Below are 72089 nucleotides of genomic sequence, written 5' to 3' on the forward strand. Positions count from 1 at the left end.
CCGGGAAAAACCCCGGAGCTCAATGATGAATTAATAATATCCTCCAATTGGACCCCCCAACCCATCGGCACCGGCTTTCACCAGCCACGATGTACATGGGGTACAGGGAGCACGTAGTGGGCCTCACCAGCTGCAGGATCCTGTCCACGTCCTCCCGGGAGACCAGGCTGAAGTGATCCAAAAATGGGCCGGAAGACAGTCAAGGGCCGTCCTTGCTCCTCCCTTTTCCTATGGAACAGAACTCTTGGCTTTGACAGCCTTTCAGCGCGAGAAAACTAAACTGTAACTATGTAACTTCCCTACCTTCTATAACTGACAGGCTTACTCCTGTCAGACATTAAACTGCAACTATGTAACTTCTCTGCCTTCTGTGCCAGACAGGTTAACCCCTGTCTGACACACCACACAACAGGGGCATGGTGAGAAGCTGCAGCGGGGCGAGGGGGGGGAGAGATGAAGAGAGGGGGCAGGGAAGAGAAAGAGGGCTATTTTTTTTTTTAAACCAAATTGTTCAGAGATTTCTCTGGGCATCCATCCAGGATATGGAAAGAGTGAGAACATTTGCTGAGAAAATATTCACAAATATAAACAAAAGCAAATTCTAGATTTTTTTTTTTTGGCAGGGAGGGCTGTACCTGTAAGACAAAGGTCTGCTTATCCCCCACACCCCGTCCCCCAGCAATTTCTGACTCGGGAAACCTTATTCAATATACAATGAAGACAGATCTGCAAAATCAGCAGAGGGCAGCCGAGAAATTCAATCCTGGTTCTTTCAGCCCTGTAGGGCAGAGCAGGGCTAGAGGTCAGCCAAGAGGAAGGCTTGACAGAGAGGCTTATGGGCAGCGCCGGATCTAGGGTTGCCAGCGCCCGAGGCAACCCTAGGCTGGCAACCTCGCGCGCGTGCTCCCCGTGCTGCGTGATGACGTCACTTAGGTGACATCATCACGCAGGGCGGAACAGAGGTAGCGTGCAGGGTTGGGAAGCCGCTCGCGCCAGTCGCCTCCTGGCAAATGGCACAGGCGGCTTCCCAGCCCTCCGCGCTGCTTTCACCTACCCCGCAGGACAGGGGGCGGCCGGTTTGATGTGCACCCCCTGCCCTGCAGGGCAGGCAAAAGGCAGCGTGGCGCGGGCCAGCAAGCTGGCCGCCCCCTGTCCTGCGGGGCAGGCAAAACGCAGCGTGGGGGGGGCTGCGAGGCTGCCTGCGCCCTCTGGCAGCTGGCAGCTGCTCCCAGCGCCCCCTCACTGGGGGCACCAGGGGCAGACTACCCCCCCTGCCCCCTCGATCCAGCCCTGCTTATGGGTAGGCTCTGCCTTCCTTTTGCTCCCATTGGCCACGTGCTACTGACCCATCCATCCTCCCTACTAGAGCAACATGGGATTCGCTGGCCATCTTTAGGGGCCAAGTGGGGATGTTTTTGAATCTGCTCTAACTATCTCAGGTAGGCAAGATTCTTTCTCCTGCTTCATGTTGTTGCTGGGTTATGCTTGTGTTGTAGATAGGGCTGCTCTCTCGACTGGCTAGGCTGTAATTTAGGTTGCAACATCTCCCTGGCATCTGGTGGGGGCCAGTACTTACCCGCCTTCTCCGTCTTTGCACATGTGCACTCCCAAGCTGCGTGTCATGGTGTTACTTCCAGAAGTGATATTGGAGTGCTCCTCTGCTTTGCACGAGGGCTTGGGGCCAATGTTGGCCCTGCGTGCCGTGCGGGAGCACTCCAGCACACAGCAGGATGAATTTACTTCTGGAAGTGACACCATCACACCCAGCTGGGAGTCCACAAGCTGTGTATTTGCCTGGGTTGCCTGCCAGTGGTGGATGATTGCTGAGCAGCTTGCCACCTGCCACTGATCGCCAGGATCGATGGTTGAGTGGAAACTCCATCCCAGATGTAGATGCTTCATGGCGTATTAGATGCCACCCAAGGAAACTTTTGTGAGTCTGGTGCTGAAGACAGTTGAGGTCAGGCACAAACAGGTGGTGGGAGCTGATCTCTACCTGTCAAACCCCAATTAGAGGCACAGCTGCGAGAAATTCTTGACCAGCACACTGAAGCAAGTCAGAGGAATGGAGCTGCCAACTCTCTAGCAGCAACAAGGCTACTTTGCCTTTGCAAGTTGCACAGACAGATTGTGGAACCACAGGCAGAGCTATACCCATCGCTGCATGCCCATGGTGCGCATTAAACAGTCCATTAAGCACCCTGAAGAGGGTTGGAAACCCCAGCTAAATGCACACCGGTCACTGCAACTGTTGGTTGAATTGCAGGCTCAGCCAACAGATAGCACTGTTAGTTAAGGGGGTCCCTTTTGGTCCCAACCCAGTTGGAGAGCTGCCTGCCTGCAAAGTAGACACAAGAGGAGTAGCAAGTAATGTGCCACAGGAGCAGCAAACCTTTGGGAACTGAGTTCCCAAACTCTGCACCTGGTGCGCTTGAAGTTCCCCAGCCCACCTCCCGCATGGGCCCTCCAACATGTTGCGATGCACCTTTTACGAGACACACTGCAGCCACCGAGCCCATATTTACCCACCCATTGTAGGGCATTGCATTGCAACTGTGTCTGCACTGTATGCTGGGGCCAGGGTCTTGTTATGGCTCCTGATCCCACAAGATAACAAGAGCCATCCATGTTTGATGGTATCTAGACAGAGGTGGTTCTTTGTCTCCTGGGTCTGTAGTTGTGCTCCTTGCTGAGTAGTTGCACCAACGTGAGAGCAGATGGGGCTTGGATGATATTCTAATGTAGTTGAAATTTCCCTGTATGAGCTGGTGGATCATCTGTGGATCTATATAATTTTTAACAAATGGATCTGAAAATTCTTAATGCATATGCACCTGACCAGCACTCTGAAATGACACTAAAGTTTAGACAAGGAAAGATGAAGAAGTCAGGGCGCAAAAGCTTGAGATCTTACAATCAAATACATTATTGTTATGGAATTGCATGATGTTTCTGACTGAGCCTCAGGGAGAGAGAATGGAGGCAGTAAGAAATGGGATGAAGGGAGAGCTATTCTAGCTAATAACTCATCAGGTTTTCATTTGCACAGCGTGCACAAAGGGTATTGCCACAGAAAAGGTCCAAAGTTGGCCACGTAGCAAATCCGATGGCAAAATTAAGAGTTAATGGGATCTTGACAGATTATTTTGCCTTGGGCTGAGGTACAAGACAGGGTAATCCCCTGTCCCTGCTTCTTTTTGCTATGGGCATTGAGCCCCTTGTGCAATTGATTCAGATTCATCCAGAGGTCACTATTAATAATTCTGTACATAAAATTGCGCTCTACATCAATGATATAACTCTATATCTTACTCAGACTGAAAACTCTCCAAATACTTTTACAACAATTTGGTAATGTTTCAGGTCTTCAGGTAAACCAAACTAAGTCAGACTTGTATCCTATAAATTTTTCTCCTCAATTGAAACAGCAATTAAGAACTCAATTTGACTTTAATTGGGTTGAAAAATCCTGGCGTTATGTAGGAATTCAGATCCCCTTGGATTTAAATAAATTACAGGCGTCAAATCATGATGCACCAGTTCATACTATTAAAACCCAGCTTTATGCTTGGAATAAAATGTAGTTACCTTGGCACAACAGAATGCATCTAATTAAAACATTTGTTCCGCCTAAGTTTTTATTCCTTTTTTGGGCTCTGCCTGTTAGAATCTCTTTAAAACATCAGCAAATTTGGCAAGCCAAAATAAATAAATTTATTTGGGCATACAAAAAATCAAGATTTCACAAAAACATTTTATATCAACCTTGTGTGATAGGACATCTAGGGATACCTGAACTTGCTAAATATTTGTGATGCATCTATAATAGCTGCCATCTTCTTGGTACTTCACGGAGAATCCCCCAAATGCTGGATACAAATAGAAGCCTCATACACATATCCTGTCTCCTGCCAAGAATTCTTATGGGATATATCTTGTAAGAGATCCTTAAGGATTAAGGCTACCCCATTTCTTAACAATATGATACGGGTTTGGGATAAATATCAGCATCAATTGGTGCCAGGAGTCTCAGTCCTCTCACCTCTTACTAATCAAAGTTAGTTTACTCCAGGACAAGCAAACGGAGATGGTAGCTGGTATTCTCAATGGAAGTTAAAAGGTATAAAATGAATAGAAGATCTGGTAGAACATAAAAAACTGTTAGATAAATCAAAATCAGAAAAACAGTTACAGATGCTCGTCGAATGGTATAGATATCTTCCATTGCCTCATGCCTTTGCCTCTTCTCCTATAAAAAAGACCATAGTTGAGCAAGTAACTGAATTTGAGAATATGTTGAAACAAGAGATAAAGGAAGATGATAAGGGTCTAATTTCAAACCTTTATAAATTAATCCTGCCAATAGGAAATTCAGACTCCTTAACTTACCTGCTGGCAAGGCAGCGGGACTGTGGCGACGGAATATTGGGGAAAGATTGGCCTTCTATTTGGAACTCCCAGTCAATTAAATCCCTGATTTTTTCTACTAGGTTTCAAATAATAAAATTGATAACTTGCTGGTATCTCCCTCCCTCCTAGGTTGCGTCATATCTGCCCTTCTATAAGTAAGTCCATGTTGTAATTAAAAATGTGGTAACGTGGCGGATTATTTTCGTTGTTGGTGGACGTGTCTGGTAATACAGAGATTCTTGTCTCATATTAAAGTTCAGATATTTCAAATAATAAATTTTTCTTTGGAACTTACTCTGGAGATGTTCTTATTAGAATTAGTATTGGATGAGATAGTAAATAAATCACAGGTTGAATTAGTTCCAATATAGCTATCTATAGCAAGGAGCGTAATAGCAGCAAACTGGGAAAATGACTCATCTTTAAATATCCAGTCTTAGTACACTCGAATATGGAAATATTTTGTGTTGTCCAAAATAGCAGTGAATTTGGCAAACCCTTTCCAGAAAGAAAATATCATACATTTGTTAATGTCTGGGCTCCTATACTTCAATTTTTGTCACAAAAAGATCTTTTACCACCCAAACCCTGGTATAGAGATAGGATTTTATTTTAAATGGAGAAAATCATATTTATAAGGATCTGTAGAATAACAATACTAAGCAGAATTCGTGGAGCTGAGAGTCAGAGGGCATGTTGCACGAGGTCTGTCCATTAGTGTAGCTTTGCAGTTGTTTAGTCAGGCTTTCCCTGTAGGAGTTAAAACCAGATATATAGTGCTGTACTCTGTGCTAAGGGTATGAGCAGACAGGAGCGATCTTCAGGGTATCTGGGATGTAACTTTTTTCCCTCTTACCTTTTGTATTTGAAATCACTATTTTAATAATTTTTAAAAGGTAATATTCACACAATACTAGCATTATTTGAATGCCCATATGACCCATTAATAAGAATGCCCATTAATAAGAATGAATAAAGCAAATCTCTCTCACACAACCCTATAGAGAGAGCAGTGAATGATGAGCTACGGTAAATATTTCATAATTAAACAGTGAGAAATTAATCTAATGAAGATTAATCTCTTATCTTTGCCTTCATGACACAATGAAATAGATACATTTCGTTTTAATGTGCCACAAGTATCTTTACTGATAATCAGAAAGGAAAACATATTTATGTGTTCATACTAGTTAGGTCAGCAGCATTCAAGGCAGCTTAAAAATGTAAAACAGAACAAACACATTTGAAATGGAGAACAAATCCATGAACAAATACTTCCAGTTCTAATAGTGCAAGACGTACAGCCCCTGACGGCTGGAAGTAATAAGGTGCACGTGTCTGGGGGTGGCGTTTCGGAAGTAGGGTGCTACCACAGAAGATACTCGCTTGCCTCCATTGTCATCTCCCTAAGATATTTTAGAAGGGTAGAAGCATAGAGAGAAGACTGCTGGAGCAGACCTGGCAGGTTCATATGGGTATTTAAATGGTACTTAAAATAATCTGATTCCGGACCATTCAGGGCTTTACAGATGCAGAAAACCACTTTGAGTTACGAATGCATTTTGAATGCATCACAAAATGGTAATAGGGAAATTTTATTTACCCTTATGCATCATGTTAATTAAAACATATTATGAGGTGCTGCTGACCCCAAAGGTTTTTTCTCTACGGGCAGGATCTTTGTTGTGCATCATTGTTGAGTTGATGCCCACATCTAGTAACTGGGCAAAAGATCTATACCAGAAGGTCAGACTTTATTCCCTCTGCAAGGGAGAAGAGCTAATTTTGAAATGGAGAACAAAAATGCCTCCTCTTCAGTGTTCTCCTAGCTGTGGAATGTGCAAAGTAAAAGCAGACCTCAACCTTGCCCATCAAGCATTCTGAGCAGAGTTTACACAGAGGTGCCGTCTCCGGGTGTCTGCACAGCAAGCAGCCATGGATACCCTGGGCAGGGTTAATATTGTGCAGCCCCCATAGCCTGGCTCCCTGCAACCCATTACCTGGCTCTCGGAAGGACTGGAAGAACACCCACAGAGAGCCCGGGAAGTTCAGTGTGAGCAAGCACACAGAGAAGAAAGACACAGAATTTTCATTCTGTTTCCAGATTAATTTGATTTAATCCTCAAACCTATTTTCTATAAATTGAAGCCAAAATTCAGCCCAGGTCTGCCTCCTTTGGCATCAGGTGTTTTTTTTTTTAACAGCTAACAACTGTCTTATTATTATCACCACCATCATCACCATTTTGACATCTAAATATGAAGGAACACGATGCGCTTCTCCAAGGAGACTCTTTTATGGAAGTGGCTATTTACTGTCATACAAAGGAGGAACAAGATCCCCCACACGTCAACATTTTCAGATCAGGTGCATTTTTCCCACCTTGCTTAGAAAATATGCTTCATAGTTACATTTAAATAATTTATTAGGACTAACAATTGCAGAGGGAGGGCTAACGGTCTTGAAGTATGGTCATTAAGCAAAACTGGAAACCATATCATCTTGACTGAGTAAAGGAGCAGGCACTGGCCAAGTATATCTTCTAGATTAATATCTGCAAGTATAAATTTCTGTAATTTTCCTTTCCAAAGATATCTGACCCCTGTAGGTTACAATGCATGCACAAGAGCATATAGCTCCATGCTGGAGATGTCAGCATAAACATACAGCTCTCATTCACATACAAGTATTTGGGCTGTGAGATTAAGGAAATGACCAGATGTCGAATATCCAAGATGGTTCTGTTATGCTCTCTTAAAGATGTTTCTAATAATACTGGCTTGTAACAGCCAAACTGTGAATTGTTGCTTTCTGGGGAAAAGCTGAAATGTCATTAATTTCTGATTGGCTTAATAGAAAAACAGAATTTGAAAAAAAATCACTCTTAATTTTTACATAATATATTAGCAATCATGTGTATTACAGATAAAAAATACTGGGCAATGGCTGAAGTCTGGGAGTTTTGTAATAGCAAATATCAGGACCGTGTTCATCCATATGTATTTACTGTGTTATAATTTTCTTAAATTTTCTAAGCCGCCTGCTCTTTTTTTTAAAAAAAAAACCCACCCTTTTGCCGCTGTCATATGCTTCCTGTTACTAGGATCTGGGATCAAGGAGAGGAACGGGGTTTTGTGATCTGAAACTAAGCAGACTGCTGACTAAATATCTTCCTTGTTCCAGCACTTCTAAATGCTTTTCCAGTCTTTGTCAACTTACACTATTAATTATGTGAAGATGGGGGTGCATGGGAGGGGGGGGCGGCAGCTGGGCACAGCAAAAAACTTTTCATCCTTTGGTGAAATGGTTGTATTTTGAGCCTTAAATGGTGTTGCAAACTCTTTTCTGCAGCTCTACAAAGTATTCCTGATCCTTCCCCATTCCAATACTTCCAATTAAATGTTCCAGTCTATTAAAATCCAGTTAGAGTAATTCTGGACAACTCTTCAAACTTCTGGTGCACGTGCTTTTGTGCACACACGTGATTTAAATAAAAACAAAGTTTCATATGCCCAAGGAAATGGCTTGGGATCCACAGCTAGTTTTGCATTGCCAGCCAGGTAACTGTTTCAAGGAAAATTTGTTACCTCATCCCCCCCTCCCATAATGATCTCAGAAATGTACGTGTTCATCATCAAAATCTCTCTCTCTCTCTCTCTCTCTCTCTCTCTCTCTCTCTCTCTCTCTCTCTCTCTCTCTCTCTCTCTCTTTGACACAATCTTGGCAGAGAAGACGATTCCTTAGCCCCCTCATCTGAGGTCATTGTTTCTATAAAATAGCACATTTTAATATCCAGACTCTGCTGCTATTAAAACAGTCACATTCCTGTGCTAGTGAAGACCTGGGAGAAATCCTGGTAAGAAAATTAAAATATTTACTGGCTATAAGAGTTAAAGAATATTTAAATCACAGAACCAATGGAGGGATTTTAGTAAAATATGAATCATAGAACATTTATATTTCATGAGTCTGAATACACAGTTATTATTCATATTGTTCGCCCTAGGAAACTCCTGAACGAAACACCTTTATAAAGGAAATGATCAAGGCATTATCTTTTTCCTCAGAGTTTTTGTGCCACTATCTTTATCATGGAGCCTCCTTCACTGACTCAGTCTTGCTTGTTTCGTTGTTTTATTTTTTAGCCTTTTCTATTTTGTTTTATTGAGTTGTTGGACAGTAAACAGGTTTATAGAGAACCAGCTCTGAAACATTTCCTGAACACAGCTGGATTTTAGATGCTTGCTGATCTTTGTTTTAATAAAATAAAATTCTATTAAACTATAGGAAAATTATCTAAAAGTTGTTGACATTTTGTAGCCTTCTGTTTCATAACCATTAGTATCCATTTTAGCTTTCTTATAACGTTTAATATTTAATTTCTAATATTTTAAAGATTATTCTTCAGTAATGGCTATTGTGATTTATAAGTATTATTTTTTTAAAGCATTATTTAAAAACATGATCAAGTGTTGTTATCATCTTGGTAGTCCATGTTACAAGATATTTGAGAATTTATGACAAAACGTGTTCTAAAGACACAATTTCCCTGTTACTGAAAAATGTGCTTTAAATGTGTTTTATACAAATTGTAGCTGCTCCTTTCTTCATTATTTTGACAACATGTAAGTTTCAATAACAATTTTAACAACAGTATAATTCTTTTAGTTGTATAAATATATCTCTTGATTTGATATGATTAGGATGAGATATTAGACACATGTACAGATTTATATTCTTTATTAACTTCATGATTTATCTCTAAGGATATAAAGTAATTATAATCCTAAAGGAAATCATTTAAATATTCACCAGTGGTTCCCAAAAATGCAAAACAACTTTGAAGCAAATATTTTACACACAAAGGACTTCTCTTGAAAACTTATAATATACCAATACAAATTGTACCTGAGACTGATAAATCTAAAAACAAATGGGGAAAGGATTTGCAAATTGATATTTCAGGGGATCTATACACCCCCCCACACACACACACACAAGCAAAGTTGGGCTTGCCTGCTTCCCAGCAATAGCCTTGTGTAGCCTTTGACAACATTTGATTTATCCACTGCCCTTCAAGACAACTTACAGTAACACCCACTCAGAGCGGTTTACAAAGTGTGTTGTTATTATCCTCGCGACAATCACTCTGTGTGGAGGTGGGGCTGAGAGAACTCTGAGAAGCTGTGACTAACCCAAGGTCACTCAGCGGGCTTCAAGTGGAGGAGTGGGGAATCGTCTCCAGATTAGAGACCTGCCACTCTTAACCACTACACCAAACTGGCTCTTTAAATGAAGAATGAACAAAAACAGTCAATTGTGCATAAATAAACAGAGTACTTGAAAAAAATCTTACTGGTCCATCTGAGTCAGCCTGGCACTCATTGAAGCCCAAAGTTGCCAGTCTGACTAACAGAGCAAGCCAGACAGATACTCTCATCTAAGTCCATTGAAGTCAAGTGCTTTCCAAAGGACGGCCCTATAAGCAGGGTTCATTTCAAGGGGGAACGCACAGGAACGCAGTTCTGGCAGTTCTCCAAAGAGGTCATATGTCAGGTGGCCCTGCCCACTTGACTCTTGGCCATTTTGGGCCCGTTTCAGCATGGATTGGGGCTGAAATGGCCCGGATTGGGCCTCTGACGAGTGGTGGATCACTCTCCCACTCATCAGCGGTCCAATCCTGACCATTTTGGGCCCCTTTTCAGCCATTTTTAGCCCCTTTTTGCCATTTTGGGCCCAATTTCGGCCCTGAATGTCCAGGATTGGGTCCAAAACAGCCAGGATAGGTGATGTCAGGGGGTGTGGCATATGCAAATCAGTCATGCTAATGACACTTCTGGCAATAGCAAGGGGTGTGGCATATGCTAATGAGTTGTGATAATGAGTTATGCTAATGAGTTCCTCCAGCTCTTTTTCTATGAAATGACCCCTGCCTATGAGCCACCTGAACCTGTTTAGGATGGCCCTAAGAGCCACCTGAACCGGATGGTTCACTGTATGCAAGATATCGAATCAGGAGGGATCCCAGGTATTTGCCAGGGGTGGGCAACGTCCTGGTGGTTTGCCCACTTGCCCACTGGTTGCTGGTGACTGGTGGGTGGTTTCAAGCCATCTGGCGATTGCCTGCCACTGTCAGGCACCCCCGGCAGAAGCGTGGCATGTGCACTCCTGGCAGGCGCAATGACATCACTCCTGGAAGTGACCTGTGGTGACCCTGCCAATCAAGCCTTTTGAAAACTCATTCAACTTTCTAAACAGAGAGTACATCAAACAATCCTGGTGCATTTTTACTTAACAAGTAACATCAAAACTTTGCGTTTTATGCTGCCTTGGGAGGCTTCTTCCAATTGTCATTAATGTACGTCAATATTGAGATATATGTTCACTAATCCAAACGTCAGTCTAGAAAAAGTGAGGACCAGGTTCAAATCCCTACTTAGCCTGTTAGTCACTTCCTCTGGCCTTAACCTACCCCACAGGCTGGTTGTGAGGATAAAATAGAGTGGAGACCTGGGCATGCGAGTACAAGTTCCTTAGAGAAGAGGAGGCTAAAAAATATAATAGGTGGTCTTCTTCAGTTTATATTTTTATGTACAACATTTTAAACAATTCTCTTAAATTAAATATATATTCAGCAACTATAATTTATTTGAAGATAGGAAAGAACGTTCCATGGAACAGGTTCAATGTACATCAAAGATCAGCAGAACGTAAAAGATGTCTACGATGCTTCCACAAGGAAATTTTAATTTAAATTATTAAACATAGATACCGTCATTTAGAAGCAATTTTCTTTTAAGATTGCTTCTCAATAATTTTTATTTCAATCAGAAAACAAAAATACATATTAACTTGTTACATGTAAATGGTACAAAAACAACTTCTGTATTAAGGAGCATATGCGTCAGTTAAAGTTATTGATATGTACCTAACAAAGCCTATGTACGTTATATAAGCATCACAATATATTATTATATATAGTATTATATATCACATAATATATTATATGTTATATTATTTCTGTTCTGTTTTCATTTGTCCATAAGATATTTTACTTGACTGAAGCTTGTCTACATTGGCTCAAAAGTTCTGCATTGATGCTATATCAGGAATAAGAATGGGGAAAGGGCCAAATCTCTGACTCCGTATGAAGAGACACTCAAGCAGTGCTGCCATATATCTCCCTTATTTCATTGATAGTAAATAATTTGGCCCCAGAACTACAACCTATTGCCCGTGTCAACCTGACGAAGTAAAATGAATACTGTTGAGAAGGTGTTGTTATCATCTGCACAGGTAGCTGAGAGATTTGGGGGTGGTTTGTAAAAAAGAACTGCCACATTAAAAAAACAGGGATTTTGGTGCACTTTATGCTTCATACGGTTACTTGAGAACCAAGTTGTTTATTGTATTTGTGGTTTTAACTCTTTGAGAGGGTTCCCCCTGCCCCCAAAAAGGCAATTAGAATTTTCATCCTCCTCAGCCTGCCTCTGAACGATCAGCAAATTATTCTTTCTGTTTTTGCAAATTAGAAATTAGAGTGTGCATAAAGCCATTCCTCTCCAGTTGTCTAAGGGGGTTTAATGATGGTAGTACTTAAAAAAGAAAAAGACCGTGACGGTATAACAGCAGCATGTTTTCAAACGGAAACCAGAGCTATGCTTGTAAAGTATTGTATTAATGTCCTGTTTCGTGGTTTACTGGAAACTCCATCAAGTAACTGATGATTCACTCACGACCAAGAACAAAAAGACAGAAAAATCTCAAATTAATCTGGTGTCAAAACAGATACAACACCCAGGGATCTGTGACTGACTCTTCCCAGCATTTTTCAAAAGCTACACAGTAGCTGAGTGTGTCTCTCGAGTAGGGCCAGAAGGGAAGGAAGAGCAAGATGCCCCTCCTCGCACTCCCAGTAGCCCTGGAGAGGAAAGGCGACCACCTATTTTTATCACTCTTTCCCCCTTCCAGTTCTAATAGCGGCACAGGGGGTGTGCGAATGCTCCCTTCCCTGCACGGCTCTAATCCGAATTGCGGTTGTGTGTGCCTGCGCTTTATCTATTTAAAAGAATGGTTGGAACAAACATTCTCGTACCTTCCAGCATACCGTCTCATGCCTTTGCCGTAAAGACATACCAAAAATTAAGGACACTGGAACCCAAACCGGGAGGGGGGGAATTATTAAAAACAGGCTTTTATTTTTACTGCACCTGTGCCTTATTAAGACAGATAATTCTTTTGAAATCTATTGTTTTATGCACATACACAATTTAACACCTTCCTTCCTGGATAAGGTGCTTTTATTTTATTTTTTTGCATTGAGATTCCAAATAATACCTTCTCAATAGCTTTAAGAGGTGATAGTATAAAATTCAAAAAGTTCAAAAGTATCTGTGGAGTTTGGAAAATGGATAGCGCTTGCCAATTAACGCTCAGTTGACTGAGAAACTGTAAGAGAACTTAGCTAAGTAGTCCAAACGCCTGTGGAATATATTTGTTATGTAGAACACTTCAAGATGAACCATTGTTGTCTGAACAGCATATGAAATGTAATGAAACAGTGGATCATGAAAATCCCCCGATACACTAAAATCCTGATTCTTTTATATGTAGAGGAAATTTTAGTCTTTGATTTTATTTCATTCTATAATGTGTTTACTATACCCACTATATATACCTCCTAAAGTAGTGTAAAGGGGGGGGGCAATATCTATATAATCACATTAAGGCTGTGGTGTTGTACAAATTGAACATAGTGGAACTTACTTCTGAGTAGACATGCCTATGACTAGGCTGTCCAATCTCTCTCTTAACAGGCAGTTGCCAAGACTAGTTGAACTTGTCAAGTTGAACTTTTTAAAAGACTTTGTTAGGATAGAAGTATAGCTGAATTCTGTAATTATTTGTTCCCTGTACAATTGCAATAATATAGAATGTACACACATAATGAAAAATCAAGATAATATACTATAATAATAATCATGATATAAGCCTTGGTCATATTTATTAGGGAAATGTTGCCTCTATATTAGATAAATAAGTAAAATATATAGTCGTATATCACTGCAATTGGGGCAGGGCTCCTAGAGGCCTTTGGCACCTCCCCTGTCTGTCTGAGAGCCAAGCTACAAGTGACGCCTGACACAGGTTGGACACTTGTCAGCTTCCCTCAAGTTTTGATGGGAAATGTAGGCGTCCTGATTTTACAGCTTGGCTCTCCATTACAGCTGCAAGACCAGGACGCCTACATTTCCCATCAAAACTTGAGGGAAGCTGACAAGTGTCCAACCCGTGTCAGGCGTCACTTGTAGTTTGGCTCTGAAGCTCCCTGCACTTAACTTTTCCCAAAAAGCAGCTCTCCAGAGCAAGGAGACTCACAAATGGCGCTGCAAGGTGTGGCTCAGGGAGTTGCAGCTGGAAGGGGAATCAGGAGACCTTTTGCCCCCCCCCATCTCCTCCTCCTCCTCCTCATGTGAATTTTTGCACCAAGGGTACCGGAGCGCCTTTAAAAACGGAGCACTCTGAGTCCAGCTCCTGCCCGTTTCACTTCTTGCATCTGTCATAACTTAGCTTTGGGAAGCCTTCCTCACAGCAATTTTCCTGGGACCAGCTTTGTTAAGTTTGGGCAGGAGGTAAAACCCTTCTCATTTGCCAAAATGTTTGTGGATTGATTTTGAAGGTTGTCGGTTTAATCTGACTTTGCTTTACCATTTCGATAGTTAACATAGTTGTCCCGCCTCGCAATCACAACTTTATTGCTTCTGCTTCTGAAAATGACAGTTTTATGTTGTACTTTTACCACTGATTTAATTATTTTTCCACTGGTTTGATACTTTTTGTTTTAATATTTGTGAAGTGCATTATCAGAATTAGCTGCAAGCATAGGATTAAAATATTCTAAATTTTTAAAACACTGTCATCCTCATTCTAAAGTTTTACAAGCAGATGAAGGAAAACATACCAAAAGGCATGAGATTTAAATGATGATTTTTAAAATCAAATTGAAGGGTCAATGGACAAGTTATTTGATTTGTTATTTTAAATGCCATTTTCCACCTCTGCACGATAGTCTTAAAAAATGAAAAAATGGCATTTCCTTCTTGAAATTAATACTGAATAGATTCCCTACCAACCTTTCATAAGAGATTATACACCGTTATTTATAAATCCCAAAGGCCCAAATTATCAACCACGTCTCAAGCAATATTTCAGAGACCTTTGCTACGATTCTCTTGTCATTACTCCTGGCCAATTTACTCAGAAATGCCGCCGTCTGTATTTGCCTGCCCCTCCCCCGTCATGAAACAGATTCTAGCGAGAGCCCAATAGGATGTTTCTGTCTAATTTTTGTTGCTTAGTTTGATGAAGTCCAAGGCTTGATTGGCCAAAGGTGAGGATTGATGCAGACAAGTTGAAGGGCAAACACGACATGTCTGCAGAACAAGAAATAAGGCCCTGCAACAGCTGTGTGGTATCAGCTTTGCTTGATGCTGCAAAGACCTGGAGCATTACGCAAGCTGACAAGAAAAGATTTGATGCATTTGCTGGCAGGTGTTTAGGAAGGATGTATAATGTCAAACACCACCACTACGCTGGGGACCTCAAGTTTCAGAAGATAAAAGGAAATGATGTTATATATTTCCTAACAAGGCTAGAACGATGGTGGGATGTGGCTGTGACCTCTAATGCGCAGTGTGGCCTTTGACCAACAAACTTTAACGGCCAGCCTAATGGCTCGGAACTGAATGATCAGAGCGAAGCATTAACATCTGGCAGATCACGTTTGGTCAAGTAGAAAATGCAGAAGGATGTAAGAAGAATCCTGCTCATCCAGGCCAGTATTCTGTAACCAACCAGATTCTGGGAAGCTTTCAAGAGAAACGGGATGGAATAGCCCTCCCCTGGAGTTTGTCTCCAGCATCTGCTACCCAGGGATGTAGCGATTTGAAGGTGATGCTTCGGTGATAATATGTCATCCTGTTAGATGAATGGAAACCACCAACTTCTTTGGGCTTCTGAGAGCTGATCCAGAGAGGAAAGCATCGGGCATGATACAGAACTCCAAACGTGCCAATGCTGCCCAGCCATGAGAAAATACTTGATTCATTGTATTCTAAGAGTATTCTAAGAGCAGGGTAGGGGGAACCCATCTGCGTTTCAGGCTTTGTATTGCCCCATTACATGAAGTTTGATTTGTTTTGAAGGGACAAAATTCAATGTAATAAGTTTAGAATTAATGAATGGAGAAACTACATCACTCCCATTATTTTGGTATCAGAAGACACCATCATTCAACAAATATTACTATGAGAGTGGCAATTTCTGAACTGATTTCTCCCCTAGTAAATACCAAAGATCAACAGGACAGCACGATTTGGCACCTTGGATTCCAACAAGATTTTCAGAGAATAAGCTTTTGATAGTCAGATTTCCCTTCTTCAGATACAAGTAGGAGTGGAGCTCTGTGAGCCTTTATATTCCAGTCAGGAGGTAGAACGGATGAAAAAGAAGGGAGTCAGGAAGGATGTAAAGGTACCATGCAGCTTGGTTAGAGCAGAAATTAGCATCTGTGGTAAGAGAAGAATCCTTCCTCTCTATTCAGTCCCAGGTGTTCTGTTGTTCTGAACTTGTGAATGAACTCAAGTTAAGCAATCTCATATTGTAATCTGCCCTTGAAGCTTCTTTATTTGAAGACAGCTGCTTTCCGGTCAGCAAAAGAATTTCCTGGAAGATTAAAATGTTTTTCTGCTAGTTTTTGAGTACTGTGATTTTTAATATCAGATTAATATCTATTTATTCTTTTTTTCCAATATAAAGAGTGGAAGGGCATTGCTGACACTTGGTAACAAATATATCATTGGAAAATGAACAGGTGAATGAACCTGAGATGGCAAAATAGTGTTGTTATGGCCAGTGATTATGTTGCCAGAGCGAATATATGGACAGAGTTGGCATCTTGGTTTACTGCAGGCCCTGGTCCCAGAGTCCATGTCTGTGTTAGGAAGAGGCTAAAGAACCATTCATAAGCACTCTTGGGGTAAGATCTGTCAACCAGTTACCAATCCACCTAACTTCAACTGATTTGATGTTGGTCAGGAATCTAACACAGGAATAAATTGTTGTCTCGCCTTGTGGACAACTTCATCTTCCAGAAGATGGAGAAAGGATGAGGGGATCGGGTTTCCAAAGTTGGTCTTAAGTATGGGGGAAATGGGGCAACTGCCCTGGGCCCTACATGGGGGCACACTGGAAGCCCACCAGACCACTGGTGCCAACCTGGGAGGCTGCCATTTCTGCCCATGTGCTGTGATTCCAAGCGTTGGGCCACGCCTAGGATTGTGCTAGAAAACATCCCTACCATTACAGAGAAATCAGTATATAGGCTACAAACAGATCCCAGCAGGAGCAGAGGAGAGAGCCTGCCCACTGGGGGAGAAGGGCATCATCGGGGGGGGGCTGGTGGTAAATAAAGAAGAAATGCTCTGATTTGCAACAATTACCCCCCTCCCCCATAAGAGTTCATCTGGTTTAAAGGGAAATTCATATCAGTGAAATGTTTTCTGCTGCTGGCGGAAAATGAGGCTGATTGAACAGAGCAGGGAAGCTCACATTTGAGCCTATTTGGGGCAATGATGGCAGCAAAAAGGCAGGTATTTCTCCACCGCCACCACTCTGCCTGCACGTGATCATCCAGCTGAGACATTGGGGGCTTTTACTTCATAGCCATGGGGAACTGGACTCTGCCCACACATAAGGGCCATGGGGATTGAGGCAAGATTGCTTTTTTTGATTAAAAAGCTTTATTCCAAAACCACATATCAAGTTAGATGCTCCAAGGATGATGATCTAACTCCTAAGATTCCAATTAATATTGGAGTTAAGCAAGGATGCATCTTAGCCCCCTTATTATTTAAATTTTTCAAAAATGACTTGGCCCCCTTTATGAAAGGAATTTATGGTCACAATCCAAAACAAGGAACAATGCACGTTCCACTGCTTTTGTATGCAGATGACGCGGGGCTTCTGTCTGTCTCGGAGATAGGAATGAAAAGGATGTTATCTTGCTTTTTAGACTATTGTGAACTAAACAAATTGACTTTAAGTTTTGATAAATCCAAAATCATGGCTTTTGGGAAAACCTGGAAACCAGTTAAGTGGAATATAAGAGGGAGAGTGATTGAACAGGTCAAAAGTTTTAGATACCTAGAAGTCTATCTCCACCATAAAGCTAGCTCACAAAAAATAAGTGATAAAATCTTGTGAACAACAACATTTTAGCAATTACTCGCTTTTTCTACACTAAGGGAAATCAAAATATCCCAGCAGCCCTTAAAATGTTTAATCATAAAATCAGTGCTAAACTGCTCTATAGCATTCCAATATGGATCACAGCCTTTAATAAAATCAAAAAGAGTCCAGTAGCACCTTTAAGACTAACCAATTTTATTGTAGCATAAGCTTTCGAGAATCACAGTTCTCTCTTTTTGATTTTGCTACTACAGACTAACACGGCTAACTCCTCTGAGCCTTTAATGAAGAAGTCGAACAAATACAATCTAATTTTCTAAGGGAAATTTTAGGGCTACCATCATGTGTGCCTTATGCAGCTATTTGTTTGGACACCAATCAAAGACGCCTAGAGACAAAAGCCTGGATTCTAACAAATTATGTCTGCATTTACACTTCAGGAGCAGCCCCAATACATGCTAACTGAATCCCTGGCTTCTGCATGGTTAGCTGATATAGGGGGGGGGGGGACTCTGTAATCGGGCTTTGCCTTGATGAATTAGTTTTTTTTCCTGAGAGATCTGCATTTGCTTTGATTAAACAAAGATCTGTAGATATTGAGATGCAAGAACTTAGGAGCCTTGCCTCTGGTAGATGTTCCCCTCGGAGATGGGGGATTTCCTCTAATGGTTCTTTGGCAGAGTATTTTTCTGGTTTGACTTCCCCTCCTCACCTCTGGAGAGCATTTGCATTAACGTGTTTTAATGTTCTTCCTTCTGCGGTACTCCATGGGAGGTTTAAGAAAATCCCTTCCTCCACAAGGTTTTGTGCCTGTGGCTTGAGGGACATAGAAAGTACTAAACATGTTCTCCTATACTGCTTATTGTATTGTGATATTCAGGGCTCATTTCGAGGGGGAATGCACAGGAATGCAGTTCCAGCAGTTCCCCAAAGAGGTCACGTCAGGTGGCCCTGCCCACCTGACTCTTGGCCATTTTGGGCCTGTTTCGGCCTGGATTGGGGCCGAAACGGTCTGGATCGGGCCTCTGACGGGTGGTGGATCACTCTCTCGCTCATCAGTGGCCCGATCCTGATCATTTTGGGCTTCTTTTCAGCCATTTTCAGCCCCTTTTTGCCATTTTAGGCCCAATTTCCGCCCTGAATGGCCAGGATTGGGTCCAAAACAGCCAGAATAGATGATGTCAGGGGGTGTGGCATATGCAAATCAGTTATACTAATGACACACTTCTGGTGATGGGAAGAGGCATGGCATATGCTAATGATTTCCTCCAGCTCTTTTTCTACAAAATGACCCCTGGTGATATTTGCGACATTTATCTAGAACCTTTGCTTCAAAATCATGAAGGTCAATCAGATGACAGTAAGACTTACCTTTTACTATTCACACATAACCCTGAGATCATTGAGTCTGTGGCTAAATTTCTTTGTTGTGCATCAAAGAGGAGAGGAATGGTTTGAGTGATGGGGCAAAGGATGTCTTTTTTTGTCTCCTTGCTGACTGTGCATATGTATGTCCTGTTAAGCCAATAAAGGTATTCAATTCGACTCTGCCCACACAACGGCTTGCTGTGATCAATTTGCTACTTACTTTGCAGACAAAACTCACCCAGATCTGCTTTTTTAAAAAATGATTTTATTTAAAAGGAGAAACAGAGAATGGATAGTATTACAGTAACAATAAAAATAGTAAACCATGCACAATTTAACATGGTTATGAATAGTAAACAACAGAAAAGTGATAAACAGTATATAGAGTAATGTAAACAAAATAAAGATCTGTTACATGAAAATAAAGAGCAAAAGGTATAACACGTAACTGCAGACTATTTCTTCTCTCCATCTCATTACTTCTCATTACTTCTCTCCATCTCTATTTCTTCTCTCCATCTCATATAATCAGCATTTTCTATTCAACATTCTAATTTTTTAACTTTACAATTGATCCACTTCAACAGTACCATTCTTAATTTTTCTTAAATTTCAACTACCTATTCAAAAAAGCAAGTCTTTCTATTTTTTTCTGAAATTCTAAGATTGGTCTGTTACACAAAAAACAAGTTAATTGTTCAATAAACACATTCATACTATAGTACTACTAGGTAAAATATCTAATAACATAATTTTAAGATTCAGCACTAGACGAAACTTTAAACATTTTATGTTCAAACTTATGTTCAGCCTCATACTATTTAATATATTAACTTATTACTCAACAATCAAACTATTTTAATATTAATTATACATTCTAAATTTATAAATTAACCTGTTGTGTATAAAAAAAATTCATCTAATCATGAAAAAATATAGCAATAAAAACATATTAAAGAGGAGAGAGAGAAAAGAGAAATATTGTATAACGTAGTTATATATAGCATACACCATACATTATATATATATAATATATAGTATATAATACACACACTCATGTATGTATGTATGTATGTATGTATATATGTATGTATGTATGTAGTTGTATAAATCAGCAATAATTATAGACAACAAAATGTTTAAGCTCCAAAATAGATTTCCCCTCCATCTCCATTAATATTTCTTTCCTTTGTGCCTTGAAATGATTCTAGTAATTTCCTCAGTGTCCAGCAAGCCGTAGAATCCTTGGATCATCTCGGGGGGGGGCTGGGTCAAAGTCGCCTCGCACCCTCAGACAGTCTTGTACTGGCCCTTGGAATACGCTCTCTAAATCCAAATTGACCAAAGTTTCTCAGAAACTCCTGAATTCCATTTCCCAAATTTCCATTCTCTGACCTACTCTTATCAGTGGACTTGCCTGTAATGCTAGAACTGATTCATTTTTTTCTTGTATCTCTCTGAATTCTTTCTGCTGTGTCTTGGTTCTTGAATGTCTTGATTATTTTCTTGGGTTTTCTGATTTATTTCTTGTAATCTAGAGAGTAGGCAAAGGTAAAGGTGCAAGCACCAAGTCATTACTGACCCATGGGGGGACATCGCATCATGAAGTTTTCTTGGCAGACTTTTTGTTACGGGGTGGTTTGCCATGGCCTTCCCCAGTCATCTACACCCCCCAGGAAACTGGGTACTCATTTTACCAACCTTGGAAGGATGGAAGGCTGAGTCAACCTTGAGCCGGCTACGTGAACCCGTCTTCCGCCAGGATCAAACTCAGGTCGTGAGCAGAGCTTGGGTTGCAATACTGCAGCTCACCACTCTGTACCACGGGGCTCTAATCCAGAGAGTAATTCAGTCCTTAACTTCTGAAAGTCTTTCCTTATTTCTGTAGAAAATTCTTGAGTATACTGGTCCATTTGTTGTAGTTGGGTTAATAAATCTTTATTTTCAGCACTGATTCTTGAATCTCCTCATCAGTTTGCTGCTTAAAGCATTCTTATACCCTTGCTTTAATTCTGTGAACGAAGTTTTAAATTGTTTTGAAAGAGATTATTTTTTGAAATATTCTATCTATGACACCTTCTGAACTTAGTTTAACTTTGACCTTTCTTATAGCTGCAGCCCTTTTCTTCAAATTGACATCTCCATCTTCACCTGAATATCTCAGAAGGTCTATCTTTAAAATTAGTAAGATTAATGAGAAAAAAGGAAAGTCAATTCATTCTTCAAGCCAGTAATTGGTGGTTATGATTTTGTAGCTGTAATAATTCAATAAATCAATTTACTCTCAGCCAATGAGTGGCAGTATAAGTTCAGTCTGTATTACTCCAGAGAAATGTTAAATTTGAGCTTTTGGCCATTTTCTTTTTTTTTTAATTAAAAAGAGTGGATACAATAAAAAAGAGTATTTTCAACAGCAATCCAGCAATTATATATTTCCAGTTTACTACAGTTCAAGCAATAGAAAAGGATTTAATATAATGTAATCCAAAAACAGCAAGTTCCAAAAATAAGGCAATTTAGGGTCCATTATGCAGCTTTCTTTCAGAAGCTGAGGAGCAGAAGATCAAAACAGAGAAGGAGAAAAAAGCCAATAATGGCCAGGTAATGTTGGCCTTGTTCCTAGATGTGTTTATAGTTCTTCCTTTGACAATCTACTCTGAATTATGTTTTGGAATTCAGAGTCCAAATAAGCCATATATAATTGTGTATGAGGTTTTCTTTGAAGAGCTATGGATTTTACTGACTGACTTCATTCAGAAAAATAAAATAGAATAAAATGTAGCTGATTTTTCATTTCATGTAGGAGAAAGGAAGAGGTAAAAGTTGACTCCACAAAAGAAAAAAAAAAATTATATAAAGATATTTACACGGCAAACTTACTCAGCTTTCCCAGCCAGCCTCGGTCTGTTCCTGCTTTGATGTTGTCATCTCAGAGGACACAGAAGATCATTAACCCCTAATTAAATGAGCTCAAAAATCCTCTGATATTCCACTTACCACACGTAGCTAGTGAATCTTCTATCATTAGGAAATGTGCTTTGGGCTTATTTTCACAACCCTGCCTGGCAATCAGGCCCAGGAAACATAACCATCACAGGAACACACAGATTTGTGTGTTCTTATTCAGACACCATCTTGAATTCTCTCACCCAAATCTGCTTTGAGTGAGATCCTGACGTGGCATGGATGCATGTTCTCCACTCCATATTCTCCAATTTGCTCTCCTTGGCAGAAGTTCCAAAAATGTGAAACAAAAGGGGGAAGAAACATAAAAAGAGAATGAAACAAATACCTTCTAACAGTTATAAATTTTCTGGTTTTATTAAATTTACATGTGCCTGACTCTCATGTGTGCCACAATAAACATTCAGATTTCTTTTAAAAAGGTATTGCAGGAGTACATTTAGGTGTTCATCTTTTCCACATGTCAATTGGTCTAACCCTGTATGTGTAACAGGCCCATAGGATATGCAGAATCAGTTCTGCACGCTTTTCAAAGAAGAGATACAACCTAATCACAACTTGTTAAGTGTTTTATGGCTTAGAAAGGTAGGCTACAAATAACACAAATAAATAAATAAATGTAATCCCCCCAATTTTCCATAATCATTATCTTGGTATGAAGCTGTCATGGCTGCCTACCAGTCATCCATGCCATTCATATATTCTGTATTCTCTGTATTGGTTTGCTCACACTGTGTACCTGCATGCTCTCCTATTATGCTCATGTACTGTAACCATTATATTCATGCCATCTCTGGGCTGCCTAGGAACGAAAGTACTAAGGCTGAGCCTGTTATCTCTGGAGTCTGCTTGTTGATCTTGCAGCTGTCCTATCTCTTTTCCCAAGAGACAGAGGGAGTTGGATTCTTTGTAATCTTTTACTCTTCTCTGCCCAGACAAAGCTTTTATGTTCTCATGAGACTGTGGGATTTTCCCGCCTAATTCCTCAATGCCCAAGGGAGGGGGGAATCCTGCTCCTTATATCAAAGTGCATACGCTTGTACTGTCATTCCTGCTAATCCTAGTCATCTCTGGATGTACCTGTGAACTTAATGGATCTCTGTAATAAAACCTTTTCAACCAAGACCTGGAGTACTTGCTGTGAGGGGGTTTGGGGATCCCTCTGCCATGGACTGCCATCCCTAGAACTGACAGGAGCTGATTTTGGCTAAATGAGGCACCAGGCAAGTGTTCATTTACATGTCGAGTGATGCGATTTTACCTGGGAACTGTAGCGATAGATCAAGATGGGTAGCCGTTAGTTATCCTTTCTGTAGCAGTAGAAAAGAGCAAGAGTCCCAGTAGCACCTATAAGACTAACAAAATTTGTGGTAGGGTATGAGAACTGAGCCACAGCTCATACCCTATCACTAATTTTGTTAGTCTTATAGGTGCTACTGGGACTCTTGCTCTTTTCTACTGGGAACTGTAGTTTTCAAAGACAGAGGCACGTGGGATCGCTCAGCATGTGAATGAACACTTGCCTGGCCTCTCATTCAGCCTGCCCTTGTGCACCTAGTGCTGGAATTGGACAGGAGTGAGATGCTCTGGGTTACCAGCCCCCTGCCTAACCATCTCCCTGAGCTGACGGAGATGGCCTTGTTGCCACGTCCTCCTTTCACCAGCACATCCCCTGTCACGGGATGGACTGCATGTGGGACGCTGTAAGCAAGCGTCAGTCCCTGAGAGGCAGGCACAGAACGGGGGGAGCAAAGGCCATGTTCTGTGTTTCAAGATGAAGCTTGAAGCTATACTGCCAGCAATGACAATAATCTTGTAGTAGTGACAACTTTTATAGAAAAAGCCTTTTGCAGGAGAAACTGGGAAGGGCAAGGTGCAAAGCAGGATTCATGAAATCAAGTCCAATCAGGTTGGAAAACAGAAGCTCCTGTATTTATTTATTTATTTTATTTCAAATTTCTATGCTGCCCTCCCCACGAGCAGGCTCAGGGTGGATTAAAATACAGGGTGGATTAAAATACAATACAGGGTGGATTAAAATACAATTCCTGTATTATCTTGTCATAATATGCAATAACCGGCCATTAATGTAATCTGGATGTTAAATACATTATAAAAGCTGGGAATCCCTGATTCAAATCTTCCCATTGTTCCCAAAAATTACTGCCCCAGGAATGACTCGATGCCATACATTCAGTTAACCCCTGGCATTCTGAAAGGACTCTCTGCTATGAACTCTGACTAGTTTTACCTGCTTTCTCACACTTTTTGCTAAAAGATTTTGTCTGAGTGGTTTTCTAGTGTTTTCTGATCAGAATTACTTATACATTTATGAGAGGTTCTGCAGGCACCTCTTATGATTCTTTGATAATTTAATAAGAGTATAATGGTAAGTTTTGATAGTCCTAGTAGTACAAATGTTTTAGAGTGATTCCAGTGGAGGACTAACCAGCTTTGGTGAGGAATTTCCTGCTCTTGCCCCTTCTTGTATCTCTCCCTCTCTTCCCCTTCTCTGCTGTTTCTAGTAAGAATAAAAACCACCTCTCCCTCTCCTTAGTAAGCATCCCATTGCTCTGATTATTTTCCGACAAACCAGGTTATCACAAACTGTACTGAGAAATTAGTGGGGGGCCAAGGAAGTTCATAGCCAGACTCGTAGGTTAGATTTTTGTAGGGAAAAAAGAACAGGCGAAGGTCTGTGTATATCAACAACCATGGGGGACACCAAGTCCAAACAGACCCAATCGTACTTCAATCCAACTTCAGTTTAATTCATAAATATAGAAGGATTGACTCAAGTAATGTACACTTAAAGAATCCACTTAAAGAATCCACATCTCGATTTCTTCCATCCGTTTAGACTTCACAGACGTATTTACACTCAATTAATGCACGCTTAAAGAATCCATATCTTGCATTTACACTCAATTAATGTACACTTAAAGAATCATACCTTAGTTCATCATCTGTTTTTACTTTACAGACGTATTTCAAACTGCTGAATTTATATGCGGTGAAGTATTTCAGCCCCGTCGTGTTGCCCCGAAGGACACTCCCGGCGGGAGATTGGCAACGGTTCGCCGGCTTCAGTTTTTTTCCCCGTTTCGCCTAGACTCGCTTCTTCACAGCCTTTGTTTCCTGTCTGTGAAATACAGTTCTAAATTAAAGTACTTTATAACTATACAATACATTATCTAAACTCATTGCAATAATTGTACTTTGAATGCATATGTATACATCTCTCTCGTGAAATTACATACATCCCAATTACACATTGAATTATAAGGATTGCAAAACAGACTTACTTGTTTGTAACATCTTATGTTCCATTTTTAAGCCTTTTTGCTTGCTCCTCTAAACTTCAATTATTACCAGTGTTTAATTTATACCCAAACCAGTTAATTACTTAATGGAGAGCTCTCCTTGCCTTAAAGAGACCTGGTTTCGGATGTAGAGAAACTGGAACATCAACCATGGAAGGTGTGGCACAATTTGTCCACTTTGGAACAAAGAGCATTAAGGACTTTGGATCAGGACCCTCGATAGTGTTAAAACCCGCTGATAAGGGGGATGGAGTTGTGGTTCTTAATACTAGTGACTACCTCCAGGAATTAGAAAGTCAACTCAATGAAGTTAATAATTACACTTTAATTGGGAATGACCCTCTAAGAAATATACAAAGGCTCATTAAGGTGGTGTTAGATGAAGCTTTGATTGCTGGGGATATAGACGAAAAGACCTTTAAGGCTTTAATTAATCCATCCCCATGCACTCCGGTGTTTTATATACTCCCAAAGATTCACAAGCAGAAATTTCCACCTCCAGGGCACCCTATCGTCTCAGGGACAAATTCGGTCTTGGAACCTTTATCATTTTGGTTAGATTATCTCTTACAGCCTATTGTACAAAAAACAGTTACTTATATCAAAGACACTACCTCTTTAATTAAGTCAGTTGAACAGCTGAGGGTTCCTTCTGGAGTATGTTTGATGACTATGGATGTGGAAGCGTTATACACATCCATCCCACATGAAGAGGCAAGAATCTTCAAGGTCTCCTGGAGGACTGGGGATGTGCCACAAGATTGGAGAAGAGCAAATGTTATCCCAATCTTTAAGAAAGGGAAGAAGGATGACCCAGGAAACTACAGGCCGGTCAGTCTGACTTCTGTTGCTGGGAAGATATTAGAACAGATTTTAAAGGGATCAATCTGTAAGCATCTGAAGGACCGCTCAGTGATCCGGGGAAGTCAGCATGGTTTTGTTCCTAACAGATCTTGCCAAAACAACTTGGTTTCCTTCTTTGATCGAGTGACCAGCTTACTGTATCAAGGGAACTCTGTTGACGTGATTTATTTGGATTTCAGTAAAGCTTTTGATAAGGTCCCCCATGACATTCTGATGGGCAAACTGGAAGACTGTGGAGTAGACTATAGGACAGTTCGGTGGATAGGGAACTGGTTAGAGGACCACACTCAAAGAGTGGTGGTCAACGGCGTTTCAACAGATTGGAGGGAGGTGTCCAGTGGGGTGCCGCAGGGCTCAGTTTGCTGATGATACCAAATTGGGAGGAGTAGCAAACACCCAAGGAGATAGAATTAAAATTCAACAAGACCTGAATACTCTGGAGCAGTGGGCAGCTGTGAATAGGATGCAATTCAACAAAGACAAGTGCACAGTATTACATCTGGACCACAAAAATGAGAAGCACAAATACTGGATGGGGGATACACTTCTGGGCAGTAGTATATGCGAAAGGGATCTTGGGGTAAGAGTGGACTGTAAACTAAATACGAGCAGTCAGTGTGATGCGGTGGCAAAAAAGGCTAATTCAATCTTGGGTTGTATCAAAGGGGCCATAGCGTCGAAATCGCAGGAGGTCATAGCCCGTCTCTATACTGCCTTGGTCAGGCCGCACCTGGAGTATTGTGTGCAGTTCTGGAGGCATCGCTTCAAAAAAGATGTGGACAAAATTGAGAGGGTGCAGAGGAGAGCGACGAGGATAATCAGGGGTCTGGAGACTAAGCCCTATGATGAAAGGCTAAGGGCCTTGGGAATGTTTAGTTTGGAGAAGAGGAGGTTGAGGGGGGACATGATTGCTCTCTTTAAATATTTGAAAGGCTGTCATTTGGAGGAGGGCAGGGAGCTGTTCCAGTTGGCAGCAGAGGGTAGGAGCCAAAACTATGGGCTTAAATTACATGCACAAAGGTACTGGCTGGATATTAGGAAAAACTTTTTCACGGTCAGAGTAGTTCAAAAGTGGAATCAGCTGCCTAGGGAGGTGGTGAGCTCCTCCTCACTGGCAGTTTTCAAGAAGAGGCTGTATGAATATTTGTCAGAGATGCTTTAGGCTGATCCTGCACTGGGCAGGGGGTTGGACTAGATGGTCTGTATGGCCCCTTTCAACTCTGTGATTCTATGATTCTATTCTATGAAATTAGCCCTTTAGCTAACTATGTCTCTCAGAGGCCATGGAACTAAGAGACCCTGACTAGCTTGAAGGCAGTAGTTCCTGACACCAACAAAAGTATGTGTGCTCAGCCATAACCCAGAAAGCAACCGTAGGCAGCAGCCATGTTTTCTGGTCACCTCCATGACTTCTCAGGCCATGGGCTCTCTAGGATTGCAGAAGAGAAACATGGGCCATGTTTGATATCAACACGACATTAAGATCAGGCAGCAAGAACAGAAAAGCTGACTCCCTGACAGGAAGGTAGCCTGGCTCCCCTGGCAGCCTGGATACTCCCTTGACAAGAGTCGTATTCTTCGCCTTCCTGACAGTCATCAAAATTCAGGACACGTTTTAAAATCTGAGTTTGCTGAGCAATAACGGACCTTCCAGGACCACAATCTGCCTTACAATGCAGAGTTCCCGGAACTAATTAATCGTAAGTGTGGCTCAGACATCAGCCGCCTCAGACTTGCCACTCAGATAAATCAATCAAGCCACTACCCAGCCTTTGTCCAATAGGCCGGAGGTGATCACCTGTCAGGTAAACTAATCATCCCAGGCTGACTTTTCCATATTTTCCACATACTTTTAAATCGTGTCCATATTTGGAGTTCTCTCCCACTCCCCTAAAATTCAAATCTTCCAATCATATCCACAGTTTCTGGCCTGGAATGGATCCAATCCAGCATTGTAGCAGAGATTCTATCCTCCTCTCAGTGCAACCAGAGATGCATAAAAATGAACTCTCAGCCCCAAAATTTGTGTAGCTGGTTTCTTGATCCTGCTTGCTAGCCCAGCCCCACAGGTGGTCTACTCTCGCTGAAATCACGTAATCTCCTCTGGGCTTCCCATGGATGGCAGCAGGCTTCCAGTGCACTAAATCCTTCCTTCTTCCTTCTGATTTCTATGCAGATTAGGAAAGGTGTATCTTTGCCCCCCCCTTTACTCTAATTCCCCTTGTTTTCCAATTCATACTGCACTACACAGACAAGGCCAGATCGAGGGGGGCAGGGGGGGGTAGCCTGCCCCTAGTGCCGCCAAAGAGGGGGCAGTGGGTGCAGCTGCCAGCTGCCCAGGAGCATGCTGTGGCTTGCTGCGCGGGAGGCTGAGTGCAGGGTTGGGAGGCCGTCGCCAGCCCTGCCAATGGGGCGGCTGGCTTTCCATGCGTGCAGGACCTCCCAGCCCTGTGCTCAGTCACCCACGCAGCAAGCCAGCTGCCCCAGCGCATGCCCTCACTGCCATCGCCCCCACCCCCACCAGCTCTACAGCGCACCATTCGCTGGGACGGGTGGCTTGCCACGCGGGCGGCACAGAGCAGCGGGGCACATGAACTGCACAGAGGGCCTCCTAGCCTTGCACTCAGCCGGCCACTCCAGCACACGGTGCACTGCCGAGTTGGTGGTGGCAGTAGTGGTGGTGAGGGTGTGCGCTGGGGCAGTTGGCTTGCCACATGGGTGGCTGAGCACAGGGCTGGGACGTCCTACGTGTACGGCAAGCCAGCCGGCTGCCCCAGCACACGCCTGCGCTGCCGCCGCCGCCAGCTCCACAGCTCACTGGGTGCTGGGGCAGCCAACTTGCTGCGTGGGCGGGCACGCCTCCCGCCCTGCGTGATGACATCATGAAAGCACGTGCGCACCTGGAGACCCCGGCAAGAGTTGCACTGGGCACCCACACTCCTAGATCTGGCTCTGCACACAGAGAACTGGCATTCTCTGTTACTTAGAAAGACTACATCACTTCTCTTCCGTCTTGTTCCCCATATTCCTTCACATTTAGAACTTAAGCATATAGGTACTCCAACTGAATTGGAATAGCTCTGGTTGGTGTTTTCTAGGTGTTGTTAGGAAATGTGCTGTTTGCTCATGCTTTGTTTTAACATCTGCTAGAATTTACTCAGGATAAGTTCCTTCCCCCTTCATAATACTGTACCCAATTCTCCAGTAAATGTCATATTTCTCTTTAAACTTCTAGATCTGTTTCCTTCACAGAGACCAGTTATATTTCCAGGGTATGAGCATCAAGTCTCCCTTCATTTGGTATGGAGAGTGAAAAAGGAAGGAGTTCTTATAGTCCAGTCAGGGGGCGAGAGAGGTATCTGACAAAGATGCTCTGAATCTCAAAATCCTGGAAATCTACTTAGTCTTTAAGGTACTCCTGGACCCGAACCTTGCTCTACTACTACAGACCAACACTGCTGCCCACCTGAAATGCTCCCCACAGTTGCCCACAGCCACCTCATTGGGTAAAGATCCCTGTTCCCACTTCTTGCATGAACAAGCAAGCCAATTCCCCATATGGGTCTGAACTTGCATGTTCACCTGTTTGCAGGGATGTGGCTACAGTCTTGGGGGTGGTGCAGAGGACCTGTGGGCTGGTTGTTCTGGAAGGCTTCAACGTTCATGCTGAGGCTGTCTTGCAGGAACAGACCAGGATTTCCAGGCCTCTAAAACAATAATGGGCCTCTCTCGGGTAATAACTGGTCCTACACATTGTGTGAGTCATGCTCTTGACCTGATATTTTGTCCTGGAAGGGGAAGAACGCAATCTGAGGGTGGAGTGAACGTTCCTTTGTCACGGACAGTTTCATGTTGGCCTGCAGTAAAAGAGTAAGAGAGCTCCGACTTCAAAAGCTCCTATCCTGGAAATCTAGTTGGTCTTTAAGGAGCTACTGGACCCAAATCTTTGTCATAGACAAATCACTTTTGGGTTGAGTTTAAACTTGCAGGGATACCAAGATTCTGCAGGGTTGGGGCATTGGTTAAAATGACCTGACTCTGAAGTCAGGCAGATCCAAATGGCTTTCTCCTGGCTCTAGGGGATTTTCTGGTTGATATGGCTGGTGCTTCTGTCAGTGCCCTGGTTGACCTCTGGGATGAGGAAATGACCCGGATGTCTGACATGATCACACTCTGGTCCAGCGTGAGAGCACAAGTAGCCCTCCCTTTTTCCCCCAGGAAGGGATTACGGCTTGCGCGGATGGAGTTTATTCATGGGCGCAAGGGGCAGGACATTCCATGTACTCATGCTGTGAAGGAATGAAAGCCCGAAAAGGACACATCCCACCGCAACGAGTGGTGCTGTGCAGTGGCACTCAGCGGTCTGCATCCATGTTCGTCTTGTATCAGATTCTCAGAACTGGGGCTGTTCACAGAATTGCTTGCCTCTCTCCTCCTGGTGGATCATACAGATGGTCTTTCGTTCTGAAATTTCAGGAGGATTCATGAAAGATGACAGGATTCCTTGACAGAGACAAAACCACAAGAACCACTGCCTCCTGTCCACTCCAGTTGGATCCTCATTGGGTTGCAGAGCAAAACACCCACTTCTAAATTAAAAATGCTGCTAACTCCGGGCACATTCTTCTCCAGTCCCTGCTACTGATTGGCTGCCTCACAAGCACCTATCCAATCACTGTAAACATCCACAGGTCCCGAAAGATATGTTATAGGGGTCTGAAATTCTTCCAGGCACACAGTACAGGATATCACACCTGTATTCCGAGCTCTGCCCATTTTAACATCACGGGATTTCTCATGGTTACAGAAGGGGCAAGTAAACTGGGTCTCAAGCTTGCCAGTCACCAAGGCTCAGACTGCTCCCACTTGGGGGGGCCATTTCATGGCCTCCCCAAGTAGGTGCTCTTTTCTCTACCACTGACAGCTGGGGGAGGCTTGTCTTGCCAGGGGTGGCATTTTGCATGCAAAATGCCCCCCAGCCCTCAGGGGCCCTTCTCCCACCCCTCCTCCCACCCCCCACCAAGGCTCAGCCTGCTCCTACTTGGGGGGGCCATTTCATGGCCTCCCCAAGTAGGTCCTCTCAGCCCCTAAAGTCCACCCCTTACAGCCCCACACAAACCCAATTCCCCCCCAGCTGCCACACACAGACCCAAATCCCCACATTAGCCCCTCACAGACCCAAATCCACCCCCAGCAGCCCCACACCCATAACCCCAGGAACAGGCTGGCAAAGGCCAGCCCTCTCCCTTTGTTCCCTATGCTGGGAACTTATAAACTCTCTTTCCCTGGGCAATTCTGCACAGCCCAGGGGTGCCACAATGGTGGGCACACTTCTGAGTGCCAGCTGGTCCCTGTGAAAGAGCACCTGAACCACAGACACCCTCCCTCAAATTCTCCCACCACCTACAGAGATGGCTGGCCAGCCAGCCCCATTGTTCCCTATGATGGGAACCAACTGCACAACAAAGAATAAAACATGAACAACACAAAATAAAGTTTTAAAAAAATTATTTTCTCCCTTTCAAAGTACAAGTAAGCAAAGCATTATGACACGTTACACCAGCAGTCCCCCACACAGAAAAATTAACACAACTCACTTAACATCAGAGAATCACAAAAACACAATTCCTGTCAAAAACACTTTATTTCTTGAACAGCTTTAGGTTACACAGCAGGGGGGCACACCAAAGGGCATGGCAGCAGTATCTTACACAAAAACAACACAACTCACTTCACATTAAAGAATCACCCCAAAAAATTGCTGTCAAAAGCACTTTATTCCTTTAACTGCTTTAGGTTACACAGTAGGAAGGCACAACAGGGCATGAAAGCAGTGTACTACACAAAAATAACAGAACTCACTTCACATCAGAGAATCACCCAAAAACAATTGCTGTCAAAAACGGTGAAGTGGGTGGTATTATTTTGTGTAGTACACTACTATCATGCCCTGTTGTGCCCTCCTACTGTGTAACCTAAAGCTGTTCAAGAAATAAAGTGTTTTTGACAGGAATTGTGCTTTTGTGATTCTCTGATGTTAAGTGAGTTGTGTTAATTTTTCTGTGTGGGGGACTGCTGGTGTAACGTGTCATAATGCTTTGCCTACTTGTACTTTGAAAGGGAGAAAATAATTTTTTAAGAGCTTTATTTTGTGGTGTTTGTGTTTTATTCTTTGTTGTGCAGTTGGTTCCCATCATAGGGAACAATGGGGCTGGCTGGCCAGCCATCTCTGTAGGTGGTGGGGGAATTTGAGGGAGGGTGTCTGTGGTTCAGGTGCTCTTTCACAGGGACCAGCTGGCACTCAGAAGTGTGCCCACCATTGTGGCACCCCTGGGCTGTGCAGAATTGCCAGGGAAAGAGAGTTTATAAGTTTCCAGCATAGGGAACAAAGGGAGAGGGCTGGCCTTTGCCAGCCTGTTCCTGGGGTTATGGGTGTGGGGCTGCTGGGGGTGGATTTGGGTCTGTGAGGGGCTAATGTGGGGATTTGGGTCTGTGTGTGGCAGCTGGGGGGGAACTGGGTTTGTGTGGGACTGTAGGGGGTGGACTTTGGGGGCTGAGAGCACCTACTTGGGGAGGCCGTGAAATGCCCCCCAAGTGGGAGCAGGCTGCGCCTTGGTGGGGGGTGGGAGTAGAGGTGGGCGAAGGGCCCCTGAGGGTTGGGGGGCATTTTGCATGCAAAATGCCACCCCTGGCAAGACAAGCCTCCCCCAGCTGTAAGTAGTAGAGAAAAGAGTACCTACTTGGGGAGGCTGTTCCTTGGTGGGGGGTGGGAGGAAAGGTGGGAGAAGGCCCCCTGAGGGTTGGGGGGCATTTTGCATGCAAAATGCCACCCCTGGCAAGACAAGCCTGCCTCTTCATTTTTTCCCCATCGGAAATAATGAAGAAGAAGATGAGCAGCAGCGAGCTAAAAAGACGCTCACTTTTCCCTTTCTTATGCGAGGATAGGGGGACCTGGTTTGGGGGGTCATAACATGGCCCCCCAAAGTCCAATCGGTCTGAAACATGGGGGGTTGTTAGAGAGGAGTTAGAGGAAGGTCCTCACCAATTTTGGGTTGTTTCGGTGGGAAAATGCCTCCCCCAGGCGTCCGGGAAGACAGAGGCATTTTCCCATTGAAAAACCCGAAAGAAACCCGAAACAACCCGAAACGTTTCGGAAATCGCTGTTTCGGATTACCCGAAACCTTTCGGGTTTTCTGAAACGTTTCGGGAAAACCCAAAACAACCCGAAACAGGTTGTTTTGGGGTTTTTTCGGGTATCATATACCCGAATTGCACACCCCTATTCAGGACTATGATGTGTCTTCTCTCTCCGTGGCATGGTAGCACAAATATGCACAATGTTCTCACACAGAAAAAACAACAATGAATTGTCGAAGGCTTTCATGGCCAGACTTCTATATTTTTGGTCAATAAACTAATGTCCTTAGTAGACCAGACCATATCTATTCTTGAAAATGATTGATGTCTTGCAGAATAATAAGTGTTTTATTTTGGGATTCCATTTTCTCCAGATATCTTCCATATTTTCCTGTTTTACTAACTCAAAAAATGCTTTGGGTAGTTTCCCTACCTTTCTCTGTGTTTTATTTAGTTGCTTATCCGTTTGCAAATTGACAACTCCATTAAAATCTCCCATCATCATTATCTGATCATACGTATATTGGTCTAAATTCTGAGTTATTTCTTTATAAAATCCGTCTTTAGCCCCATTAGGTGCATAAATTCCTAAGACCAAAGTTTTCTTTGAGTTCAATATTAATTCTACCACCAAATATCTTCCATTCTTATCTCTAAAGACCATTTTAGGATCTAATTCTTGCTTTATATACATTGCAATCCCTCTTCTCTTTTGTTTTGCAGAAGCCAAAAATTCTTTTTCCAATTGTCCATTTCTTAACAATTTACTGCCCTGATCTTTAATATGTGTTTCTTGCAAGCATATTATATTACATTTTTGTTTCTTTAACCAATGAAATATTGTTTTACGTTTCTGGGGTGAATTTAGTCCATTAACATTCCAAGAAATCAATTTGTACTCCATGGTATTACTTTTTAGTTGATGCGGCAAAGTCTTTTCGGTTGTCTATCAGAAACATTGTCATTTCTTGCTTTGTCTTAATGATAACTCTTGTAGATTGAAAATAGAAACTCAAGCCTTCCGGTATTTCCCATCTGTATCTGATGTTCTTCTCTCTTAACTTTTCCGTCAGCTCCCTGTATTTCTTTCGTTCTTGCAAAAATTTTCTTGGTAGTTCTTTCATAACTCTGATTCTGTTTCCTTCCATTTCCAGAGGTCCAGTGTAATGCTTCCTTAAAATTTCTTCTCTTACTCGTTTAGTTGTCAGTTGTACGATTACATCTCTCGGTAGGTTCTTCTGTTGTGCATATACGGAATTCACTCGATATACCAAATCCAAATTAGCATCCATTTCTTCTGGTTGCTTCTTTAAATATTCTGCCAGAGCGCCCACCATTTGTTCTTGAACATTTTGCGTTAAGGTCTCGGGCACCCCCCTAAATCTCAGCTGGTTATCCATTGCTTTACATTCCATCACTGCCACACGTTCTTGGAGCTTTTGATTTTCTTCCTTTAAATTACTGGTCTTTTGCTGCTGGCGTTGTTGCTTGTAGTTCCTTTTTCATATCCTCTATGTTCTTAGTTAGCTCTGCCACCTCTAACTTTATCAGCTCTTTCACATTTTTAGTCAAATTTTCAATCAGTCCCTCTCCCATCTTTTGGCATATTTCTTTCATGCCTTCCAACATTTTCTTCTCCAATACTTCCATAGCAGTCTGCCATTCTATTTTCTCCTTTTCCAAATGTTTTGCCATCCTTGGACTTAGTTTGGCACCGTTCCAAGTCCCGGCTCTATTTCTCAACTCCGTTTTTAAAATTAGTCAATTCCACTCCCCGATTTCTTCCGCTAATCAATCTATTTTATCTTCTTAGTCCAATCACTTACTTATACTCTTATTTTCTTTTTTCTCCCTCTTGTTTTAGTAACTTTTCAAATTTGACCTTACCAAGATGTCGGGAGCAATTTCTCTATGGTAAGTTCATTTCTTCCTACTTCCCTTCCAGAGATGGTGGCTATTCACTTCCTGTCTTCCTCTCCCCTCCACAGTCTCATAATGTTTCTCAGTTTTCTCCCCCGGGGTTTCACTTCCTTAACAACATCCGGCAAAGGCTCCTCTAGGCAGAAGTTCACAGACCTCTATTCCTTTCCCAATCTCATGATATTTCCTCTGCTCTTTCTTCACTCTCCCTCCCTTTTCTCATCGTCATTATCGGCACAGAAACCGCAGGTATGCATAAACAGTTTTTATTTTCCCTTCTTTTGCACTTCAATTTTGGCCAAATTCTCTCAAATTCCCTCAATTTCCTTCTTCCTCTTGTTTGGAACCACCTCTATAGGTTATTTTAATTTTAGATGTCCTTTTCTTATTATTTTTTAGTCCCAAAAATAGATAATAATCTTTACCTTGCTTTGTCCCTTTTGGGTTGTTCGTGCTGTTTCTTACATTCAAAGTTGATCAAATTCTGGTACTGAAGCCTGGAATTTGGCAGCCTTATGCCAAAAATTTGACTCAAAAGAGTACTGCAGAGATCGAAGCTCACCCGTCTCAGAGGGGACCTCAAGGTGCTGGGAGAAATACTTTATTCAGAACTCCCCCCGGCACCGAGATCACACACTCTCCGGGTCTCATAGCATCCTAGCTCTTCTCCCTGAAGAAGAGTGGCAGCAGGTATCCAGTGCATCTGTCCTGACAAAACAGTAACTCTTGATCATTCAGCTCAGCTGAGCCATGTCAGGTCGCCATTATTCCACACCGGAAGTCCCAATATAAAATGGATGGAATGTTTCAACACCATTATGTAAGGAGAAATATTTTTCTAGTTTGGCAAAAATATAAAAAATACATAGAGGAGAAAAGATCTTTGTGGATTGTACCAGCAGAAGTGATAAAACCACATACAGATTACCAAGGGGATGACTGGATAACATACAAGGACTTATTGTTGATTGAGAGGGATGTTGTTAAAATGAAGACAGAGGAAGATTTACCTTTTAAATATGGATGGTTACAATATCGACAAATTAAAGACCTATTTGAAATAGATAAAAGGAAAGTAGGCTTCAGAAGTAGAAACTCAGAGCTAGAAGAACTTCTACTTGGGGAAGGAACAAAGATAATTACTAAGTTTTATAAACTGTTGTTGAAATGGTATACAGAAGATGAAGTGGTTAAGACACAAATGGTGAAATGGGCTTTGAACTTTAACAAAGAGATCACAATGGATGAATGGGAATTTTTGTGGAAAAATACGATGAAAATATCTACATGTGTTAATTTAAAAGAGAATGGATATAAGATGATGTACGGATGGTATTTAACACCGAAAAAATTAGCATATATGAGTAACGTTCCACCAATGCTGGAAATGCAAACAACATGAAGGCTCTTTTTATCATATGTGATAAGGCCAAGCAATATTGGTCCAAAATACATGCAGAAATGTTGAAAATTATAAAAGGTAACTTACTGAAAAGCCCTGAATTACTTCTACTTGGACTTAAATTGGAAAAAATGAAATTAACAGATAGGACATTAATATGGTATATGACGGTTGCAGCAAGATTACTATATGCGCAATATTGGAAGCAAGAGGAAACACCGGAGATCGAAGATTGGATACAAAAACTGTTGTATATGGTGGAGATGGACAAATTAACTAGAAAGTTGAAAGAACAAAGTGCAAATGAATTTTTAAAGGACTGGGAAAAACTTAAAGAATACTTGGAAAATGAATGGGATGTAAAAGGACAATTATGGTCAATGGATAACTATTGATGTCTATAGGATAGAGAATTACAATGTGTGAAAAAAGAACTTTACCTTGAATAATTAGAAAAATTAGAAGTAATAGGACAGAGGAAAATACTAAGATTTAAAAAGGTTTTAGTGCTGTGGGGGGTCAAGGGTAAGGGGGGAAGAGGGTGGGAATGATGGTTGTTGTGGATTTTCTGGGCTGTATAGCCGTGGTCTTGGCATTGTAGTTCCTGATGTTTCGCCAGCACAGTCACAGCTGCTGGCAAAACGTCAGGAACTACAATGCCAAGACCATGGCTATAGAGGCCGGAAAATCGATAACAACCAACAATGAATTGTTTGGGCATTGGGAGAGGGAAGGCAAGTCAGGTAGAAAAGGGATGTATTTCCCCATGTTGCCATTCTTGTCAAACTTCTACTAGAACTACTTAATTGCTTACCTTACTCCTAAGTAGACCTTTGGCCCTGAATAGGGAAAAGATCTGATTTCTGAATAAAAGTCATTTAACCAAGGACCTGTGTCTTGCTATAATGAACAAGGGATCTGTCTGCGGTATTCTGTACTCCAGAGTCTGACATTTTGACAAGAATCCCTTTTTCCTCTGTACCTGAAACCCTGGGATCATGGCTACCATTTTCATGTCATCAGAGCCAGACTTGGGGCTACCAGCACCTATTAGCCTGTGCTGTGAGGAGTACCATAATTTAAAGCAAGTGTTTGATGAAAAAGAAGCAAATGAACTACCCTCCCATAGAAAAATGGACTGTGCTATTGAACTCATTCCGGGAGAAAAATTGCCTAAAGGTAAATTGTATTCAATGAGCCCCACTGAGAGGAAGGAACTTAGAGCCTTCATTGATAAAAACCTGGAGCGGGGATTCATCCGCCCTGCCAGCTCCGCCCATGCGGCAGCTGTGTTATTCCAAAAAAAGAAGGATGGGGGGGGTTAAGACTGTGTACAGATTTCCAGGGTCTAAATGCAGTCTCAATGTCAAATGCATACCCCCTACCCTTGATTAGAGACTTGTTCAGTGAGGTGGCACAGGGAAATTTTTTTTCAAAATTGGATTTAAAAGATACTTACTTACAGGTGAGAATAAGGGAGGGGGATGAATGGAAAACGGCATTCAATATGTCCTTCGGCCAATTTGAGTACCTCATCATGCCGTTGTGGTTCCAAGGGGCCCCAGGTGTATTCATGAACTTCATCAATGAAGTATTACATGAGTACCTGTACAAAGGTGGTGTTGTTTACCTAGATGACATGTTGATCTATTCTGCTGATAAAAAAATCACATGTGGATATGGTCCAAAAAGTGCTGACCACTTTAAGGAAACATAAACCGCCAGTGAAATTATCTAAGTGTGAATTTCATAAGGAGGAACTGGATTTCTTGGGGTACTGAATCTCTCCCCAGGGACTGAAAATGGACCTGGCAAAAATCCAAGCCATAGTGGGGTGGGAGGACCCCAAAACAAGAAGACAATTGCAGTCGTTCCTAGGTTTCGCGAACTTTTACAGACCCTTTATTAAGAACTTTGCTCAAATTGCCTTTCCCTTAATAGACTTGCTAAAAACGAACGGGAAAGGGGGCAAGGGGAAAAGCCTAGTGCTAAGTTAAATTGGATGGCGGAGTGCCAGGGAGCTTTTGAAAACTTAAAAAAGCAGTTTGTTTCTGAACCGGTGCTGCAGCACCCAGATGAGAACAAGAAGTTCGTGGTGCAAGTCGATGCGAGTGACTCGGCAGTGGGGGGAGTGCTCTTACAGCCAAATAGTGAGGGGAAACTGCACCCTTGCGCATATCTTTCTAAGAAATTCTCTGAGACTGAACGCAACTGGAGCGTGTGGGAGAAAGAATCTTTTGCTGTAAAATTAGCCCTTGAAACCTGGAGACATTGGCTAGAGGGGGCCAAAGTGCCTTTCGAAGTGTGGACTGATCACAAAAATGTAGAGGCACTACGCACCCCCCAGAGATTAAATGCCAAACGATTAAGGTGGGCGGAGTTTTTCTCTAAATTTAACTTTATTTTAAAATATCTCCCCGGGCAGTCAAACTTCTTAGCGGATGCCCTTTCATGCATGCCCCAGCATGAAAGCCCGAGGGAGGAGATAATTCATACAGTTTTTTCAGCAGCTTAATTGGGAGGAGTGGTGACGACATGTAGTCAAGCAGCAAAAATGCAAAGCAGCTCAAAACCTGATCTCTCAGAGTGGGGAGAGAGAGTAAAAGCAGAAACCGAAAAGGAGGGGGAAAACATGTCTAAAACCAAACTAAAGCAGGCAGGGGATGGCCACTGGTATAAGGGGAGCAAACTATATATCCCAACCAGCTTGAGAAGAGAAATTCTGCACCAATGCCATGATGCAAAAACTGCTGGACATTTTGGATATTTAAAAACATTACACTTACATTACAACATTACAATTTTGGTGGCTAGCAATGAGAAAAAACATTTCTCAATACATATCCTCCTGCCCCGTATGTATAATGGGAAAAGCAAGGAGGGGAAAAACCCCAGGACTATTGCAACCGTTGGAAACTCTCCCTAGACCATGGGCTGTGATTTCAATGGATTGTATTACAGATCTTCCCCCCTCAAAAGGACACACAGTCATTCTAGTAGTGGTGGACCTCTTTTCAAAACAGACTCATTTTGTACTGTGTACCATAATACAGCCAAAAAGCTAGCCAGCCTGTTCTTAAAGCTTATAGTGAAATTGCACTCGTTTCCTGAGAAGGTGATCTCAGACAGGGGGCCACAATTCGTTGCCACCTTCTGGTGGGAGCTTCTTCAATTCATGGCGATTGAACAAGGATTAAGCTCCGCCTACTATCCACAGACTAACAGACAGTTGGAAAGTACAAATCAGGTGCTTGAACAATTCCTCAGATGTTACATTAATTACCAACAGGACGATTGGTTGGATTTCCTCGATTTCGCCGAATATGCATATAACAACTCAGTACATTCCTCAACAGGAGCTACACCATTTAAAATAGTACATGGATATGAAGGAAATGCTCTGCCTTTCACTACAGCCCCTGAGTCCTCACAGGGAGGAGACCTGGAGGAATGGTGGACTAAGTTAGTTTCCCAATGAGGAATCATTCAAAAGACTTTGGACAAAGCCAAAGAGGATTACAAAAAGTTTGCTGAGAAACACCACTCAGAGGAGTGGGAGCTGAAACCAGAGGACTTTGTATACATATCCACCAAAAACATAAAAGGGGAACAACCTAGTAAAAAACTTGGATGGAAATATTTAGGTCCTTTTCTTGTAAAGAAAGTGATAAATAATGTGACTGTAGAAACTGAACTTCCAAAGAGCTTAAAACAAATCCATCCTGTATTCCACTTCAGTTTATTAAAGAGGTCTCCTCCTAGAAATCAGTGGCATCCTGAAAAGGGACCCCCTCACCTCATGTTAGTAGATGGACATGCGCACTATGAAATAGAAGAAATCTTCGACTCTAAGATTAAACACAACAGGATTCCAAAAATCCTGGATTCCAAAGTGAAACACAACAAGCTTTTTTACCTAGTCAGGTGGAAAGACTTTGACGAGGCATACAGAGAATGGGTGGAAAAATCCCATATGAATGCCCCTAGACTCATTTCTAACTTCCATAGACGCTATCCTGACAAACCAGGACCTTGAAGAGGGGGAGGACTGTTTTGGGGGAGGCAGAATGTCATGTTTGACTGTGCCCATTCATCCATGCCAATATTAATTTTGCTGTTTAGATGCTCAGTTGCTAGTTATTGGAAGCCTGGTGTAACTCCATTTCCTGTTGCTAGTGTTCTAATGGATTCTCAAACGTTCCCAGGTGCATGTTTACAATTTTGAACCTTTCTTCCAGACTATGATATGTCTTCTCTCTCCGTGGTGTGATAGCACAAATATGCACAATGTTCTCACACAGAAAAAATGACAATGAATTGTTTGGGCATTGGGAGGGGGAAGGCAAGTCGGGTAGAAAAGGGATGTGTTTTCCCCATGTTGCCATTCTTGTCAAACTTCTACTAGAACTACTCAGTTGCTTACCTTACTCCTAAGTAGACCTTTGGCCCTGAATAGGGAAAAGATCTGATTTCTGAATAAAAGTCATTTAACCAAGGACCTGTGTCTTGCTATAATGAACCAGGGATCGGTGTGCTGTATTCTGTCATCCAGAGTCTGACAGAGAGGCCCCATTAGGGAACTATAGCTGAGCAAAGCGGATAAACGTCATAGGCACTTTGCCCATGGTCATTCTGCTGCAGTTCAGTTTCCATTCTGCTCCCCATGATCTCCAGAGTTCCACATGTGCAAGGGAGTCATGGGACGCAGAATCGAACATTGCCCATCTTTCCCTTGAGTTTTCTCCCTGCGGAATACCCTGACTTTTTCTTGTAGCTGCCTCTGAGTCACACCAGATGCATCCTATGTGTGTTTGTCCCTAACTGCATCTCTCCCCCATTTCCTTTTCCTGGGTGCTGATTGGTTGGCCGCCCACTGGTAGCCACACCCACCCTCCTCAGATCTCCTGTTCTGCCATAAAGTGAGGTAAAATTTGTAATGCTTTGTTTGCTTCCTCCCTCCCGGCTTTAAAAGAGAGGGACAGTTCATAAGGCTGACACTCTGTTTGCTTCTTCTCTCCTGGCTATGCACTCTCATTTATTTATTTTTTCTAAAGCCCAGAAAGATTCGTAATGTTGTTGCTTCATTTGTTTCTCCCCTTCAGGCTTTAAAAGCCAGGAAAAGGTTAAAAGGTGGATGCTTCATTTTCTTCCTCCCTCCTGGCTATGCACACACTGGCATGTTTCAGGATTTTTGTAATGCCAAAGAGGAAAAAACCAAAGATGAATGTGAGTAATCAGGGAGGGAGGGAGCGTTTTGCACAGCTCTTTGAGAAATGAAGCAGCAGGGAAGCACTCTTCCCTAGCTTTAAAATAAATAAGTAAATGAGCAGCAAAACCCAATCAACAAACAGAGGGGCAGGGGGCTCCAACATTACAACATGCCACATGTGCATTTTTTTTTAAGTGATGGCAGCCCCAGCCCCCATAAACAGCCCTTTCAAACAGACACATCTCAACTCATCAGCAGGCACCAAATCGCCTTGAGGTCGTGCAGTGCAGAACACTGGGAGCCCAAGCCAATGCAGTGCTGATTGGCATGAGCACGCAGAGGCGCCAGCTTAAAGTGTGCTGTGCAGAAAGGGCCACAGAGATGTAGAATAAGCCTGAGGCCCCTGTCCTTTTTTTTTTACTAGAAAATACTTGGAATAAAATTTCCATAAACTTTCCGAGGTAGGAATGGTCACTCACTCCCTCGGTTCAGAGATCACTGAGAGTGTCCTGAAGCTCGGGAAGGCAGGAGGCAGATGCTGAAGGGGAATGAGCTAACTGCAGAAGTTCAGCAAAGCCAAGTCCCTGCTTGATGAGGGAGAGCACCCTGAAGTCAGTAGCGATGGCTCTCAAATGCGATGCAAGTTGAACCAGTCTGTCACGGAACAGAAATGGAGAGTCCTCCTGATGCCCATCAGTTTGTCAAAAAAGGGACTTTGTGCTGGTGTGAAAGTCTTGAAGGGAATGTCCCTGAAGTTGTTTAGGACAAGGTCTTCCTGGGAAGAGGTCTGGAGGTGGAATAAAACAGGGTTGTTACTTACCTGTAACTGTTGTTCATCGAGTGGTCTTCTGTGCAGGCATGCTTTGGGACTGAGTACACCGAGGCCAGCCATAGAGAAGATTTCCAGTGCTTTCTAGAAGACTAACAGCACTCCTCCACCCTTTGGCTCTTTCTTGCCAAAAAAAAAATCACATGACCAGGAGAAATGGTGCTATTTCCTCAGTTCTCGCCATGCTGCTGCTAGAGATCTCCCAGAAACTAAGGTCCCAGAGAGTTCACAGTGGGGCAGGAGGGAGGGATGTGTGCCTGCACAGAATACCACTCAATGAACAACAGTTGCAGCTAAGTGCAACCCTGCTTTCATCTCCGTGGCTTCTGCACAGTCCCACATTGGGAGAGCAGCAAGCTCACTTACAGAAGAAGGTGGGTGTGAAGCTCTCAAAGTAAGACACTATGGAGGACTTCCCAGAGATGCTCCTAAAGAAGCAGGGAGCTCTCTGAAAGTGTCCCTGCCAAAGTAGAAGCTGGAATGCAGCAAGGAAAAACAGCACTCTGGTGGGGAGAGCCATGCTAGGTAACGGGCACTGAACAGTCATGTGCTCAAGGAAGAGTGGGATAGCTTCTACCAACCCACAAAGGAAGGGTTGTATGAGGATACTCTCTTGAATGACTAATACAACTGATAGTGTTGTGAGACATGAGGTCTGAAAACCAACCCTGGCAGGAAATCCTGGCCACAGCATTGGACACATTAACATTGGGAAACTCAATGAAGTGGGAGGGGACTTGGGTTAGAAACCCAGGGCATCCTCATTCCACAGGTGGAAGTGCAGGAAAAGGAGCTGACCCAAACTGTCAAAGCCATTGGTGGGAGTGAAAACAGCAGATCCACACCAGAATATTGAAAACAGTGAAGCAGGTGCTGATGGGGCGAAAGAAAGGCCAGACAGCATATGCACTGTCAGTGAATCTTGTGCTGCTAGCTGTACAATCTGCGCAGCAAAACACACACACATACACAAAAGGCAAAACCAGGTTACCTTGCCAGTGGATTAGTAAACCACAAATGCAAAGAAAACAACCATGAAAAGCTTGTTAAATATATAAAGAACAACACTATTTTATCACAAAACTTTATATGATGAAAAGCGTCACAACAATTCTCTTAAGAGTACTATATATACAAATGATCTTATCTACTCATATAATTTGACACCAAGTCATACATGTACTATAAGAGAATCCCCCCCCCCCACCTCCCAAAAATGTCCCCTTGCTTCATGGTGCTGCATTTATGAAGCTGTGCCTCTGGGTGAGCATATTCTCACCTACCCATTCCTTTCCTTTTCCTCCTCCTTGGTTTCCTATAGTTTTGTTATTCTTTCCTTCCCAGAGGGGACTAGTAATTTTCCAGAAGGAGAGGAAGAACCCTGCCCCCTCCCCCGCCACCTCAGTGATGGGCAATAAAGCCCAGGCCGCAGGGCAGTGTCAGATAAGCCCTAGCATATCTGTCACGGTGGTGTTCATGCTTCAGTGATGTTCTGTTTTTATTGCCAGTGTTCTGAGTCCTCTGAGAATATGCAAAGCTACCCCTGAGCAGGAAGAGAACACTTGCTTGCTTATCTTGCAGATGTTTTATTAACAGTCACTGGCCGGCTTGGGAGAGTGACCTTGGAGTCTAGCGGAGACTGCATCAACTGTCTGAAAGACCTAAAGAGTGTGGAATGTTTTGGTTTCCCTTCCTGTGTCCTCACACTTTGCATGCTCAAACTCTAACAGACTTTCTTACACTATGGGGGGCGGGATTTTGAACTATAATTCCCTTAGCTTTAGTTACTAGCCTCATTCCAGCCAATACCCTTGTACAGCTATCTTGATACTGGTATGCTCATCAATAAAGTCACTTTAACTCATACACAATGAGTGATGCAGTGAAGTGCTTGGGGATACCTGGCAGGACCTGGCAGGCAGCAAACATTTGGCAACCTCCACCTCTGACAATGCTGCTCCTTAATTAGTTCTCCCCAGAGCCTAGGCTCCTGCATTCTCTGTTAAAGGGACTCTGCTAGTTAGGAGTTATGGTTAGGCCTCACACTGGTGAGACTGGGCAGTTCTGAGGGAAGTGCATACCATGTTCTTTAAGGCCAAGAGTTCTGCGCAAAACAGACATGGCCGCCACCCTAACAATCATCCCTGCCTGCTAGTACTTCTCCTTCCATGTTGCAGCAGGTGGGCCAGTGAAGCTGTGTGGTTCACACTGACAGTAGCAAGGAAGGGGGGAGGCAAGGAGATGGAGAGTTTCCCGAGTATGGTCCCACCTGCAGTTCTCTCCCTTTTCCTCTCTGCCCACTCCCCTTTCTCTTCCCCGCTGTCAGGTTGTGTTGTTCTCAGTTTGTCTGTATTAATATTTATTTACTTTCCGATGTTACTTATTAGATGGTATTTATTGCAGAATTTCTATTCTTGTATTAATAAATAAAAGGCCATAAAAAAGAGAACCACTATATCTACAATGAATAATTGAATTCCTAATACTCCAATTGAAAGGCACTTTCAAAAAATTCTGTAAAAATATATACAATTATTCCAATAAACTGCCAAACTGGAAAAGTCCAATGTTCTTATCCTTCAATGATACACAGGTTGCAAGTTTGTAGACATCCACTGCTGTTATCTTTAAATGATGCAATGAGGAAGAAATTTGTATAGTCTCTTGAAATGATTAATCCAATTCATCTCACAGGTTGCAAATTAGTGTTGGCTGATGGAGAACCGGCTGGAAAGCTCCGTTTCAATGTTTCTTTATCAAAGCAAAAACGTTTACATCTGTCTTCCTCACCACTGCAATAATCATACTGCCCTTCAAAAGGTTTTGAAAACTTCAGTTGGTGCAGAATGCTTCAGCCAGGATGTTGACTGAAGTAGGTCATAGGGATGATATTACTCCAGTTTTGGTTCAGCGACACTGGCTCACAATATGTTTCTTAGCACAATTCAAGGTGCTGGTGTTGACTTTTAAAGCTGTATATGGTTTGGGACTTTTAAAGCTGTATGTGGTTTGGGACCACCGTATATGAAGGACCGGCCTACTTCCTTATGAACCTAGCTGACCACTATAGTCAGCCTACAGTGGCATTATGAGAAAAGGCCTTCTCTAGAACATTCTTCCCGGGGAAATTCATCTGTCCCCTTCTGTTGTCATCTTCCATCGGCAGGTGAAGATTTTTATTTGTTTCATTTGGCATTCCCTCAGTGATCCCTCTTTCCTGACCAACATTTTGTTTTTATGTTTTTGTATGTATTGTATCTCTGTTTTAAATCGTTTCAATGGTTGTTTGCATGTTGTTTTTAATAGCTTTTAAGATGTGATTTTATTATGCACATTTTTTAAAAAAATTATTAGCTGCCTTGGTGGCCCTTTAGAGGGGAGAAAGACAGGTTATAATTATTTTTTTTTAAAAATCTAATAAATACATGTATAAGATGAGTGTGTGAAATGTTCAGTCTCACACATCAGTTGGCTTGTGGGAATTTAATGCTCAATATACAGCTCGTCGGTGTCTGAACACCTTCAGTGGAACCTCCCCAGATGCTGCCGCCTCCTCTGCATTCGCCACGGCTGTTCTCAGCTATCAAATGGTCCATTCTTAAAAGAGAAAATAAGGCAAATGCTTTGCATTTTGGGATGGCGGGTTGTCTGTGTTCTCTTTTCTGCATCCTTCAATGTTTCTTAATACATCCGAACAGATTTGTGCACACGCATTCTCACGGTGCCTGCACCATAGGTCGTTTACAGGGGGCATCTGGCTGCCCGGGTACAATGACCTGCAAGTGAGTCTGTGCTTGACAAGTTAGTCAGTTTAATAACCTGACCATGACCCTCAGATACACATGCCCTCTTTTCCAGTGATCAAAAGCCCAGGCAAAAACAATCACAAGATGCAATAAATCAGTTACACATGTGGCTTATTTGCCAACACACAACATGTTTGTGACCCTGTAGCCCAAGTCGCTACTGCACAGGATCAGAGCAGTTCGGCTTGGCATTCAAGCTGAACCTTGTGCAAAAACACTGAAGAAGTCCGGAGAGAAAGCTCAACATACACATAAACAAGAAGCTCGATAACAGAAAGGCAAACTAGCAGTCATGTTCAATTTGAAGTTTTCAGCTTCCCCCTGATCGTGAGGGGCAAAGCCTCCGCAGAAGTGAAGTGGGGATCATCTCAGAAGATCAGCAGCCTCAGCGTAAGGCTGGACATATTTTATGTGGGCTCCATACTTTGGGGGTTCATTTTAGGAACGTTCTCAAGAATTTTGACAAGGGTTGGCTTTTGATTAGGAGTACTTTTTATAGCTAAGTACACAGAGCCAGGAGCCCAAAGTAAACAACAGCCAACATGGAGCTCAGAAGCAATTGTGAAACCTTCCAAACTTACTGCTCTGTGTACATGAAATATTAAAATCTTGAAGTAAGAAGGAGCGATACTTTAATTGGAGATCAGCGACACAATGGAGAAGCTGATCTTGCTTGGAAAGAAGTCAAAATGACCCGGAGCAGATACAGGATTCAATGTAAAGGCACAATTGCTGCAGGAATAAAAGTTTTTGCTACTTCCACATAAAAGAAAAGTAGACAAATGCTGGATGTTACTTCAAGCACTTCACACGATAAAGGAGAATATGGTTATGAGGCTTTATAGTATTCAGACCAGAGTGTGTTCTCTGCAGGCCCGTCACCAAGGAAACATAGAAAAGAGTTTTATCCTGCTATGATGATGGTGAAAAGTTTGGGTTGTAACCCATCTCCAACAGGATGATCTCATGTATCCAACTGATTAGAGGATTATCTAAATACACATATGGCTGCAGATTGGGATGAAAGGAAGTGAGGTGAACTGGCATGGAGGCAATCTTCTGCAAAGGATTACTGTTGGGACAGACAGACAGACGATTGGGGACACCGTTCATTGAATAAGAATAGAGGGGAGGCTGGAACCATAAGGCAGTGTTTGTGTACAAGCCTCACTGGAACGATGGAGAACTCTTACAGAGGTCCCAAGATTAATGGGGGTGGGGTGTCATTGGATATTTGGGTTCAGCCCCCAAACTCTTTCAAGCCAGTCCTAGGGACATGTGCCCTCCGAATGATCCATGGCTTACCAACACTTCCCAGCAGGCAGTCCGCTACTGTCCAAACTGGGCCCTGCTCTCTGCTCCACTGCTCAATCAATTAGTGATTCATAAAACACACACCCTGCTTACGATGACGAGCATCTGTGAATGAGTCACTCATTAAACATGTGATCACATTAACTAATCATTTCCATAACTCATAAATTTCCATTTACAGTACTGTTCTATTAAAGGTTTCATTTATTATCATATCCCACTACTGAAGAATGTTCACATTGACTCACTTCAAAAAGCAAAGTTCCAGTTTAACTTTTTTTAACATTGCCAAGAATAAATACTGAAGATTAAGGGGCCTCATGAAATGGGTCACAAGGGGCCGTGGGGGATGGTCACACGGTCAAAGATGATCTTGTAGCTTGCTGGCTTTATTGCTACTTCTCTCGCCCGAGTAATCCGCTCCTAAAAATAGAATACGACAAGGAAGGACCTGCAAGCCCCCCCCCCATTTTGTTCCTCCTCTTGCTGTGGTAATTCCTCCACTCGTCCGCCCTCGCCCCACAGAGCCACTGCCCCCTGGTTCTGGAATGCCATGACTTTCAGGCCCTGGGGAAAGCAGACCTGAACCAAGTAGAGGCTTGCTGTGACTCAAGAGTGCAGCGCTTTAGAAACAACATTGCTTGTATCCACCATAACTTGGACTCCAAAGTTACTGCATTTCAGGCCCAGCAAAGTCCGATCTCAGGTATATGGATGACATTTAGTGGAAACAGACAGGCTGCTGTGTAGTGTGTGTAGTCTGTTCCATCTTGGCTGGTGTTTTCAACACCTCCTTGAGGAAAGGAGTTGTGGCAGGAGGTGATTGTGAGAGTTCTCTGAAGAAGGCTTCCTGAGAACTGAATGACCTCAATAATAATTACCTGGCAGAAGTCAACATCCCATTTCTAGGCAAGGTGCCTAAGTGCGTGGTGGCTACACAACTTCTGGTGGTCTTGACCCATTTCAAGCTGCAGCTGGAACTGAGTTTGGGATGGAAATAGCTTTGAAATTTCTGACTGACCATATATCTGTGTGATCATAGTAATGTCAAAATCATGAGAGGGAAGACAGGAAGGGTTACATCAGTGCTTAATTCTCCTGACCCCTTCTTACATGCCCAGGGTAATGCTGATTGGCACTTCGGTGCTTTGTCATCTTCTGGGCATGGAGTAGAGGTCACTGGGTGTGTGTGTATGTGTGTGTATGTGTGTGTGTGTGTGTGTGTGTGTGTGTAGTGGGGAAGGGGCAGTAGCTGTGAATTTCTTGCATTGTGCAGGGGGTTGGACTAGATGACCCTGGAGGTCCCTTCCAACCCTATGATTCTATGAAAACAATCAGCCTCCCTTCTCACAGGTGAGATTAGATCTAAGGAATTGCTGAGTCAGCACTCATTTCATTAGCCAATTTGATTCATCAGATTTCTAGCAGAAAGAATGTTATGACTAAAGTGTTTTGTGGCAGAGGAGATGAGTGCCCAGAGAAAGATTAAGAGCCTGTTTCTCAGAGGGTTACGTAGTGCTATATAAGTTTTAATTGTGTCACCAGAGCAGCACCACAACATATTATACTTCCATTTCAGATCAATATTCCAGCCCTTCAGGTAGTGCTTGAATTGCGTGTGGCTTCCAGAAGCACCCTCCCCAACTGCAGTCAGCTCTAGACCCTCCCACTCCTCATAAGCCCCATCCCCCACCTCTGTTCCTACATGACTATAAACAATTTGAATTATTATGGAGTTACAACCATCACGAAAATGCTTAGGAATCTTACTCCCTCTGCAGTTCAGCCTAAAAATGTTCTCAAAGCCAACGACCTCATATTCCTGCCTAACTGAACTGAAAGGAGACAGTCCTGATTTCATGAGCAGGGGCAGCGCAAGGGTTTGCGGTGCTCACGGCCAGCCGGCTGGGCCTCTCCCCCCTGCGTGTGCAAGCGCGTGCGCACTGGCCTGCGTGATGAGTCACGCATGAAGTCATCACGGGAGCGTGCCACCGCCGGCCTGATCGCTGCAGCGGGTGGCCTCCAAGCTCTCCCACTCAGTTGCTTGCGTCGCCGCAGATGCCTGCCCGTGGCGGCTGCGCCTGGCTGGGGGCTTGTGCTGGCAGCAGCAGCGGGGCGGGGCAGGAGGGATAGGCGACGGCTGCTTTGTGGTGCGTGCTCCCGCCCCCCGCGCCTCCTCCGGCATTCCTCCGGCACCCCATGCCTGAGGCCACCGCCTACTTGGCCTCAATGGGCACACTGGCCCTGTTCATGAGCATTATTTTTTTATTCCTGTTAATGCCAACTGTTTCTCTAGCAGGAGCTCTGGGTCCAGCAGCACCCCCAAGCTATGGATTGCTCCTTTAGGGGGAGTGCAACTCCATCTAGAACTAGAGAGATCCTTCCCCCACAAGTGGCACCTCCATTTTGTCAGGATTAAGTTTCAGCTTGTTGGCCTTCGTCCCTTCCCAAATGCCCTCCAGGCATCTGTTCACAGTTTTCAGCTTCCCTGAGATCTGCTGACAGCACACAATAGAGCTGAGCGTTCTCTAAATCTCTCACATGGTCTCTCCCAGAGGCTTTAGGTGGCTGTTAAAAAGTATGGGGGATGAGACAGAACCTCGGGGCACCCCACAGGCCAGAGGCCAAAGGGTGGAGCAGCAGTCCCTCCGCACTGAACTGAAATGTTTGGTTGTAGCAGGACCAGACCCACCACAGAACAGAGCCTCCCAGAGGCCCAGCCCCACAAAGTGTTCCAGAAGGATACCATGAGTGATGGTTTCAAAAATCCGCTGATTGGTCCAAGAGAACTAACAAGGTCACATCCCCCAGGGCAACCAAGGCCCTTTCAAACCCGTGGCCAGACCTGAACACAGATTGGTTCATTCAGGAATCCATGAGGTTGCCCAACCACCACTTTTTCATTCATCTCGCTTGGCAACAGTACCCTTGAGACTAGATCCAGAGCAGGTTTCTTTAGCAATGGACACACCACTGCCTGCTTCAAGGCAGGGTGACCTGTCTGGGGTCTGTCAGGGAGGCATTTACATTCCATCACCACCATGGCAGATTTAAGCATCCAAGAGGGGCGAGGGTCATACAAGCAAGTGGTAGATCTCAAACTTCTGAGAATCTAGTCCATATCCTCAGACTGGACAACGGGACAAATTGGCACCCTGGGACCATCTGATCCTCTCTCTCCTAATGCAGAGTCCAAGTTGGAATGGACATAAGAGACTTCACCCACAAAATGTTTAGCAAAATGATCACAGCAGGCTACAGAGCCCTCGGCCACCTGGAACGGTTCTGCAGGTCTGCACTGTTTGGATGCAATGGTGGCAAGGAAATATTATTTCTTTGCTGTCGTCATCACCACGGAGTAGACATTAAAATGAGCTCTAGCCTACGTCTTTTCAGGCTCATCCCAAGTCTTTCTTCACAGTTGCTTTAGTTGTCTTCCTTATCTTTTCATCATCCACAGCTCCTTAGTAAACCAAGGGTCTGCCTGGTTCTCAGACCTGAAAGATGGTGCCTGGGGTTAGGAATGATTGTATCAATTGCCCATTTCTTTATTCCAGAGGTCAGACAGGGCATTGACAGGAGAGCTGACCATATAAGCAGGAAAATCTCCTAATGCCATCTGAAATCCAGTCCCATCTATCAAGCTACATGGTGGATCATAACACATTGCCCACTTCTTTACACCAGTAAGTCTAGACCTCAGCAAGTAGTGATCTGTCCATGATAAGAGGACCATCTTCAATCTCCTGTCTCCAGATCACCTACTTCCTGCCCCAAATAGAACACCAGATCAAGAGTGTAAGGTGCACAGTATCTCTAGTTACCGTAGTTGCCATGGAGACCATAAAATCCAGAGCCTCTTCCAAGAAGGAAGACGGAGCACAGGTGTTGAAGCCCCCAAAACAATCAGCTTAGGAATCTTCAACGCTGCCTCCAAGACCACCTCCACCAGCTCAGTCAAGGAGACTGTTGGGTGGTGGGGTAGGCAGTACACATGAGCAGAATCTCAATCCTGTCTTGTGCTACTGGTGTACCACAAATGACTAATATATATACACGGACAGGCAGGCAACAAAAATTATTACTGGCCAGTAACTCACGGGGGCTTTGTTTTTTCTTTCAGAGAAATCTGTTTTTCTTTGCATTGCATCTCAAGCGGTAGCTGCTGTTGTGAAAGGGGCCACTCTGGGCTGGGGGAGGCAGGCTGACATCTGCACAGACTGTACTCTCCACATAGACCAAGTGAGCATAATGTGAAAAGGCTGTGGAAAAGCTGAAGCCTCGTGACTTCGAAGAGAAAGGACATCACAAACTGATCTTTCCATTGTGATAGTGTTAAGGTGATGGACACTGAAACCACAAACCCAAGGTGAAGAACACAGAACCCACCACATGGCACGGCTGCTATTTCGCATGCAGCAGACAACTGAAAACTGTTTTGCAAGCTGCTCTATTCTGTGTGTGTCTTTTGTGTTAGTTGGCAAACAACCACTGTTTACTGGTCAGGCAGCAAAACCATGTTCTCTCTGGGAATCGGCAGAGTCCAGATTCTGCGACGCTCCATTCATCACTCCGACCCACAGAGAACATCCTCCATTCTTATAAATGGGACAAAGGAGTGGTTCAATGTATCCTTTAAGGCTCTGTTCATCACTTGCCAGATTCCTCTAGATGCCACCTTTTATTTGCCAGGCTCTAACCTGGCACTACTACAGGAGTCCATCATCTTTGGAATCAAAAGAAAGAAGAGAAACCTCTAAGACTCCTGCACAATCTGTTAATTTATTTCCCATGCAACCTTTTTTCTGCTTACAAATGTAGTCTAGTAATTACTGGATGCTTCTGGCGTAGAAATGTGTGCTTCTACATCCATTTTCATTAATTGTCACCTTTGTAAAGCAATCCTGACACTGAAAGAAATGCTTTCGTGAAGGAGAGCTACCGCACTGGGAAAGAAAAGCACCCTTCAGAACACGCAGGCGGTTGCACTTTATGGCTCTATTGATGCGAAGGTTAATGGTGGGGGGAAAAAGAACCTTTCATAAGCGCTTACACATGACTTTCGATTCCTGTTTGTAAAAGAAATTTGATTTGGCAGACCTGAGAAGCACAAACTGTGCTGGTTAAAATGTTGGGTTAGTTTCACTCATGGAAAGTTTTATTTTTAAAAAGAGCAGAAATTTGGTAATACAAACTGTGACTCAATAAAGACATCCTCAGTTGAGGAATTGGCAATGGCCAACATTTCCCCCCATAAAAGCCTGCCTCAGGGAATTCTAACTGCATAACTCAAAATGACATACCTTCAGGCCTTATTTTGTCTTAAAATGAAAAGAGAGACGTTGTGTTCACGAAGCACACTTTTTTGCCTCCCTGGAGCGGCCATAATCAGAAACAGAGTCTTCCATGAAAGAAAAACATAAAATGTTTCGGTTTCTTCTTTTTTAAAAAGTACAGTTTATGTGCCTGCACGTAAGTCTAGCATAAATGAAGCTTCCTGCTTCTACTAAAGTTTAAGAGCTCCTGGGATGGAAAATGTGTTGGAATTAGGAAACATGCAGGAATGATGATGGTGCCCACTTGCCGTTTGGGGCATCAGTGCCCTGGCGGGTGCTGTGGGTGCCGTTCCGTTTCTGGGGGTCCTGCTGCCACCGCTTGGCTTCCTGAACATGCTACGTTCCTTCCTTCTCCCTTTTCTCTTTGCCCTCTTTGCCTCCTCTTCATTCCTTGCCTTTCTTGCCTCAACCATTCTTTCCTTCTCCTTTCACAGCCCCTCTTTTTCTCTGGAGTCCCTCTCTGTCCCATGCCATTTCATCTGGTTTAGTGGGATGCTAAAGGTGATGGAAGCAAGGAGAAATTGTAGTGGCGGAGGCGGGCTTTGCGGTAGGAGCCGGCCGCCTCCTGCCAACCTAGGTAACAGCTGCAGCTTCAAGAGCAATGGTCACCCAGCACACAGGCTGTCTCTGTTCACATTCATAGGGGGCTGTGTTTGCTTGAAACTGCTTCACCACCACCACGACAGCTCTACCAGCAAAGGAAAGACTACAAGAAGTGGAAATAAATCCGAGAACAACTGGAAGACCAGCCTCACAATTTATTTCAACTGCATCACTATCAGGAAACTTGGACAACTATACCACTACCTGAAACTTTCTCCCCCCCCCCCGCCCCCCACCAAGTGCCTTCCATTTCCTCTTTTGATGTCAGTTAATTGAAAGTTTGTTTGAACCTCTGCATTTGGGAGGGCTGGGGTGACCCATCTCTACCTCCACCGGAATGTTGATGGGTGACATCCCCCCCCCTTTTGATTACATTGGCTGGACAAATGGCATATTGAGAAAGCACGTCCAGATTCAAATGGGAATGTGTCCAAAGCTGCTTTTCTGAAGCTCAGGCACATTCTTACCTTCAGCTGTTGCTTTGTCTTCCTGCCTCCCTTGCTAGAGCTCACTAGTTATACTGTGCAAATAGTTTGTACTTGAGAATCAGAGGCAAGAGATTTTTCTGTTTTCCATGGTGCTTGTTTCTTTACAATAGCAACAACATTCGATTTATCTACTGCCCTTCAAGACAACTTAATGCCCACTCTGAGCAGTTGACAAAGTATGCCATTATTATCCCCACAGCAACAATCACCCTGTGAGGTGGGTGGGGCTGAGAGAGCTCCAAAGAGCTGCCTGTGACTGACCCAAGGTCACCCAGCTGGCTTCAAGGGGAGGAGGGGGGAATCAAACCCGGCTCTCCAGATTAGAGTCCTGCCACTCTTAACCACTACACCAAACCGGCTCTCAGTTTGTTATTGGGAGCTGACCTTATAACAAAGAAACCAGCACAATGAAGAAAAAGAGCTGACCATCACAAATAATTTTAAATAAGTAGATCTGTCCATGTTTCAATTTTTCTGGATCTGATCTGTAGAAAACATTTGCAACACACAGTTTTTGCACAGCCCCAAAGATCTGAAGTGCAAAAGCCAGCTATTCTTGCAGGACAAAAATAACCCTAGCTGCAAAGAAATATTAAAACTATGAAGTGCTTAAACAGAGTTTGATGTATTCTGTGGCTAGACTGTTACAGTTAAGATCTCATATATCTGCTTATGAGGACTGCTGCTGAATTCTCAAAAATCTTTATTTAGTGGTGGATTTGGTACTCATAGAGGACTCCACACTAGTTTTCAAGTTCATTGGTTCATTCATCTCAACATTTTATATATGATTTTGTTTTCTCGCAGTGTTAAATTTTTTAAAGCATTTGGTGAGTTGTATGAAGGGAGAAGGCGACAGGCAGATCAATGAGGGAGAGATGGGAATGGGAATCTGGCACGAGATGCCCGGCAGAGAGAGGGGACAAGCCACAGGAGAGATACGGGAAGCCAGCCAGGGACTCGATGCCACAGTCTGCCCCTTTCAGCCTACCCGTCCAGGTGCCTGCTAGCGTTCTCTTTTGCAACCACGAGTGCTCAGGAATAGGGCTCTTTCTTTAAAAAACAGGAATGGAGGCTCTCACAATGCTGCTGTCTGTGCCAAACACTAGTGGCTGCAAACACATACCACCTCAAATATTTCCTAGAAGCAAGCTATTTAAAAAACTCCTCTGTTGGATTCAAGCTTAGTCAAACCAAGGAGGAATGGAGCAGAAACTAAAGTTACGTTGCTAAGTATCTTTCCATCATCGTTTTTACCTATCTTATATCCTTCTTAAATATAACTTTAAAAATAAAAATGAAATCAAGACGGGAACATTAAAAGGCTATGGGGGGAAATGAAGAAAAGCAGAAAAGACTTCAAAGGCTTATAAAATCCCAAATCTGGCAATCGATTTGTTTTTCATGGAAGTAGCATTAGTGTTGTTTTCAGTTTTTAAAAAAGCCGTAATGAATAGGATATGATTTTCATCCATGGATTCATGCCTCAAATTCTGCTCAAATGCACAGGCCACAAGGGAACACCCATTACTGAAAACCCTGCAACTGAATTGTAAGAAAGTAAAAATAGGAGGAGTCAGGACCTTAGAATGCAGGAATGGATATGATCCAGCGTAAGGGTATAAATCTATAGGATGGGTTTCAATGGCTCATTAATTGCAGTGATTTTATTGCTGCTTTTATGATTTTATATTTTGTAAGCTGCCTCAAACAGATCTCTGGAGAATATATAAGTAAATCCTGCCTTTGAAGCCAAAGAAGTTCAGCTTGGTTTTGAGTCTGGCCCAGCTGTGATAAACAGCAAAACATCTTTAAGTCGAAGCTGCCTAGCAATGCAATCTCAAGAGTTCCAAAATATGTTCTATAATTATAATACAACACTTGGAAGAGAAGATAGAGGAGAAGATAAAGCGAAACAGCAGCCAAAAGTGCAAAAACAATTTATAAGGCACCAAATATCATTGCAAGTATCTGTTCTATCCTAACTTATTTTATCGAGTTATTCATAGGACAGCATCATATATGCTGTTCCTAGTTCTTTGGCAGAAGCACAGGTTACAACTATAAGAAATTATAATAGAAAAATAAACCCAATTAAGAGGATTCTTCAGATGAGAATCTGACTGTCAACAGTGAGAGTTTTCTTGGTAGATAGCCGCTGTGCTGCTGACTTCTCCCAAGGAAATTAACTGTATGGGCCCTTCTCTATCAGAGTCTGAACTGTCCGCTCTGACTGGCAGCTGTTCTTGAGGGTCTCATGTGGAAGTCTATTACATCATCTATTCTTTGATCTCTTAAGTGGAGATCCTAGGGATTGAACCAGAGACTTTTTGCAGGCAACCTTGATCTGACTACCTGAACCCGGCTTCCGCCAGGATTGAACTCAGGTTATGAGAAGAGCACTGGCATAGAACGGTTCGTTCTCCTAGGGGTCAATTTGCGCACCCTTGTTTTGTGCCAAGAAGGAGAGCATCAGATGACATGGCAGTCAGTGTTGGCTTCACCTCACCAGTACCTTTATGTGCGCTCGTATGCACAATGCAAGGAAAGGTCAGCAACCAAAATGCTATGTCCCTGTGGGTGTGCACAAATGGGTTTGAGGAGGGAGGGAGGGGGGGTCTCCTCTCCAGCCTCCGAATCCCAGGTGGCCTCAAAGGCTCATGTTAAGAAAATGAGAGTGAAAATGGTAAAACACTAAGCAATCATTAAAGGAGATCACACCGAGGAGGACCCAACGTGGACCAGAGTGTGTGCATACCCTTGAGGGAGGAAGGGAAAAGCAGCCATTTAACCCTTTCCTGGCTTTTAAAGCCAGCAGGGAATTAGCAGCACGTTTAGGAGTTGTTCCTGGCTTTGGAAAAAATAAATGAGTGAGTGTATGCATCCCGGGGAGGAAGGAAGCCAATGGAGAAGCACCCTTATGATCCTTACCTCGCTTTACTAAAAATGGTGGACAAGCTGTTCAGGGAGCTGAGGAAGGTGGGAGTGGTTGAATCTTCACAGTCCAATCAGCTCCCAGGGAAAGGAGAGGGGGGAGAAGAGAAGCAGGAGGTGAGTATAGAGTTTGCATTGACATTAATTGTGCCAGCCGCGACTTAGCACAATTTCAAAATAAACTCACAGTATGTCCACAAGGAGAAAAATTGGGGATGCCGCAGACAAACATCGGTTCTGTGTCCCATGGCTACCTTGCAAGTGTGGAAGTCCCTCAAACATGGGAAGCAGAAAAGGTGCTGAAAGGTTTAAAAGGACCCTAATGGATCACAGGAGCACCTGGCCAAGATTCGGGTCCAGTAGCACCTTAAATACCAACTACATTTTCACAGTATGACCTTGAAAGTTCATACTCTGGAAATCTAGTTGGTCTTTATGGTGTTACTAGATCCAAATCTTGCTCCTCTATGACAGACTGAAATGGCTACCCACCTGAAACTAAGAGCACCAGGCAGAACATTATTCTGCCCAGAAAGGCTTCTGGGCTCTTCTGCTTAAAATGGTCAACTCTGTGCTAAAGAACGGGAGAAAAGGCCTTTTAGCAGTCTGTACAGGTTGGCATTTATTTTTCCAGATCAGCATTGCATGTAGGAAAACTGATCCAGTTAGATTTTTGTGTCTTCTGTCAAAATTCTCATTGCCTTTAGTTCAAAGCCTTATCTTTTTTTACTTTTAATTGGAAAGGGAGAGTGGGCAACCTGTCCAGTCTCTCATTTTTACTAGTGAAAAATAGAGAAAAGAGATGGTCATCCTCCTCCTTTTACTTCCCTTCCCATGAAAGAAACCAACCTCCCTCCCTCTCTTTCTCTGTGCTTTTACTTACAATGCAAGGTCCACACAGGGCATTAGGAAGGGGTCTCCTCCAGCCTGGCTGCTGAAAAGGCTCATGTTATGCAGACTAAGGTGAAAATTGGAAATAATACGGAAGCATTACGGGAGAGCTGCACTGAGGAGGCCCAGGCGGCACGTGGGCCAGATTGCTGCCTGTTCAAAGGCCTCCTGCTGCTGCTGCTGCTGTCCTTCACTGAAGTGCCACTGCAAGCCAACGGTGACTGTCGAAGTCAGGGAGCTCCAAGAGACGCTTGATTTTGCCCTGAAAAGACTTGGTCATCTTCTCTGGGATCTGATTACAGCTGTTAACCCAGTGTTAAATGACGTGAAGGTAGCAGGCACTGAGCACAGTTGCACATGCGCGCTGAAGTCTATCAGTATTCCATGTGGAAGGACCAGTCTGGTTAAGACTGGGCTGCCTCCATTTTATTTATTGAGACTGTGGCTTTGCCTTCAGTTTAACTTCTTGTCTTTTGTCCTTCAACTTTGGGTTAATGGTATCAGTTGGAAAAGCTAAACCGGATGACGTGCCTGGTGTCAGGTTCAGAATGCTCTCATGTATGTTCTTGCCTAACCGACTCCATTTTTAATCTTTTCAGTGTTTAAGTGCTTTCTTCACAGGTGCCCAGGTTCCCAAGCAGCTACCTCACAGAGAAGGATTGTTTTGGCTACTGCTGTTCCACCAAGAACCAGCCTTGAAGGACTTTCGCTTTCCTAGCTTCAAAGGGATTGTTTTGAGAACTATGGGGGGAGGTTGGGCTTGCTGGGATCTGTTACTTTGTACCTCATGCTTTGCCTGTCATTGGTAACAATTCACATGTACCATCCTGAATATTGTATTCAGGCTCGTGGACTATAATGCATTCTTTCTTCAGTAAACTTTTACAAACAACGGGCTTTTGTCTGATTGCAGAAGGTAGTCTGGAGTAAGGACATTATCTAGCCACAGTTCTGACATTTTGTTACCAATCGCTTTTTCCAATGCCTAAGCCGGATCAAACGGACTCCAAAGCTGTCCCGCTTAGGGATCCTTTGTTTGACCCGTATGCCTCCCCCGGCTCTCAAGGATTGGAACCTCAAGGACCTGTACCAAGAGGAAACGGCTCCTCTGTTACTACGCTCTACACTCTCGCTCCCAGCAGTGCAGATACCCGGCCTAGAGCTACAGCCAAACCACTGTTTTCCGTACCCACTCTGACGCAGTGGGGCGCGAGACCAAGGGAGACGAGGGAACGGAGGGCCAGTACGATGTTCACGCAAACACAGATGGATAGTCGGCGCAGTTTGGAGTCAATACCCGAGCATGCCAGCAGCCAACCGTGGCTTTACTGGAACAGGACGACCGAACAAACGGAGTGGGAGATGTCCCGCCGTGGCGCCCTAAGCTGGGATTACTCGGAAGTCACCCCGTGGTTGGGGCAACAGGACGTAAGTGAGCACCAGTGGGTGCAGCTTCAAAGCAGAATTATTGCAATTGACTCTGGGATATCAGCAATCACTGGTTTGGCGAAAGGGATCTTAGCTGCAAGATCTCAAGAAGAACAAGGAGTGGAAGAAATCATACCTGGTCTACCGAGGCCACATACTGAATATGTGCCCACCTCGCAAGCTACTGGTTATACTGAACAGGAGGAGGTGAATCCAGACAGAGTGCAAGTTTTGGATACCAGACTAGCAAGCATGGAAGAGAGCTTAGCCCACGCCGTCCACCTACTATCTGTACTTGTGGTGGGGGACAGCGGACGAGAACCGCCAGCTGGACTACCAGACATCAGTCAAAGTTTGTCTACTTTACAAAGCCTTGTGCCCCGCCCCGAGGGTCCTCTCCAGCCGTGGCCGCAACAGCCACCCAAAACTGGAGATTCTGGGTCCGAAACCGGGGACAGACCCTGTCCTGAAGATCCATGCCCTGAGGGCCCAATCCAGCCGTGGCCGCGACAACCGGGAGATCCTGAGCCTGATAATGGAGAAGGACCCCATCCAGAAAATCCTTGCCCAGAAGGTCCGATCGTACCAACTGACAACGGAAGCGGAGGAGGAGGAGGGGAACTAGAACGCCCCGTGAGACCTGCTTCCCCAGTAGCACCTCCACCCACGACCCAAGAGAGTGAGCAACCAGTGCTACCGAGAGGGGGTACGCTGCGTATCATACCGGGGACAAGCACGATTGGTAGAGGTACCACTCCCCGGCCACACCAAACGCTGGGATCGAGAGGGACCCTAACCCCAAATCAGCCAATTCCCGGAGGAACTCCGTTACCTCTGCAGCCTATTCTTCCTCACCCAACCCCGTTACAACCGGCACCCCAAGGACTGGCTCCCATTCCTCTGTTACCAGCACCCAGATTGCCGGCGCCTAGAGGCACACCGCCAATTCAGCCAGCGCCTTTATGGCCAGTGCCGCTTCAACCTGTACCTAGAGGGCCTCCCCAGCCGATCCCGGGAGGGCCTCCTCCACAACAGCCTCAACCTTATCCGCAGCAACCTCCGCTGCCACTACCACCAACACCACGACAGCCTCCTTTATCACTCGCCCCGCTCGACGTTTACCCGATGCCAGCACCAGCTCCCAGGCAAGAACTCCCCATGGGCTGGGTGAAATTGGAAGCTACTTTTGATGGAGACCCATCCAAGTTGGGATTTTTTCTTGTACAAGCGGTGCAATTCTTTAATCGATGGGGACATCTCTTCGGGAGTGAGGCCAGTCAAATCGAACACCTGGGCTCGAGACTCCAAGGCAAAGCTGCGGATTGGTATGTAGGACTTTATGATATTGGTGCCCCCGAATTAAATACTCTTCAAGGGCTAGTAGATGCACTTCGAGCCCAATATGAAGACCCTTTAGAAGAAACTAGAGCTCGGACTGAATTACAGTCTATAAGGCAAGGCAGTATGTCGGCTAGAGACTATGTTACTAAATTCCGACAACTGGCCGCTAAATGCCCTAGGTGTGAGGAATCGACCAAAATAATTTTGTTCAAACAGGGCTTAAATCCTAGGCTGTTGGATAGAGCCCTAATGCAAGATAACCCTCCCACTCTACTGGGATGGATTCAATTAACCTGTGAAGTTGAAAATCGCATGCTAGAAGTCAAATTAGTGGAACAACAGCAACATACGGGACAAAGGCGCTCCTCAGTTCTTGTCAGGGGAGGCAGAGGCACTGGATATGCTACTCGCGGAGCGAGAGATGCTAGATGGCAACAAGGGTTGTGCCTGCAGTGTGGCCAAGGTGGTCATTTTGCAGCGCAATGCCCGTACCGGCCTGTGCAAAGACCTCCGCTCCAGCTACGACGTCCAGCCCCCACAGCCTACCAAGCGCCACCGCGCCCAACACCAGCTCCTCGAACCGCGAGAGGCAGAGGAGCCCCTCGGAGGAACCCCTCCGAAAGAGGGTTAGAGCTGGAAGAAGTTATGGAATATGATCCAACCACTCTAACCGGAGAGGAGAATCCAGAGAGTCCCACCTCGGGAAACGAAATGGATCTGTCGTAAAAGGACCCAAATGGCAGATCAAACCTCAGTCAGTTCCTATTTCGAACAGACCCCAAGGGTCCATACTCTTCATACCAGTAACTTTAGTGAACTCAGACAGGAAAATGCACATCCGTGTGCAAGCACTGATAGACTCGGGCTGCTCTAGAGACATTATTGCACCAGCCCTAGTAAATGGATTAATACTTCCTATCAAGGAATTGGAAACGCCTGTCATCTTTGAACAAATGGATGGCACTAATATGAATCCAGTCACTACCGAAACCACTCCGGTCATAACCGGCATGGGACAACATTGGGAAGTAAGATCCTTCGTTATTAGTGCCACTGCTAAATACCCCTTGATCCTGGGAAGCCGATGGTTGTGCGATCACAACCCCTACATCAACTGGGCAGAGGGAAGCATCACATTCACCCATGAGGCTTGCAAAAGTCATCGCTGGAATCAAAATTGGGGCACCAACCCTACCATCACTGAGCCTGCTCTCCTCACCCAAGAAGAAATCAACCAAATACCCAAGCAATACAGAGCTTACACCCAAGCTTTCACAGAAGAAGAATACTTTACCTCCTCATAGGAGGACGGACTGTGCTGTGGAAATTTTACCGGGTGCCACCCTGCCCAAAGGTCGCCTATATCCCATGAGCCCTAACGAAAGGGAAGAACTCCGCAAGTTCATTGACACCAATCTTCAAAGAGGGTTTATTCGACCTGCCAACAGTCCGCATGCTGTGCCAGTACTCTTCGTCAAAAAGAAGGACGGGGGCTTAAGACTGTGCATGGACTTTCGAGGACTTAACGCTGTTTCTTCCAGCAACGCCTATCCCATCCCGCTCATCAGAGATCTACTCAACGTCGTGGCGCAAGGTAAGATCTTTACGAAATTGGACTTGAAAGATGCTTACTTCCACGTTCGTATTAAAGCAGGGGATGAATGGAAAACCGCTTTTAACATGCCCCTCGGCCAGTATGAATATTTGGTTATGCCGTTTGGTCTGGCTGGGGCCCCATCGGTTTTCATGTCCATGATCAATGAAGTATTACATGAATTTTTGTACAAAGGGGTTGTGGTTTACCTAGATGATGTCTTAATCTATTCACAATCTGAGGAGGAACATGTGGACCTTGTAAAAAGAGTTCTGACCACACTAATGTGTAATAAACTGCCCATCAAGCTGTCTAAATGTGAATTTCACAAAACGGAACTCACTTATTTGGGCTACTGCATCTCCAAAGATGGCTTAAAAATGGATCCGAGCAAAGTACAAGCAATTCAAAATTGGCAAACTCTCGCTACCCGCAAGGAACTACAATCCTTTTTGGGCTTCGCCAACTTTCATAGAGAGTTCATTGCAAACTTTGCTCAACTTACACTCCCCCTAACCGAACTGTTAAAAACTAAGGACAAGGGGGACAATGCCAAAAAGCCGAGTGCCAAGTTGCCTTGGACACGAGAATGCCAAGAGGCATTCGACCTTCTCAAAATGCAGTTTATTTCCGAACCCGCCCTCCAACACCCCGATGAGAATCGCCCCTTTGTAGTACAGGTCGACGCCAGTGACACCGCGATTGGGGGCGTACTTTTGCAAAAGGGGGAGGACGGGAAACTCAAGCCCTGTGCCTTCCTATCCCGAAAATTTTCTGAAGCAGAGAGAAATTGGAATGTGTGGGAAAAAGAGGCATTTGCTGTAAAAGCCGCTCTCACTACCTGGAGACATTGGTTAGAAGGAGCCCGTCACCCATTCGAGGTCTGGATGGACCATAAGAATTTAGAAGCCCTACGCAGCCCTCGGAGACTAAATGCTAAACAGCTGCACTGGGCAGAATACTTTTCTAAATTCAATTTCACTTTAAACTTCTTACCGGGCAAAACTAACTTTCTTGCTGATGCCCTCTCGCGCATGCCCCAACACAAAAGCAAAAGGGAGGAGACTATAGACACCGTCTTTTCACCTACGCAATTAGGGGGTGTGGTGACAACGCACAGTCGCACTGCACAGCCCCCTAAGCCCGATCAGGAATGGAGGTTGAAGCTGAAGGCTGAAGTGGAAAAGGAGGGGGGGAAAGTGCCCAAAGACAAACTGCAACAATTGCAACAAGGGGAATAGCTGTGGGGAGACCGCTTTTATGTACCCGACAGTTTAAGAAAAGAAGTCTTGCAGCGCTGTCACGATGCCCCTACAGCAGGACACTATGGGTACCTAAAGACGCTTCATTTAGTACAGCGTCAATTTTGGTGGCCAGGCATGCGCAAGGACATTTCTCAATATGTAGCATCCTGCCCCGTTTGCCTCAGCGCCAAATCCCGCAAAGGCAAGCCTCCTGGATTATTACAACCTTTAGAAACACCAAGCAGACCGTGGGAAGTAATATCCATGGACTTTATCACTGATTTACCCCCCTCCAAAGGTCACAACTGTATTCTGGTCGTAGTGGATTTGTTCTCCAAGCAAGCACACTTTATACCTTGCACCACTATACCTTCCGCTAGAAAACTGGTGGATATTTTTCTGAAACACATTGTAAAATTACATTCTTTTCCGTCTAAGGTGATTTCGGATCGCAGTGGACAGTTCGTTGCCAACTTCTGGCGGGAGCTTTTACCAATGCTAAATATTGAACAAGGTTTAAGTTCAAGCCATCATCCTCAAACCGATGGACAGTCAGAAAAAACTAATCAAATCCTAGAACAATTTCTTCGCTGTTATATTAACTTCCAACAAGATAATTGGGTCGATTTGCTCCCCCTGGCAGAATTCTCTTACAATAACAGCGTGCACGCCTCCACAGGAGAAACTCCCTTCAAAGTCGTTTATGGCTTCCATTTCAAACCCTTCCCGTTTGAAGCGCTCCCCCCTCCTACTGCGGCTTCCAAAGACGTTACAGAATGGTGGGGGGAAGCTGCTCAACAATGGATTCAAATTAAACTCGACAAAGCCAAAGAGGATTATAAACGATACGCCGACCGCCACCGTGCGGCTGATTGGGATTTACAACCCGGCGATCTTGTCTATCTTTCCACAAAGAATCTGAAAGTGACTCAAACCAGCCGTAAGCTCGCATTGAAATTTCTTGGACCCTTTCCTGTTCGTGAAGTAATCAACAAAGTGACTGTTGCCTTAGATTTACCAAAAAATTTGCGCCACGTACACGATACTTTTCATATCAGTCTATTGAAAAAGGCTCCTCCTGCAGACCAGTGGCACATCCGTGCCCCTCCTATACCAACTTTGATAGATGATCAGACGCACTACGCAGTTCAGCAAATTTTGGACTCTAAATTGAAAAGAAATCAGCTGTTTTACCTTATTAGATGGAAAGACTTTGACTCTGGGTTTGATGAGTGGGTGAATTCTGTACATGTTCATGCTCCTAGATTAGTTAAAGCGTTCCATTCTCGCTACCTACATAAACCTGGGGGGGGAGACACCTGGTCTCTCACCTTTATCAGTAGCAAACAGAGACTACATAGAGGTTCATCTTATCCCATTAACAAAACAAAACCACCACCATCACCACCACTTCTGCTCCCAATCTCACTACGGTGGACTCTTTTAGAAAGGAGAGGAATCACTGGTGTAAGCGGGGATGAGTGAAACATAACACTGACACTCGTGTTGACAGCATGGCGGTACCTCCCCCCCCCACAACATTTCTCTGCCAAGGCTCTATCACATTTTGGGTGTGGCATGAAACAATATTATGGACCTGTCAAATCAAGAGAGATCGAGAGCCAAGCACACAAGCTCAAGGGTAATGCCTGGTCTACTCTGGTCACAAACACAGGAACTGTTGAAGATCTAGAGATGCTCAGAGGCAGAGGACCTCAAGCAAAATGCCAGTCCCAGTCCCAGCAGGTATCTCCGCTGTGACAAGAAATCTGATGCTGAGATGAATGTCTTTACTGGAAGAATTTTGCTCTTAATTTCGAGCCTAGGAAGAACTCTTTCCGGACTTTTCCATTCCGGAGTTCACAGATCAGAGCTGAGTTGGAGCTCGGCCAGATTCACTCGCGTAGACTCTGTCAGGGAGCACCTCCTGAGCATGGAAACAAAGGATTTGCCCGGTGCCCCTCATTGTGGGAATGCAACTACAAAGTGCAGGAAAACATGGCGTCAACAGGCAACAGCAACACAGATAATTTATTGGCACTATCATAAAGAAGATTTTTTTAAAAAATTGCTACTCTGCGCTGTTGGCAATGGAATGCTCTCCCACTCAGGCACCAGCCTGCTGCTGCCACTTTACCAGCCAGTTTTCTGTTGTCAGTTTAGCTTAACTTTAGCTAGATTTGCTGGCAGAAATTCGGAGGGTGCATGGACCAGGGTAAGCCAATTGTGATTTGTCTTTATGATTTCTTACCATGGTCCATGAACCATATGTGCCTTTTCCAGGTTTATACATTTCTTTTGTTTATCGTTTATGTTGCATCCAGTAAACCTGAGTCTGTATGTGTTCCTTATTGGCCAGTGTTTGCCTCCAGGAAAATTAGGTTTCCCGTTTTAAATGGACTTGGTTCTCCATCTGTTGGGGGGCATCTGGCCCCCCAAAATGCACTAAGACATAAAATCAAGAACTGATGCTGCTTAGCTGGATGAGCGTCACAGGCAGTCTTTGCATCTTGGAGTGTTCAGTAGAACATCAATATCCAAACCCTCTTGTAGCCCTGATACTATAACAGTGAAATCCTAAGCCCAGTTACTCCAGTCTAAGCCCACCGAAACACTGCAAATGTGGTTCGTATTCTTAATGCCTGAAGAATCCACTGGGAGCCAGAGTCATGTGACCATGAGCCAGACTGCTGGCCTCCGTGCTAAGGAGAGGGAGACACAGACTGCTGCCCTGCCCTGCCGCTTCCTTGGTCCTTCCGACTAGCCTCTCCCACAGGGCTGTTGTGAAGCAGTCATAGGAGGACCTCAAACTTCTAAGCTCCTAGCCAGAACCACAGGCTACAATTTGGAAAAGAGTAATCAAAATGAGTCCAAAGGAGCAAGGAACTGCAGTGTGTAGGAGAAGATGCCGAGGCATGAAGGAAGGTACCAGAACCTGTAACCACGCTGAAAACTGAGCGTGAGTTCCCCGAGACTCAGGCTGACACTCTGTATCTCCAGGATCATCCTCTGCAGAGCCGTCCTACAGGGCAAAGGAGGCCCTTTAATGCCAGCCCCCCGATTTCAGGAACGGAGCCACAGAAGACATCCCAGGATTCTGCTGACTCTTGTAGAAATGTGCTCGACTTGGAAAGGCCCCCTGCCTGGAATTGACCAAGTACGGGACAGAGATTCACTTTTAGCCAGATCTTAAAGCCAAGCACAGCACAGGCTTTCTTTCCTGTCTAAGCAGCCATCATCAAGCCAAAGCCTGGCACGGAAGGGAGGAGAACGGAGAGGACGGTCCGGAGCCTCGTCCCTGGGCAGGAGAAATGCCTTCCCAGCCTTGGGCACTGGCCGCTTCGGAATATTCTGTGTATCAGACACGGAAGGATCTTCTTCTACTTCTTCTGACCTTGTGGAATTGACTCTTCACTATGATTGGAGATTTTTAAAAAGTTTTCCCTTTTCACCTCCTTTTGGACGTCCTCCAAAGACAACTTTCCTGTGACTCTCTCTCTCCTGCAACAGACAAAGAGCCCTTTGCAAACTGGTTAGCTGTGAAATGGAAAGTACTGACCAGTAGAACTAACAATAGCGCTCACAGCCAGCCCCAAAGGAAGTGTACAAAAACTGTGTGTCCCCCCCCCGATCTTCTGATGACTAGTCACGTTTGCTTCTGATCAGCCACATCATATCATGCTATGTCTGAAAGAGGGGAAATGGAAGCAAGGTCTAAATGAAAACAAATGTTTCTTGAGACTTTTAAAAAGTGAGTTTTGTACAAAACTGAATTTTCACTGATGCTTGATAGAACAAAAAAAATGCTGGCAGTGTAAACCTGAATTGTTTATTTTATTGTTAACTCACCTAGAACTGTAATATTATTATTAGGAAATTGACCCTTCTGCACAAAGGACCGGATTAGTTGTAAAATGATCAGCCCAATGTTAAAGCTGACAGAACTGACTGCCTCTCCTACGAGTTGTTATGTCCTCAAAATGTCATGTATCACATGCAAAGATAAAAGATTTTAGAAAAATATTTTAGATTCTGACCCATGGAATAATGGAAAAATTTCCAAGCCTCTCTTGCACCCAGTAATGAGAATCCAGAGGCCGGGCCACATAAGCAGCTAATCCCTGTTTTCAGTTAAAACAATAAATAGGCACTCTTTGTCTACAGCTAATAATCCATGTGAGAGTAGATTTGGTTTTTTTTAAACTCAACTTTAGGGCCTGCATTTCTTCATATGGTTAAAGGATGTTCCAGGGTATTATTAAAATGAATAGAATTTCTAGAATCATTACATGTAAAATCAACATTGACTCCTTTCACACTTACAGTTTGAAGCGCTATTTCTGAGCAGTCGGGGCTATCGCAGTGGCTTCAACTTGGCACCCGCTCCTTTCACACTGTTCCCAGCAGTTTCAGTTTGGCCTCTTGTGATTCCTTTCAGACCTGCCTCAAAGCCTCTGTTCAGTTTTGGGCTTACGGGGCATTGTAGTGCACATCACCATTTATTTTAAACTTTGAGCATGTGTAGAAATGTTTCAATGTGACTACATCTTTTCACCAACAAGCCCTCCCCCCCATGCCCACCTCTCAACCACCCACTTCCACCTGTCAGATACACCTCCAGCATATCTGCCATGGACTAAATGTTTCTTGCTAGAGTAATATGCCTCTGAGTACATGCAGAGTAAACCCTGATTTCTGTTACAATGTTGCTAACTGCTTATCTTGCAGGCAAGGTGTTTTGACTGTGAGTTCCAGCCAAAGCCTGAGAAGCTGACCTTGGAGTCAAGACAGAGACTGAACTAAGCTCCTCTCTTCCCTCCTCCCGTCTTCCCAGGCACTGCGTGCCAAAACTCCTAACAAACTTTTCTTCCCACTGGGGGGGCGGGGGGGAGCAGTGACACCAACCTATAATTAACCTTGCTTTGCTACCTTTAGGCATTCCAGCCAATCCCCCTGTCATAGTATCTTGATACTGGTATCTTTCGTTAATAAAAACATCTTTAACTCATACACCTGAGTGATGCAGTGAAGTGTTTGGGAAGTACCTGGCAAGACTTGGCTGGAATCCCTACAATTCCTCTGGAACCAGAGTCCCAAACCTCGCTACCTGCACCATGGCAGATGAAGCGGATGAGGGATCTCATGAGAAACCAGAGGGACTACCGTCAAGCCCTGTGCAGCTGTGCGGGCATGGTGCAGAATCACCGAAAGACCTTGGAGCGTGCCCCAAGCTTGGAATCAACTACCTGAAGTGGTTGACTACCACCCTGAGAGGATGGACCCCGTGTGGGACCAGTGCCCGCAGGTGCCAAGACAAGAAACTATAAGGCGGAGGAGAAGCTGTTTGAACTGAGTTCGGGAGACCCCTCCACCATCCCAGAAGATGAAAAGACAACCACAGAGGAGGATGAGCAGGGAGAGGATGGTGCCAGGTCGACCAATGAGGAGACAGAAGATCAGGATAAAACCAAACCTCCCCAAGCTGTCACTGAGGAGATGCGTGCCCTCTGGGGAGAGATAGATGACATTCAAGAAGGCTTGGGTGAGCTCCTGGAGGTATTCTGGGAACTACTACGAAACCTGCCACAACCCGGGCCACCTGTGGGGCCCCCTCCAGATGGTGATGTGCCTGGCCTGGTACCTGGACCGCGAGGGGACGCGCTGGTGGTGCCCGCCCCTCCACAGGATGGTGCAAGCTGGACACAGTTCAAGGGGGATCCTGAAGAGCTGGGCTACTTCCTAGTCCAGGCAATGGAATTCTTCAGAGAATGGGGCCTCACCTTCCCCAGTGAAGCTAGTTGGGTGAGCTACCTCGGCCTGCAGTTGGGAGGGCCCGTGGAAAAGTGGTATGTGATTCTGTATGTGGCCTGTGCCCCAGAACTATGGATGTTTTTGTCAAACCTTGAGGGAACAGTTTGAAGATCCACTTGAGGAGGAGAGGGTGAGGACCAAACTGAAATGGATGTGGCAAGGCAACCGCCCAGTGCAAGAATATGCCGTGGAATTCCAGCAGTACGCGCCTAAGGTACGAGACTGAACAGAAGGGGTGAAGATCAAATTCTTCCTGGCAGGTCTGAATCCAGACTTGGTGGCGAAAGCAATAGTGCAAGACGACCGTGGATCCTTGCTGGGATGGATCCAATTTGCCTGCAAAATCTAGAACTGGGATCAAGTCATCAAGCTACTATGGCTGCAACATCAGGTGGGTAAACATAAGCCCCCCTAGGATGCCAGGGCCCGAGAGAAGAAGTGGCTGCCCGTTTGAAGTTGGAGGAAGAACCAGAGTCATCTAGCGGAGACCCCTCTGGAAGCGAGGAGGACAAAACCAGCATATTTAAAGCCCATGGCTCAATACTGAATACTGAGATATTTTCTTGGCTGCTAGATTGAAAGCCGTACTAACTCCAGAAATGAAAGGTCACTTTTTGAAAATTCCCTTTTCAGAACGTAAATGTTTCTGTAATACAGGGAAGATAGACACCTTGGCTCATCTAGTAACTGAATGCCAAAATGTCAGTGAGGAGAGACTAATAAGGATTACTTTGATACTTGAGAAGACTGAGCTCACAAATCAGAGCCTTTTTTTTTCATAAGATAAGGACCCAGACATTACCAGGTCACTGGAATCCCACCTTTTAGTAGTAAAGGTAAAGATAGTCCCCTGTGCAAGCACCAAGTCATTACTGACCCATGGGGGGATGTTGCATCACAACGTTTTTTTGGCAGACTTTTTATGGGGTGGTTTGCCATTGCCTTCCCCAGTCATCTACACTTTACCCCCAGGAAACTAGGTACTCATTTTACCGATCTTGGAAGGATGGAAGGTTGAGTCAACCTTGAGCCGGCGACCAGAACCTGACTTCCGCCAAGATCAAACTCAGGTCATGAGCAGAGCTTGGAGTGCAGTACTGCAGCTTACCACTCTGCACCACGGGGCTCTTTTAGTAATCTTTTAGTAATCCAGCCTAAAATTAGGACATTTTTGTGACTGGAGTGAGATTCTTTTATCACTATTATTGGTATTAGTAGTTTAGTATTTTGGTCTTCATACGTTAACGTGGGATCAGGCTTAAGGCTATGACCAAAAGAGCTGTACCAGGAAATGAGTAAGGAGTGTATAATTATTGCTATCAGAATGGTTTTTGCTAGGTACTGGAAAAAAGAACCACAACCTAGTATACAGTAATGGATTGAGAATATTATCTATCATAATTAAGTTAACCTTACAAAGAAAGAACAGTGTAACTCAATTTAACTCAATATGGTTATCATTTATTAACTGATTGGATATGAATATGTAGGTCTATTTGTATATGGTGTGCGGAGCATTTCACCTGGAAATTTTCTTTGGTTGACTGCACGCTGTGATGGTGTATTGGGTAGAAACAGCTAGTTGTTTGAGTAAGTATTAAATATTTCTGTTGAACAACCTTTCCAATATTACTTCACAGTATTAACTTGTGCTGTGTGATGATTGCTAGATTGGTTTTCATCAGACATTGGAAGAAAGACTCATACCCAAACATTAAAGACTGGCTAGATAAAATTAAAGTAACTTTTATTCTGATTAACATTTTTCGAGATGTGTAGAATTTATTATTTTGTGTTTTAAAAAAGACTTTAGCATTACCATAATCTTAAGTCCATAATTTTGGCAGTTGTCCAACTTGTCTCATCAAGGGGCTTTTTATATGTTCCAGAAAACACTTGTAATATTCTACTGTTTGTTCATCTTAATCTTGTTTTGTTATTTTTCTGATGCTGCATTGATCCTCCTGATTCATCTCCCTGACTATACAGAGCCAGGGAGATTGCTCCTCAGAGAGTTTCTTAATTTCCTCTTCACCTCCTAGAATGGGAGGTGAAACTGACAGAGCCTTTGGGAGGCAAAGAGGAAATTAACAAACCCTCTGAGGAGTGATCTCCCTGGCTCTGTAGAGAGGGGAAATTGAAAAATCCTTCTGATCTCTTTTAAAACTCAGCTTCCTGGCTAACATTGCAACTCCCTTCATGTACAGTCCTCGTGTAAGTCGTCATTTATAGCTTGGCTTAGAGCCATCTTGCAGAACATGTCTCAAGGTACAAGGAAGCACACTTGTTCTGACATACCGACAGATTTTGTGCAAAAACTCTTTGATCAATTAGGTGATAAAATAGATTCATTTGAAAGGAAAATGGAAGACTGGGGAGGAGGCTGGGGGTGGCATTTGCAAGCAAAATGTACCAAACCTGCGGGGGACCCTCTCCCAACCCTCCTCTCACAGCCACCCAAGTTTCAGGGACATTGGACTTCAGGGGCCATGTTATGGCCCCCCAAAGCAGGTCCCCCCAGCTGCATTATTCCCTATAAAGACTAACTTCACACCAGAGAATCACAATAAGAAAAAAATGATTAAAAATACAGAACAAAACCACATGAAGCAAGTGAGTGAGTAA

The sequence above is a fragment of the Eublepharis macularius genome, chromosome 3 (genome assembly GCF_028583425.1).
Source record: "Eublepharis macularius isolate TG4126 chromosome 3, MPM_Emac_v1.0, whole genome shotgun sequence".
Classification (NCBI taxonomy): Eukaryota; Metazoa; Chordata; class Lepidosauria; order Squamata; family Eublepharidae; genus Eublepharis; species Eublepharis macularius.